Source organism: Biomphalaria glabrata, chromosome 7 (assembly GCF_947242115.1).
Source record: "Biomphalaria glabrata chromosome 7, xgBioGlab47.1, whole genome shotgun sequence".
Classification (NCBI taxonomy): domain Eukaryota; kingdom Metazoa; phylum Mollusca; class Gastropoda; family Planorbidae; genus Biomphalaria; species Biomphalaria glabrata.
This window is the reverse complement of record NC_074717.1, coordinates 16,506,454-16,578,542: the sequence shown is the minus strand read 5'-3', so window position 1 is coordinate 16,578,542 and position 72,089 is coordinate 16,506,454. Positions and strand designations below refer to the sequence as shown.

At 38.0% G+C, this 72,089-nt stretch overlaps 1 protein-coding gene across 8 annotated transcripts; it reads left to right on the top strand.

The window, feature by feature from the left end:
• Positions 1–15,180: 15,180 nt before the first annotated feature.
• On the top strand, positions 15,181–66,725 carry LOC106078736 (neuralized-like protein 2). 8 transcript variants are annotated; one of them, XM_013239734.2, is made up of 4 exons: positions 15,181–15,214; positions 50,158–50,375; positions 58,351–58,885; positions 66,518–66,680. In XM_013239734.2, the coding sequence occupies exons 1-4, from the start codon at positions 15,196–15,198 to the stop codon at positions 66,637–66,639; spliced, it is 894 nt and encodes a 297-aa protein (XP_013095188.2). In that variant the 5' UTR covers positions 15,181–15,195; the 3' UTR covers positions 66,640–66,680. The 8 variants fall into 8 exon arrangements, with proteins under 8 accessions (XP_013095188.2, XP_055892714.1, XP_013095190.1 ...); XM_056036739.1 differs by lacking the exon at positions 15,181–15,214 and adding an exon at positions 26,672–26,702; XM_013239736.2 differs by lacking the exon at positions 15,181–15,214 and adding an exon at positions 29,193–29,431 and having other exon boundaries at positions 66,518–66,725.
• The last annotated feature ends 5,364 nt before the right edge of the window (positions 66,726–72,089 follow it).

Here is a 72,089-nt window from a genome sequence, read left to right as displayed (position 1 = left end):
ACCTGTTGATGGTTTTTCTGGCATTTGCATTGTTCATTTGAGGTGCCGCACATACAGTTCTTATTAATTTTCTGTCTGCAGTTAGTACTGGTAGATAAACAGAATTATTGGACACAGACCCAACGTTGGTCATGCCCATTGAAGCACTTATATCAAGGACATCGAAAGCAATAGTTTCAATAAGATTATAGGTCACTCCCCTAGTTTCTTCATCTAGCGTTTTCTTTTCAGGTCTGCGCTTATCGTTGAAAAGGTTGCCACTTTCTTTGTCTTGAAAGCTATACTCATATGACTTGTCATTATAATCATCGACGGAGCTGCCACCACCAACACTTGCGTTGTAACTACCCGTACAGCCACAACAATGATTGGTTGATGTTTCATTCTCCGCTCTTCTAGGATGTAGCAGGCCTTCCAGTTTGTCCGGTAATTGTCCCACTTCAGTTTGTCCCTTTTATGATACCTGTTTACTGACAGATTATACCATTTTGGTATGGTCATATGTTCGATTCGTTTCACCTGAACGCCTTCCACACCATCATCAAGCAATGGGAACTCTATGTGTCCATAGTGTTCCACTTCCAATGTTTAGAGATAAACCGAATTCCTGCATAAAATCCAGACAAAGGATGCTATCGTCGACAACATTGGCGATCAGAAAATCATGACTAAATGGTTGACTTCCCATTTCAAAGTTAAGCCGTATCTGTCCTAATATAGGTAACAGTTCGCCACCTGCCGTTTTAAGAGTGTAGCCATTCACTCGCAATGTTTCCTGATCACCAATCAGACTGGGTCCAATTATCGACCGCGTAGCTCCTGTGTCCAAGAGGAACCTATAAGAACCAACGCCAATCTTTCGCTGCACTCTCTGCTTTGTTCTAACACTCTGAAAGGAGTCTTTATTCTTGGAGTTTCGATTTTCTGGGTTGCCAGTTCTTGCTCCCTATACCCGTAGAATCGTAGCGGTTGACGTTCTGATGCACAGCCTTGGCCTTGGAACAACATGTTACAATTCCTCCGTAAATGATCTGGAGTGTTACAATTCCAGCAACAAAAAGTCTTTCTACTACACCTGATAATGTTCCCCTTCATTTAAAGCCATCTCAGCCATTTGTTGGATCAGCCTCGGCAGATCCTCCTCTTCCGACACATTTAACGTCCGACAATAGTGTATGTTCCTCGCTGAAACTTCGGCCGCCTCGTTGGACATGGCATAGATGAGGGCTTTGTTGATTTTCCGTTTTCGGCTTATTCGGATGGCCTTCTTAAATTCAGAATGTCGCACTCCATCTATAAAGGCATCTGTGACCAGAACATCAAAAAATTCCTGTGTTGTCGATGGATAAGCAAGACGGGCGAGACGTTCTATGTCTGCTGCTAATTCCTGTAATGTCTCTCCGCTCTTCTGTTGTCGATTCTTGAATTGCATCCTGAAAACTTCCTGCAGGCGTTCATTGCCGTATCGTAGTTCCATTGTTTTGACCATGGCATCGTAGTCCGTCCGATCCGTCAGTCTGTAACAATTCAGTTGCCTTGCCTCTAAGTGCCAACATAAGACCAGTTACTTTCTCTGCCTTAGTTTCCCATCTGTTGATTTGCGCCGCCGCCTCGAATTGTAATCGATACACCGACCAAGACACAGAGCCGTCAAACACCGGTAGTTTAATCTTCCCCGTCATTTCAGTCACAGTGGCACCCGCATCTTGTTTCTTTTGCAGCTCCGCTTTCATTTCATTTCGTAATTGTTGAATTTTAGAATCGATATCCCCAACCATTTGAGACCTTAATTCAGCTACCTCATTTCTTAATTGTTGTTTGAAACTGTCTATGTCCTTTTTCAATTCAGACACCAAGGGGTTTTGAGTTTAACTCCCTCCCCTTCAGTGGGGTTTGATGATTAAAAATACCTCTTCAAAATAAAAAAAAAGCAAATTACTCACTAAAAATTCTATGAACGTAGCCAAGCCAAAGAGGGATTTTGAGTTTAAAATCCCCCAAAGGACTTTTTTTCATTTAAAAACCCCTCCAGATAGTTTTGATTTTAAAATCCCCCTACAGAGAGTTTTGAGGTTAAAAAAACTCTTTATTATTCTAAAGCAAAATACAGTCACTAAATCCTATATGCGTAGCTGGGTAGCTGGTTGTTTGTTTCCCCCTTGTAAGGGTACGGTGTTAGGCTTTGGGCTATGGGAAAGGGTGTCGTCTTTCCGCCATTGGAGTTGTGTAGTAACAGTCGTTGTTGAGGTGTATGGAGTTGAGGTTTTGTTGGGCGCCGAGATGGAGTGTGAGCGTGGAGGTGTGTTACGGAAACTTGTTGGTGTGATACTAGACTAATTATTAATCAAATGCTAACTTCAATGATATTGATGTATATGTAAATATGTTTGAAACTTACAATTAAGTATAATTAAATATTGTTCCTGTTGACAACTGTTGTTATTCACTAAATGTTCAGTTGAATAACTGTTCTTCAATGCTCGTATTTTACATGCCATTACCTTTAGTTTCTTGTGTTACTCTGTTCAGGCTGGGGATACGGGACCATAATATCATACCCTACCTAAGCGACTAAACCCACCTTACTCACAATCTTACACCTTGCTGCCACGGCCTCAAAGTGCGTCAGGTATGCTAGAAGGTCATCATTTTCCTTCATGCATTGGAAGTTCTTGTCTAGCCTGTCCAAGACACTCTTTTGTCGCACCTCAACTGCCTGACCTACCACTGCACCTGCCTCTGGCGCCGACTTCTCTTTAAGCCTTGCCAACTCTAGTTGATCTTTTCTCTTGAGCTACTCTCTAGCATCTCTCTCCTTCCACCTCTCGTGTTAACAAATAAAAAAAAAACAGACAAAATTAGATAAAAATTAGATCTAGGAGCGCCAGCTCACGTATGTATGTATGTATGTATGTATGTATGTATGTATGTATGTATGTATGTATGTATGTATGTATGTATGTATGTATGTATGTATGTATGTATGTATGTATGTATGTATGTATGTATGTATGTTTTTGACCTAATTTACCTTTATTTTAATTTGTAATTTATATAGGCCAGGGCTATGATGTTTGTAATTTAGTGTCTTTTTAGTTTATATAGTTCAGTGCTGAGTATTTTGTAATATCCGCTATTTATAACATTCTGCTAGTTTTAATCTTTTTCTGTTATTTGTGTTTTAACTCGTAGAGGAAAAGTAGTTTTTAGAATAGTTAACTAGTCTTAGAGCTGGTTAGTTCTGCTTATTTTTGTCTTTGGCATTAGTGTTGGATTGGTTGTTATTTTTTAATTTCAGTTTATGTGCAGGTCTGTAAACCCCCATGAGTTTAGAATACAAATAACTTTTTATCTTCCTTTTTGTATTTTTGTAGGATTTAATTATTTAAGATTCTCCTTTTAATGCTGCTTAATTTGGTTTATAATGTTGTGTAGTCCGTGTCTTTAGTAATTTGCTAGATTTTTATTGTTGTGTACGGCTAGGTACAAATTAGGGAAATCGGTAGTCCAGTTTAGTTTTAGATAATTAGCGTGACGTCATGCTCTCCGATATGTTCGCGCTGACCAGTTATAGCTAGCTCCGGAACCACGTTAAGCTCTCTTTTGTCTTGACCAGTGGTCAGTGCTAACAGTGGTGCCTGTATTAAGTTATTTTTGTGTGGTGTAATTTCAGCTGGGACCGCCTGTAAGTTGGAAAATGTTTTTATTTTTACTTTCTTTAGTTTGTATTTGTATTCATTGTTCCTACATCTACTGTTATAGTCTAGATGTAGACTGATTAGTGGAGTGACATCACTGGCTAAGTAATTAGCCATTGTGGTCTATGGTGGAACCGGAAGCTCCATTAATCTGGATAGTGTCCGTCCCCCCCCCCCCCGAGCCATCCCTAATGATCCCCTTATTGTTTTTCTATACTATGTCTATTTGTAAATATTTTATTATCTTATGTTTCTTATGTATTTTTATTAATATTTTATTGTTAGAATAACCGCTCTATTAAGTTGGCAATTTGTCCTACTTTTTAATGTAAAAGATGGCTGCGCCCTAAGCATCGCTGTATTTGGCGGCTTTGTAGAGCCAAATCTAGCTTACATTTATGGTAGTCTAGCCTGACCTGTATTGGTTGTGGCTTATGCGCTAGGCTAGCTCTAGACCAGTCTAATTCAAGTAGTTCATTATTATTTTATTTTTTCTTATGTGAATATTGTCTTATGTTTGTTTATTTTGTATGATTGCAGGCTATAATTCCTGCTGTAGTGCTGCCGTTATTGCTGCTGCTAGTAGCTTACTGCCTTTATTGCAGCTGCTGTAGTTCTGCCAAATAGCTGTCTTTACTGCTGCTAGTAGCTTACATTACTGCCTTTATTGCTGCCGCAAATAGCTGCTAGTTACAGTAGTTTATTTTTATTTTAGTCAATTTTAGTGGTTTATTGTTTTGTAGGGTATTTTGGTGGATTATTGTGAATCGGAGTAACTAGTGGTTTTATTTGGGTTTGGTTTGTTGGATAGTGATTGTAGTCGCAATTGTATAGATTAAGTATGGTTGATTAGTTGTCTAGTTTTTGTTTATCTAGTTGTTTTGGTCTAGTTGTTTCCGTATATTTTCGTTTGTACATATATTTTTATTGATTTGTTTTTTTTTCTTGTATAAATAAAGTGTATATAAGTTTGTTTATAAATTTAATTTAGTTGGTTGTTTTACTTTTAGTTTGTTCTTTTAGTTAGCTAGATTAGTTTAGTTTAGTTTAATTGTGCTGTCTGGTTGCTTAGGCGACTCTAGCCCCTTGGTCGCAGACCGAGGTGCACAGATTGGGCCCACCCAGTAGAGCTACCACCTGTCTACTGTTAAATGAATAAATGTTGAGCAGATAACAAAAGGTCTCACTCAGTAGCGCCTCCTGACCTGCTCACATATGTATGCAGTGGCGTAGCTAGCAATGTGCGGGTGGTGCGGGCTGCACGGGGCATCAAGCGGTGAGGGGTATCAAACTAAGGATAAATTTTTTTAGTAAAAACAACACATTGTAGATATATGAAAAACAAAAACTGCTGTATTTGAAATGTTAACTACAAATTATTAATTTAAATGTAAGCTGTAGACCAGTTTGAATCAAATTTACTAGATTTGTTTAAATCTCTTAACGCGGCGCAATTTTGAATGCCCATTTTCTTCTAGGCACATGTTGCATGTTGTTACTTCATTGCTCGATACGCTGCTTTCATTTAGATCTAGGGCTTAAACTTCTAGACTAATCTAGACTCTAGATCTAGAATAATTGCCGTTGTTTATTTTCATTTCACTTAGATTCGTGTTAGTTTATTGTAAATTTTAATCACCATTGAGCAATGACAGTGATATCAATATTTTGGATGTCCACGACTGAAAAGTCCTGTTGGCCCGCATAGTGCTAGCTCAGACGGAGATATTGTCATCTCTGGTTGAAATGGTTGACGGTAGGGATATCAAACGATCCAAAGGGTAAAATCCTGATAGTGATATCATTTTTTTTTTCTCAAACATAATCTGACACTCAATGGGCATCGCAAACAAGTTCAAGAAGAATTGCAAAGATAAACTCTAGGTAATTTTTTGGAGTTTGTGAAATTACTATACAGGTAAGATCCACTCCTAAGAGAACATGTAATCCGAATCAAGCTGGTTCCAGATCGAATATGTAAATGTCCCAAGAAATTGGGGGCTTACGAGCCAGATATTTGTAGATAATTTCCCAACTTACTTTGTCTAGGATATTGAGTCCGGTGTACTAATTCTTTCATTGACATCATCTTAATTCCTAGTCTGCTTGAACCTTTCTCCAAGTTTGGCAGGAATTCGTGTTGCTGGATATGAAATCAATTTTTACGTACACTGGATTGTTTACACACCTTTTTAGCGGCCCCCGAAAGGGGAAAAGACGCTATTAGTTTTGTGCGAAATGTCTGTCCATCTGTCCGTCCGTCCCGTTTAGATCTCGTAAACTAGAAAAGATATTGAAAATCCGACATCACAATATTTTAGACCATTCAAAGTTCTGATGCAACGGCTACTTTTTTTTTTTCTGAAAGCGAAAAATCTAATTTTTAAAATCAGTTATGCAAGCAGTTTTTTTTAAAGAGAAAAAGCTAATTAGTATGCATTATAAGTTAGACCTAATTTAAAATGAATAGTAATCTTATAAACTTCATTTTTATGAACATTTTTTTCATTGTGGAATTTTTTTTTTTTTTGAGGATTCGAATAAGAGATTGTGCCTTTTCAAAACAATTGGATCAATTATAAGACATCAGTTAGGCCAAGGGAGGCGCGGTGGCTGATCGGTAAAGCGCTTGGCTTCCGAACTGGGGGTCCGGGTTCAAATCCTGGTGAAGACTGGGATTTTCAACTTTGGAATCTTTGGCGCCTCTGAGTCCACTCAGCTCTAATGGGTACCTGAAATTAGTTGGGGAAAAGTATAGGCGGTTGGTCGTTGTGCTGGCTACATGACACCCTCGCTAATCGTAGGCCACAAAAACAGATGAACTTTACATCCTCTGACCTATAGACCACAAGGTCTAAAAGGGGAACTAGTTAGGCCAGGTTCACATCTAATTTACATTCACTTTCACCTATCCTTTGATCTGCGGGACCGTTGGGGCACTACACAAGATCTGTTAACCTTCTTTCTCCATTCTTATCTCTCATTTATCTTTGATATAATTTCATTTGCATGTTCTTTCTGAAAATATTGAAGCCTGCCTGGATGGACCTTTTCGGGGGCCGATTTTGAGTTTGTGTTTCCACACAAACTGTCTTTTGTAACCTTGTTTTAAAATCAATTTCAGTAGAACTGTAAGACGTCTTCACAAAAATATCCGGAACTAACCTTAAAGGGAAACTCCGATGGTTTTGACAATTTTTGATATAATATGTGTTTTAATTTACAGATAATATATATATGATTCTTTTTTTCTTCTTTGCAATAATAACTTAGTATTTGATGTTTTTCCGGCGTAATTTTCCTGCGCATCCAAAACAGTCAGACTTTCACCGGGTTTCTATGTGACGTCACAAATGTGTTTTAATCTATTGACTTATTGTATAACAGGAGACCATACAGCAAAGTTTACATTCTCGTAAAAGAAATATATCTTGGTCTATGCAGTTAGATATAGGATCTTGTAAGCAAAGAAAAAATGCGTATTAAAAGTAGATTTACATGCTTGACTAACCACAGCAGTCTGTATTTTCTCGCCAGACCACTCAACACACAACAAACACTATCGCTTGGTTGTCTTGTCATGACCGACTACACGTAGTCTCGACTAGCCTTACACTGACCAGTTTGTTCGAATCAGTCAGACACACGATTTATTTACTTCTCGGGACAGAGAGAGGTTTAAATGAAAATTTTACTTTTTCTCGAGTTGATTATCCTAATGCTTTTAGATCTATCTATACATGTATATATATATATATATATATATATATATATATATATATATATATATATATATATATATATATATATATATATATATATATATATATATATATATATATAACTGTATCATAGCTCTGGACTAGGCCGTCACTAAGCCTAACAGCCTAACAGCTACTGTAAGAATGAAGCGATACGATTGGTCAAATCTAGTTTCTCTTTCAGTATTGTTGAGGGAAGTGACGTATGAACTAGCTTAAAACAAAACCTCATAGAACCCCGTTTTTTTTTTGTTTTGTTTTTTTTTTGAGATGTCAAGAATTTACTGACTAATTATTAAATATAAATGTTTCTAAGCATTTAAATAAAAAATGGTAAAATGTTTACTACTACAACTTTTTACGCAGAATTTAAATATGTCAATAACTCAAATTTGAAAAACCATCGGAGTTTCCCTTTAAGCGCTTGGTTAAAACCCACTGGAGCGCCACAGGAGAAACGGTCAAAATGGTTATGGTTTAATTTTCTAAAATTATAGACAATAAATGGTACAGATGAAAAATATTATTCTAGATCTGAAGCAGACGGTTTGTTAGTCACTAAGCAGCTTACATTTATTGTCTCACCTTAGGGTTTTGGCCGCTGTATGAACTAAAATAATGGACACGTAAGTCTACCTTACAAGACACGTATACTCAATTCGATACTGAGCACTTAAACATTAAAAATATTTTTAACTAATAGTTGGGACGAAATCGCTGAGGCCAGTCTACGTTTGCCAAAAGCATGTGCACAGATCTGGAGACTATGAGACCTCAAAGACGTATTGGCCACAAGAAAAAGGATGACAGGCGAAAAAGGTGAAGATTCTGTAGTAACACACAACTAAAAGCTACGGATGGTAATGTTTTTTCCTTGGAAGGCATAATTTAAGAAATCACCCAATAGGGGCAATATCACGATGTGGTAAGTAAGCATGAATTTTTGTCGCCATCCCAAGTATTGAATCCTCAGATCGAATTAATAGCGATCAACGATAAAAATTTGTGACTCAGTAATTTGGCAATTGATGTAAAAATGATAAAATGATTGATAGTTTTGCCAGCAAGAAAGCACGTAAGATTTATTTGTAGTATCTTTTTTTGTGAAATTGTTTTGGTTTTTTTTTGGCGAAGTAGCAACACCTTAACAATAAATACACATTCGTTCGGGGGAAAAAAACACGACTTTTCTCTGCTGGGGGGAGGGGAGGAGAGGGGCATCATCACGAGCTGCCGCACTGGGCATCATATACCCTAGCTACGCTACTGTATTTATATATGTATGTATGTGTGTGTGTGTGTATATATATATATATATATATATATATATATATATATATATATATATATATATATATATATATATATATATATATATATATATATATATATATATGTTACGAATAGAAATCAAATCCGTTTGACCAATCTTGATAAAACATGGCATGGCACCTTGGGTGCAAACTTAGACCGAAGTGTATGTATTGTAGCCCTTAAACAAACTTAAGACCCTCAAAAAAAAAGTTTTCCAACTTAATGAAAGCATTATAACTTTATCGATCAATGTTTACCATTTTTACATAAAAAGATCGAAAGGATCTAGATCTAATTTTAGAAACTACACTTTGCGCAGATAGTTCTTTACTTTGACACATGAAAATACAAAATATAGTCTATTTATGAGCAGGTCAGGAGGCGCTGGAGACCTTTTCTCTGCTCAGCATAGATTTTTTAACAGTAGACAGATGTTAGCGCTACTGGGTGGGTTTCATCTGTGACACCTCAGTCTACGACCAAGGGGCTAGCAACCAGATTTGGAGTCGGAGCAGATTATAAATTTCCTCCTTTCTGATGCTTTAACGGCCATAAGTGCAAGCGATATTGCACGCAATTCGGCCGTAAAGATGGAGCAGCCATCGGGGAGTCTACGGGAGATTGTTTTGTTCCAAAAGGAGCAGGCACACACGACCTTTCTATCCATTTTGGATCCGTCTGTGTAGATGGTGCCACCATCTCCGTAGCTCTCCTGCAGTTTCCTAAAGTGGACTTGTAGTATGCTTGGGTCCGTATTTTCTTTTTTGAACTTAAGGAGGGATAAATTTAATTTGGGTTTATTCATTAGCCAAGGAGGATTTTGAGGGGTTTCTATTTTAGAGATTTGGTCAATGGGTGGGGTTAAATTTTGGATGGGTTCTCTCATTCGAAGGCCCAACGGCTGTATGACGTTAGGCCTTCGATTGTATAGTTCTACCTCTGTGGGGTTAAATATGGAGTCGAAAGCAGGGTTTGTGGGGTTGGATTTTAGCTTGACTATATACTGCATTGCAAGCTTTTTCATTCTTATATCCATGGGGAGTTCTCCAGCCTCCACATGGAGACTTGGAATAGGTGATGTACGAAACGCGCCGAGACAGAGACGCAGGGCAGCATTTTGTATTGGTTCCAGTATTTTTAGATAACACTTCCTTGCTGCTCCATATATTATGGATCCGTAGTCTAACTTGGATCGAATTAGACTCCGATATAGCAGCAGCAAGGTATCTCTGTCAGCTCCACAGTCCGTATGGCTGAGTACTCTAAGTATGTTTAATGACTTTTGGCATTTCTTCTTAAGTTCCTTAATGTGGGGGAGAAAATTAAATTTGGAATCTAGGGTGAGGCCTAAAAATTTTGTAGTTTTCCCGACAGGGATCTTCTTTTTGTGTATAAATAGTTCAGGGTCTGGGTGGAGTCCCCTTAAATTACAAAAATGCCTACTAACTGTTTTGGAGTCCGAAATTTAAAACCATTATCGTTTGCCCAATTTTGAATTTTGTTTAAACATAACTGTAATTTTCTTTCTAAGGTGTTCTTGTTTTTCCCATAAGTAAAAATGACAAAGTCATCAATATACAAAGAGCACTCTATGCCAGGATACAGAGTATTTATGATGTTGTTTATTTTAATGTTGTTCCCAATCGGCCTTATTCAGTTTCCACCGCTGAGGTCGTCCCAATGAGGGGAGATTGTTAGTAATGATGATTGGGAAGTGATCACTTCCCCGTAGATCATTGCTAACTGACCATTTAAAGTCGTCCAGCAGTTCGGGAACGCATACGGTGAGGTCAATGCATGTGAGAGATCCAGTTCCTGGGTTCAAGTAGGTCGGTGATGCATCATTAAGTATGCATAAATCATGTTGGAGGGAGATATCCTCCAGCATACGACCTCTTGTGTCAGTATTGTTGGATCCCCACATGGTGTCATGGGCATTGAAATCCCCAAGGATTATATAAGGCCGGGGGAGTTGTTTCTATAGGTCCTCCATGTCTGTTGGGTTTAATGCAGCGCCTGGTGGTAGATACAGGCTGCAGCAAGTGATAACCTTGTGTAGGGTTGTCCTAGCTACTACGGGCTGTAGTGTGGTCTGTAGTTCTTCCCTCTCATGGGGGGCGCTGTCCTTCACAAGGATACAGACTCCACCTGATGCTCTCTCTGCATCCTCAACATTCTTGCTGTAAGAACTGTAGCTTCGGAAACTGATGCTATCTTTTAGAAATGTTTCCTGTAAGCAGCCAGCTACAGGAGTCTCAGAGTCCATCAGTAGCTGCATTTCCTCATAATTGGCCTTGAGGCCTCTACAGTTCCACTGTACAATTCTGGAATCCATGGCTTATTCTAAATGACCTACTTGGAGCTATTAGGCTTTGGGAGGCCCCCGGAGGGGTTTCCCTTTTTATTTCAGTGACCTTGGTATTTTTATTCTTGGGTTTGAATGGAGAGGAGGACAACCCCCTTTTGGGGAAAGTCTTTCTCTCTGGAGAGGGGAGATTCTTCTGGTTAGAGCGGAGGTTATTTCCTCCTCCCTCACCTCGGGCATCCTCTCCGCTTTGATTTCTCCCCTTAGTGAGTGTGTCAACCTCTAATTTAGTAGAGGTTGGGGTGTCTGGCTGGGTTCTCTGAGGATAACCTGTGTCAGACATGATGTCTCCGGGTTCTCCCGGAGTGTTGGTTTTGACAGCTGCTCAGTCTCCATGCTCTCATCAGCGAGCACAGAGAACCTGTTCTTTAGCATGACAACTGGGCTTTCTTGTCTCTTCGGAGGTTTGTTCTTTGGCGGTGTTTTCTTCTGAGTTGGAGGAGGAGGAGGGGGTGGTGGGGTCAATGTGTCCGTATGTGTGGCTATGAATCTTCCTATCTTAGCCGCAGCCTGGGCGTAGGTCTTTGTCAAGCCGAATTGGCCCTTGGGTAGGGCCAATACAGCCGATTTCGCCTGGCTGAAGGTACATCCATTTCTTGCCTTGTACTCCTGCACGGCAACCTCCTGTTTCTACACAGGACAGTCCTTGGAGTAGGCTGAGTGGCCAGCGTGAGAGTTTGGGCATTGGAACTGGGCTGTGCAGCCCTTGTCCTCATGACCCTCTCCAGCACATCTGGCACACACAGTGTTCGTCTTGCAGACTGCCGCGCCGTGTCCATAATTCTGGCACTTAAAGCACCTCATGGGGTTAGGTATGTAGGGCCTCATTGGAACTCGTAGGTATCCTGCCTTCACATACTCTGGCGGTGTCCAAGTTCCGAATGTGAGGATAATAGTGGCGGTTTCGACCTCCTCACCATCTCTGCACCTGGTAATGCGCCGGGCATGGGTGACTCCTTCAATACCCTCCACTATTTCTTTCTCGGAACATTCCAGTAGGTCCCTAGAGCTGATTACACCTCTGCTGGTGTTCAGACTCTTGTGTGGCATGACTTCCATTTGGAGATCAGAGTGTCTTCTGTATCTTAAAAGCCCATCAGAGTGTATCTTGCTATCTACTTCTATAAGAAGTTCCATTGACTTATGTAGCTTAGACACACTCTTGGGCTCTCCCAATACTTGTTAATAAGCTCATAGATACAAGTAGAAATAGATAAACAAGGCCGATAAACAAAATACAACACAGGCTTTATCCCACCATATTAGATAACGAACAGCAACAAACACTTCTTAATTCGCTAAGGGAACTAACTCTCACGCAACAATACATCATATATCAACATCCTTCTTTCTGTACAAAAAATAACATAATACACCCGATAACATATTCTATAATAATACAACATATCTTCCCTTTTTTCAAACAATAATATTACACATATAAGTTATCATTCAATGAAGAAAACAAAATGCAACTAGGAAAATAAATCAAAATAAATGTCATAAAATGTCATAGTATCTGTGTCAATATCCTCAGCAGAGCCATCGATCTGAATGGTTATATAACAGTTCACAATGTTTCAGCAATTCTCCTTCATCATCAAAGACTCCTGGGTTTCTGTAATGTCTCCTTTCCATTCAGTGTCATGTTGAGGCGGTACTGTCCTGAGATATGTTTCTGAAACATCTTCATCTCTACCAGAGATCTGTCGGAATCTTTTCAAATTCTTCACAGCAACATGTTCACTTTGTTTATGGTACGGTCTAGTAGACTAAACTGGGACGAAAAATTATTCAGTCTATGACACGTATAGCATTCTTTACCCCGGGCTGGACAAACAGTGTTTCTATGGGCGTTATACTTGCCACAGTATCTACATTCTGGAAGTTTACTGTCCTTAGATTGTTCTCTGAAACGATTGAACTACTATCTACAACTACTTGTAATAGAGTTGATACCGCCTTAGACGTAGACGACTTCTTCTGTGACTTGCATTTCACTGCAAAGTGGTTGATCATTTGACAGTTGAAACAAGTTTTGCCGCAAGCCGGGCAAGACTGTCTGTTATATTCATGTCTGCCACCACAAAATCTGCAGTCCTTGATACATTTTCTTTGTGGAGCTTTGAGGCTATCTGCTTTCTAGTCAGTTTGCCTAGACTCTTTATTCATTTCCTTGAGACTATTGGAAGTTTGTTCATAGACTTGGCATATTTCTATAGCCTTTTCTAGTGTCAAATCTGAACACATTAGTAGCTTCTGTTGTAGACGTTGATTAGCAGAAAAGACTAGTTTATCTCTTATCATTCGGTCTTTGTCTTTAAAATTACACTTCTCAGCCTGTGTCCTCAAACTAGTAATAAACAAGTCATATGAAGAGATAAGAGTCATATTCCAGAACCTATAAGCTTCAAGTACTTCGTTCTTCCTTGGATGATAGTATTCTTGCAGCTTTTGTAACAATATGTCTGGATCATTGCTATCTTCATGGTCTTCATAAATAAAATGTTCACATACTTCCTGAACTTGTGCTCCTGCACAATGAAGGATTATGGCCTTTCTTTGACATTTCCTTTTCTTGTCGGCGCCTGACGCTAGGAGGTAAATCTGCATCTGTCTTCGCCATTGCCGAAAATTTTCACTAACATTTCCTTCTAATATGTTTAATTCTGTTGGTGGTTTAAGTTGAACTTCTGTCATTTTCAATGCAAATTTTACAATAGTATATTTACTATCTAGACTAGACTTAACTAGATCTAGAAAATCGTTACTTAATAAACCCGAGCCTCTTTAGACGCTAGATCTACAATTTGTTTTTAACTTAATTTAACTAGACTTATATCACTGATATAAACCTAACTATAACTCTTGTTACCGCTGCCACCATGTTAATAAGCTCATAGATACAAGTAGAAATAGATAAACGACAAGGCCGAGAAACAAAATACAACACAGGCTTTATCCCAGCATATTAGATAACGAACAGCAACAAACACTTCCTAATCCGCTAAGGAAACTAACTCTCACACAACAATACATCATATATCAACACTACTGACCCTTATAGATAAGAAAAGGGCTCAGCTTTGTCAGGCTTTTCCCCTCCTCTGTGCACCTGACCACCAAAAATGATGTCCAGGTACAGCTTTTTGTGGCCTCCTCCTTTTTTGCCTCAATACGGCGTCTCTTGCCCAGACATAAATCTGGGGCAAGTAGTTTATTTATATTCTTGTTAGTTCGGCACCTGTGCTCCCCACCCGCCATCGAGTCCAACAAGGGGACGAGCCATTCGGATGTCCAGAATGAGCTCGCCAGGGCTACACAGGTGCTATACTCAGTCAGCTGCTTCATCGGACATGTGTCCGATACAGCAGCTCCCTGATTGACCCTCCAGCCACCGCCCTCCAGCATAGGAAGACCTATGCTGGTAGCTCGGCATGACCAGCCGGTTGCCGCAGAGCGGGCCATCTGGGCCTCAAGTCTAGGGGAACTTGGAGCCAAAGTATTGTGTTGTTGTTAATCCTCAGATAGCCACCACTCAAACATCAGGATCTCTTTATCCCCCCTTACCCGTCGCAGTCCACGGCAAACGGACTGGTCTAGGACGTTGTGAGATTTTAAAGATAAGGAGACAGATTGATGATCAGTGAAGGCAGACTTGGGAAAAGAGGAGGCAGACACAATGATAGAAAAGAAGTAGGGCACTTTTGAGCTCCAAAAGTGCTAAGGAAAGAGGAGCGCAGTTTAACATCATGTCTCGGGACGGACAACTACCGGATATGTACAATATGTCAGAAGAGCGATTTTAGATAATCTTTTGGTATTGAGCATTTTCATTTAAATGAAATGTGACATAATGGGGAAATAACTATTTTTGATTACTTGTATAGTTAGGAGTGATTCCCCTTATGTAGTTTATAAAAGGCCTTGCAAACTGTGCTTAGTTGCCACTTGCTCCGGAGTTACCAGCTTGACCACTTGACCTGTTTGTGAATAGTTTTTTTTTTGTCTGTTAATGGTTGTGTGTCATGTGGTACTCGGAGAAGTGTGCCCTGCTATGGAGATCTTTGGGCTAAGTATATCTTTAGTATTATTGTATTTTATATAATGTATTTATTAATAGACATAGCCTCAAATGATTTCCAGGCAGTATATTTTTTTACCCTGGTGTTCTGCATCCTGGGGTACTCCCAAACGTGACATATTTTTGTAACCTTTCTCTGAGGGATTCAAACTGTATTGAATCATCAGATGGACTTTACATATTTTTATAGCCTTGTCTCTGAGTGATTCAACCTTTATTGAATCATCAGATGGGCTTTACCAAACGGATGTCAATAGGTGGGATTCTATGAAGCTTGTAGGCTCATAGGTTTCCCTGAAGCCTATAGTTCATGACCCTTTTTTTTTTTTTTTTGGCTAAAAGTGGCTAGTGTCAGCCTGAAGCTTGTAACCTCAGAATGGTCAAAAGTGGTCATGTGTTGACCTGAGGCCTGTGACCTTTATTTTACTCATGTAAATGTGTATTCTCCAGAATGTGACGATAATGTAACATATGACTAGGGCTGTGTGCCATATTATTTTTGAGTATCTTTTGTTTACTTTTTGTTGTGTCGGCCTGTGAGTTGGTGGCCATGTATTTACACATTTATTTTACTCATGTAAATAAAATTTGTATATATGTTTACCTGCGACTTTGTAAAGTCTTTTGTTGCGTACATTAGTTGAATTGTATACCTGGAGATTATACCTAATAACCTAGGCAGTACAAGAAGGGACCAGTACACCTCTGGACGAACGTGTCAGCACACTTTTAACACTGACCTTTTGATCTAAATATCTAAATCTAACTATAATTCTAATTGAATATTTTTAGCTATACCCGCTAATAGGTAAATTAATTGATCAAAATTTTGTTATATTGAGTGGGGTGCTCTTTAGAATCAATCCCCAGTACTATGTAACATGAGGTACTCTTACAAGCAACCTCATTTCATTTGTAACATGGAACTAGAATGAGGATAAAGATCTACCTAAATTAAACTACTTATTTAGCACTCTCAATATCTATATCTACTAGATCTAGGTCTAAAATATATATTTGAGATAGTGTAGATGTAATTTAGATAAGATTTATATAAAAAAAAAACACTAGATAATCAATTAATAGACTAATTGCAATATGAAATATTAAAATAGTAGATTAGTTTGAGTATTTTATAACATTGTAATATTGACATATTGACAATCTAGACTTTAGAAATAAAAATCTACACTTTAAGCGTAGAAATTAAAATTATAGATCTTGATCTAGTCTAAATCATGGCTGTCTGGTAGTGCGGTTTGCGCGCTGGACTGTCGTTTGGATTCATCGATGGTCCCAGATTCAAACCCTGCCGGCTCCCATCCTCCGTCGCCCTACTGGAGGTTTGGACTACAACTATGAAGGAACATCAGAAACATGTAAAACATCAACATTCTAAACTAGACCAAGAAATTCTAGATCTAGATTCTATAATGATTTTAATTAGATCTTAAATCTAAATCTAGTTTTAAAAATCTAGCTCTAGTGTAAGAAAAACAATCTAGATCTAGTTTTAAAAATCTAGCTCTAGTGTAAAAAAAAATCTGGATCTAGTGTAAAAAATCTAGATTAGATCTAAATCTAGCTATTATGTCTTTTTAAAATGCGAGTCATATTACGAGGTTTAAAATAAATATTACTATACCGAGTTGTTTTAGCATTTAAAGAATTTATTCCATATGACGTCAAAGGAAAAAAATCCACTACGTCACACGACCTAGTTAGAAAAAAAAATCATCTATACGAGCAGCTTGTTGAGGGTTCATAGACATTGGTGCACCGAGTGATTTCTTTTAGCATTTCATTTAAAAAATTAACTCCATATGACGTCAAAGGAAAAAAAATTCCATTACGTCACACGTAGGCCTACTAGTTAGACTAAAAAATTTCTTCTATACGAGCAGCCTCTCGAGGGATCATAGACATTGGTGCGCCGAGTTTGTTCTTATAGCATTTCATTTGATGGGCTAGTTAGACTTTGGGGTTGGGGTTCAACCCCCCCCCCGAAATGTAATCCCCACACAGGGGGGGGGGGGGAAACAGAATTTAGTGACTGATTTTTAGCTATCATTTTGTTTATTTTAGGTGAGATTTTAATACTAAATCATCACTTACCACAGCACAGCCGAAGGGGTTTTGAGTTTAAAACCCCCTACCAGAGGGTTTTGAGTCAAACAAAAAACCTATCAGGGGGATTTGAGATAAAAATCCCCCTACCAGGGTGTTTTGAGTTTAAAACGCCCTACCAGGGGTTTTGAGTTTAAAACCCCCTACATGTGTTTTGAGTTTAAAACCCCCTACCAGGGGTTTTGAGTTTAAAACCCCCTACATGGGTTTTAAGTTTAAACCCCCCTACCATGGGCTTTGCAGTTAAATCCCCATCTTCTATCAACAAACCAAAAAAAAAATGCAAACGACAATCCCCAAATTCCAAGAAAACAGCTAAGGAAGATTTTGATTTTAAAACCGCCTCCAAAAATTACGATAAACCCCCTCTCAATATAAAAAAAAGCAAATTACGCACTCAAAATTCTATGAGCGTAGCCAAAGGGGTTTTGAGTTTAACCCCCACCCCTCCAGTTAGGGTTTGTAGCTAAAAATTACCTCTTCAATATAAAAAAAAGCAAATTACACACTATAAAATCTATGAGCGTAGCCAAAGGGGTTTTGAGTTTAAAACCCCCTGCCAGCGGGGTTTGAAGCTGAAAAATACCTCTTCAATATTAAAAAAAAAAAAAAAAAAAAGCAAATTACGCACTCAAAATGCTATGAACGTAGCCAAAGGGGGGGGGGTTGAGTTTAAATCCCCATTCAGAGGGTTTTGATGCTAGAAAATACCTCATCAGTATAAAAGAAGCAAATTACACACTATAATTCTTCGAGCGTAGCTAAGCTAATGAGGGGTTTTGAGTTTAAATCCCCCTCCTCCAGATGGCTTTTTTTAAAATTTAAAACCCTTTCAGTTGGTTTTGAGTTTAAAATTCCCCTACAGAGCGTTTTGAGTTGAAAACCTCTCTCTTCAATATTATTTTAAAGCAAACTACAGTCACCAAATTCTATGACCGTAGCTAAATTGGGTTTTGAATTAAAAAAAAAATCCAGAGATTTTTTATTTTAAAACCCCTCAACAGATGATTTTGACGATAAAACTTTCCTTTTCAATATAAAATCTAAAACGAAATACAGGCATGTAATTCCAAGAGCGTAGTCAAGAGAGGTTACAAATTTCTACCAGTGGCTGGGCTCCATTAATAAAGTGTGAATAGTCATCTGCCGAAATTGAAAAACACTAAATGTGGCTCAACAAAGATGGCTAAGACAGATTTTAGGAGTCAGTTATAGAGATCGGGTCTAAATCAAAGAAATCCTATGCCGAACTGGGAGTCGAACCCTTAGTAAGGTTGTGACAGAGCGTCGCATGAGGTTTTGCGGGACATGTTCTCCGACAAAATGAATTACGCATTATAAGAGTTGCGGAAACAGCTTGCCGGAAAATGCGCCGAACGGCGAGGGAGGGTCTAAGTCAGTAAGAATAGCACATTAGGTTTTTGAAAAAAAAACTTTTTAATAGGAAGATAATGCACTGTAGATACCTCAGAATATGCATTTTGTTGGCTTTCAATACCAGAAATAGTGCTCGGCGGCGGGGCTTCGCCCCGCGGTGAGGGAGCACTACGAGCTTTCCCAGACCCCTTTGCTAGCAAGGGCGGGGAGTCTACAAGATTTCCACTAATTCCAGGAAGAACCTATTCTAGGGCACAATAAACGTCTTCCGAAAGGGTCAGAATAAAGATTAATTATGTACACACACACATATATATTTTTTTCCGCGGGAAGGGGGGAGGGAATCCCCCCCAAACCCCCCCCCGAAAAAAAATCCTGGCTACGCCCATATATATATATATATAAAAGGATTAAAGACGCTTTTTTGTGTTTTGTCTGTCAATCTGTCTGTCCGTTATGTTAATAGAAAAAAAAAGACTAAAAGCTATTAAAAATCTGATTTAAAATTTAATTTCCATTCCGAAACATCGCATTAGTTTTAAGCTTCTATAATAGATTGTTCCGGATGTTTATATATTTATAGTGAGAGAAAATAAGAATTCCAGATTAATCAAATGCCGTTAGTTAAATTTGTAGGATGGTCAGTTATGAAAATTAGATGTACCATAACCTTATGGAGATTTTTTCAAACCATACTTTGGTGTTAGGAAGTTGTTTTCCTTAAAAATCGGAGCATAATATTAACGATAATTAGATTTTCTAACGTTTTAGCTAGAAAGTTAAATGTAGTGTACGAGAGAAGTGCGATTTTACTTAAATACAGTTAAACTATTTTTCACGAAAAATCCGCAATAACAAAAATTCGTAAATGAGAAAATTATGTGTTTTATTTATTAGAAGAGGGATTTTAAACATTTATTAGCGACGATTTGTAAAAAAAAATAAGGTAATGTAGGTCGATTTCTTTTTCGAAACAAAATCCGTAACATTCTTTACCGTTAAACAACTTTTATTATGTTTCGGCAAGAAAATTTACTGTAAAATAAGTCTAGAAATTGATTTTCAATCATCGTTTCTATTAAATTACTTTCTTATTTTAAAATCCTGAATAACCTGTTGTCGATATTTTTGAAAAAAATAAAATTATTTGACATAAATTTTTTTTAAAGTTAAAAATTCGGAACAATTGATATTGATAAATAAACTATAGTGACGTAGTGTCAAAGAATATAAGTGTAATATTAGTCAATTTTGCGATTTCAAACAATCATTTGACATAATTTATTTTGTATAAAACAATATCCGGAACAACATTATAGTTAATGAAATATAAATCAGTATAGATATTTTTATTTAGCATTTATATGTTATTTACATTTAAAAACTGGAACAATATATTAAAGATCATGTGTTTCTTGCAACGTTTAAGCATGGAAATAAAATCTAATATAAGTAAGAAGAGCAAACGAATATTCGTTGGCATTGATTTGTTTTTCACAAAACATCCGGAACAATCTATTATAGATACTTAAATCTATTGCTATATTTCTGAATTAAAAAGTAAAGGTTAAATCAGATTTACAATAGCCTTTAGTTTTATTTGTTAATCTGATCGTGACGGACAGACCGACTAACAGACAAAACGCACAAAAATAAACTTTTATTCGGATGGGGGCGCTAAACAAAAAATAAATAAAATCTGATTTTTTTAAAAAGTTTAAGGAATTGGTTTAGCACCCGATCATGTTGCGACGTTACGCTACTGCACGAAAATCGCTGCATAAAAAGTCCATTTAAAAAAATGTGCGTGATATTTACATACAAAGTGCATTATTAGCCTTTATAAACAAACAGAAATGTTTTCTTTTAATTTTAGCAGCTAGTTGACCAGAAAAAAAAACATCTTTAACTATTATTTATATTTGTTGTAAACATTTCCTGTACATTTTATAAATATATCTTACTTAGTGATACACAAGAATTGTCCATCTCTGTTAGCATATTGTAACATTGCCTCCCTTACATTTACGTAATTGTTTTAGAATTGGTGTATTTTTATGAACAAATCGCTTGCATAATTAATTTTATAAATTAAACGGTTTGCTTTTAGAAAATCAAAAGTAGCCGTTGCACCTAAACTTTTCAAGCCGCATTTAATGATGAAATAATATTTTTCATATCTCTTCTAGTTTTCGAGATCTGAGTGTGACAGACGGACATTTTGCACAAACCTAATAGCGGCTTTTTCCCCTTATGGGGGCAGCTAAAAATCAAACAAAGCATTAGGGTTTATTAAAAGAAATTTCTATAAATCAAATAAGAACATAAAACTAAAATGTTATTTAACCTTGGTTAGGCCAATAATAGAATATGTATCCTTTGTTTGGAACCCTTCAACTCAAGAAAACATAAAGAAACTGGAACAGATACAAAATAGAGCAGTGAGATTCATAAAAAAACGAATATTTACATTTGGCTAGAGTAAGACCTTTAGTAAAATCACTAAATTTAGAAAGCCTTCAGGACAGAAGACTGAAATGTAAAGTAGCAGTTATACATAAAACACTGAACCATAATCTTCAAATACGAAAACAAAATTTAATAAAATAATCCGAAAGACACAGATAAATGCACATTCCTCATCCCATAAGCTATGACAGATTTGTACCAATACTCCTTCTTTTTAAGTCATTGGTTAATATGCATGACTGAATGCATGACGCGTAGGACGTAATCATCTTCTTTTTTGACGTAACGTCTGTAGGTATTATTTAAGATAAGATAAGTCAAAGCTAAGTCAAAAAAATATTTAATTATTTTATCTTCTATATATATAATTCTCTTCTTCCCTCAACAGTTTAAACAAGAAGTAAAGGAAAGATCACTCTCTTATTTCTGCGGATAGTCTGTCGTTTAAATGTATCAAACCCTGCCCGATCCCATCCCACTTTGTCCAGCGGGAGGTTTGGACTAGGAATTTAACTAATCTAAGTAATCTACTAAACCATTGTGGGGCCCTATGCGAAACGGATTTCGCGGGGCCTAGTTTGGGTAAGGAAGAGTATAATAAGTGAAATTTAAGAGTTTGTATTAGAAAATAAATTCGTCTATGCATTTTATTCATTCTTATCTTATCTTTACTATGTACAGAATTACTTTACGAGCCTTGCGTGTAGTCATACAGTATATCATAATAATTCAGCTTCCTACATAGATCACGCTCAATAGCAAGAATTACCATATGTTTCAATCTATCTTTGAGAATTGTTGACCTCAAATAATTCTTCATTAGTTGAGGCGAGAGAAGCTTCTTTCACCAGATTACACAATTACGGCTAATGTATAATGCCGTTTTTATTTATCGCGCGTAGGATTGGCGTTTTCCATATTGAATGATACCCCAAAATGACAATTTTTGTCTGTATATTTCCGTATATTTCCGTATATTTTAAGTACTATTTCGTATATTTTGCATTTTCGGGAGAATTACAGGAGATCCTGGTAAGTCGATGGAGTGCGCGAGAAATCTGTTTTAAGTTATAAAATGGTTTAATTTAATAATGTATACACCTTGAATTAGCGCGGGACCTATGAAAGTGCGGGGCCCACTGCGGTCGCATAGGTTGCAGTGGGCTTAGGCCTGCCCTGGAAAATAGCGGCGTATGTATCGACTGTAACGGCTCAAGTCCACTGTAGTTCGCTGTATAGACTTTAACGACAGTAGTCCAGTCCAGTTAACTTTACCCTAGTTAACTTGCACACGTCTTACATCGTCTGTATTGACTGTAACGGCTCACTCACGGATGACTTTCACATTAACTCTCTGGCTTATATAGAGTCCCTAATCGCTCCTCCAAAGTTGCACAAACACTGCTAGTATCTCCTGGATCAACACGCGAGGAAACGTCACACCCTGTCTTTGTTTATACATGTAGATTCGAGAGAACACCCGCGGCAGTGTCATCTCGCTGGGGTCACACGTAGTGACCTTTATCTATCACTGATCATTCATAACACTGCCCCCTTCTTAGATCTGCTCGTCCTCTGGAATAACACGTGAGGACACGTCACATCCTGTCTTTGTTTATACGCGTAGATTCCAGAAAACACTGTCTGCTGTGTCATCTCGCTGGGGTCACACGTTGACCTCTACTTGTCACTGCTAATTTGTAACACTGCCCCCTTCTAAGATCTGTTCGTTTCGAACAGATTCCACTTCACCACGATACTGAAGAAACCGATCGACGATCAAGAAGGAAGCTTTGGTGGTTGCCCCCTTCTCAGAGATGTTCTTTCAATCTGGTCGTTGTTCATTTTCCTTCAAAGGAGAACGGAAGCCAAATCCTCATTTTTCAGCAGGTTCTCACAAATGTTTTCATCAGTCTTAGAATGGAAACATCGACCTCCAGATGACGACATTGGGCACTGTTGTCGAGAAAATTCATCAGCATTCTGACGAGTTCGTGCAGCACTGCGCTGAGTTTTACATTTTCAAGCATCTTTTTACGGAGCTTCTTCAGAGATAACCAGGTTCATCACAGTACAGCAATATTCACATGCTCTTCTTTTAAACAACAGCAACTGACTTTGGGTTTGTACGATGCCTGTTGGGTTGATCTTCTCGTACAGTTTTATTTGTACAGTTCTATCTCAGATGGTTACTCACTTCACAGTTCTGGCATCTTACACTAGTTCTGTCCTTCTTACTTCTGACTTGATTATCGTTCTTCTAAAACGTATATACTTCGTCAAACCTATTTTTATGAGGAATGTTCTTAGATTATTCTTTAGTGGCTTCACACTTTCAACTGATTCGTATGGCTTTCATCTTTGGTTTATGGTCCCGGACAGAATCTTTCTAACAACATGGGCTGTGGAGTTTCATCAGTGCAGGTGGGGGTCTATCAGTGGGAGAAGTGGTAGGTTTGTTTTCTAACAACATGGGCTGTGGAGTCTCATCAGTGCAGGTGGGGGTCTATCAGTGGGAGAAGGGGTGTTCTTGTATCTTGATCTTGTTGGAGTCATCCACGTTGCACTCTGCATGTGTCGCTTTCTCCGCCTCCTCCGTTTGATATTTCTTCGGTTGCGTTGATGTCGTTGTCGTTGTTTTACTTTTTTGTCGATCAATGCTGATGGCAGCCACTTAGCTCATAGGAAGGTATTGCATTTCATAGCTGTAGTCATCAAGACTGTTGATCTAACAAGTTGCTTCAGCATTATTCTTCGATTGGTGCAACCTGCAAGCCCACTTGAAGGCAAGTTGTCAAACACGTCATCACCTTCATCCGAGTCTGGCGGACTCGACTGTAGGGCAGGTTGATAACATTCAACGTGCAAAGGTCCATCAACTTCAGCATCAGATTCTATTGTGTTTCCTTGACTTTCACCAGAGCTTCTCACGCTGATCTTGACAGCTGGACAAGCTTCTGTCAAGTCCAGACCTTGCTGGTGTATTTCTTGGCATACACAGTCTTTTTGTAAAGCTACGTACGTACAGTTCTTGTCATGGGTGCAATAATCAAGCTTAGAGTTCCTCTCGTAGACACTGGCAGATAGACAGAAGTCTTTAAGGCCCACAGCAACGGTCTTGGACGCAGACCCAACGTTGTCTTGATCTGTTTGGTTGGTTGAGGTACTCATATCAGGTATATCTGTAGCTAAAGCTTCTGTCAAACTATAGGTCTCTTCTATTGTTTCTTCAGCGGTCTCATTCTGCTTTTCGTTGAAATAGTAACAGCTACCGTCTCTTTTCATTTCTTGTGGGCAACATTCGTTTGGTTTGCTATCACAGTCACAGACAGCACAACCATCCCCAGCATCTCTATCGTAATTGTCTGTATCGCCACATCCTTCGTTGGACAATTGTTCGCTGTTCATATATGGTGTAGCTCTTTCATCTGTAGACTCAATCTGATACTGCTGAGTGTTCAGTAGCTCGTTCATCATGATTCTCGTTTGATCTTTTATCGTACCTGTTTGTTCTTCTGTCTTGTTGGGCGTGGTAGCTATTTGTTCATTCTCATTCATGACTTTGATCAACTGGTTAAATAAAGAAAATCTGGTGTTGATTTCTGATTCTATCTTCTTAATGCTCTCTTTCACCGAGTTCATTTTGTATTGCAAAGTTCTCAGGAGCTCCGTCCTATTAGGTTTGATTTCAAACTGGCAAGTGTCCGGATTCTCATCTTCCTCCAACAGGGCTTGTCTGAGACGTGCTGTTAGTGTTTCCTTATTTCCGTTAAGATATAGACCTCTTTCTCGAAGCTCTTTTCTAAGTTCTTTCATGTCAAGTTCAATAAGAAGTTTGGTGGAATACATTCTAGCCAGAAAGATCCCACTACTGACACCAATTGTTACGTATTTCTGAATCATCTGGCTAAATGTATTAGTAGGCACACAAATAAAAACACTGCTAAGAACTTGACGACTCAACTTTCAGTTTCATATAACTTTAATGACTATTAACTCTAACAATTCTTCACTGTAACATGTAGCGTAGAAGACTGTAAAATATCTGTCAGTTTACAGTTAGCTATACTTCGTTGCAATTCATCTTTTCACTTTGTTGCAATTCATCTCTTCTCAACTTGCATCGAGCCGTATTCCACAGAACAGACCAACGACACACTGTCAATATCTGTTCATTCGTAACACTTCCCCCTTCTTAGATCTGCTCGTCCTCTGGTATAACACGTGAGGATACGTCACATCCTGTCTTTGTTTATACGCGTAGATTCCAGAAAACAGTCTGCTGTGTCATCTCGCTGGGATCACACGTTGACCTCTACTTGTCACTGCTCATTTGTAACACTATTATATTAACCAATGACTTAAATTCTGCCAAGTCACTGGTTTTCCTGGCTAGCTCAGGCAACCCATTCCATGCTCTAATAGCACTAGGGAAGAAGAAGTATTTGTACAAATTTTAGATGAAGTGACCAGGAATGATAAAGGACTTTGGTAACAGAGGAATACTATTAATTCATTAAAAAGACTATTTAAAAAACTAGAAACAATGGATTAATAGATTTTATAGCTATTACAAATATTCAGCCCAAAGATTTACAAAAATATTACTTTAAAATTCTGTAATAATCAATATAAAAAAGCCTACACCTACATAATTTTCCCTTTTATTAAATTAGGGAAAAAATCATAGCAGCATGGGCGTAGCCAGGATTTTTTCGGAAACCCTAACCCCCCCCCCCCCCCCGAAAAAAAATATGTTTGTATGGATGGGTGTGTGTGTGTGCATAATTAATCTCTATTATTATTCTGATCCTTCATTCATTTGGAAGACGTTTATTGTGCCCCAGAATAGGTTCTTCCTGAAGTTAATGAAAAAAATGTAGACTCCCCGCCCTTGCCAGCAAGGGGTCTGGGGGAGCGCTGATAGCTCCCCCAGCGCGGGGCGGAGCCGCCAAGCACTATTTCTCGTATTGAAAGCCAACTAAATGTATATTCTGAGGTACCTACAGTGCATTATTTTGCTATCAAAAGGTTTTAATTCAAAAACCTAATGTGCTATTCTTACTGACATAGTCCCTCCCGCGCCGTTCGGCGCATTTGCTGGCAAGCTGTTTCCACAAAATCTGTCACTTCCCACCTGCTCTGAGGACCTCCATGAAAATGTGGCGCCATGTTGTACTAGGATGTCATCGCAACTCTTATTATGCGTAATTCATTTTGTCGGAGAACATTTCCCGCAAACCTCATGCGACGCTCTGTCACAACCTTACTAAGGGGTCGACTCCTACTTCGGCATTGGATTTCCTTGGTTTAGACTCGATCTCTATAACTGACTCCTAAAATTCGTCTTAGTATGTCTTAGCCATCTTTGTAGAGCCACATTTAGTACTTTTCAATTTCATTGCAATTTATTAATGGAGCCCTGCCACTGGTAGACATGTTTAACTTCTCTTGACTACGATCTTGGAATTAGGTGACTATTTTGCTTTAGATGTTATATCGAAAAGGTAAGTTTTATCGTCAAAATCATCTGTTGGGGGGTATTAAACTAAAATATATCTGGAGTTGTTTTGTTTTTTTTTTAATTCAAAACCACATTTAGCTACTGTCATAGAATTTGGTGACTGTAGTTTGCTTTAGAAATAACATTGAAGAGACAGGCTTTCAACCTTAAAGCGCTCTGTAGGGGGATTTTAAAATTAAAACTATCTTGAGGGGTTTTAAACTTTAAAAAAAGCCATCTGGAGGAGAGGGGTTGAAACTCAAAACTAGAAACCCCTCAGAATCCTCCTTGGCTAATGAATAAACCCAAATTAAATTTATCCCTCCTTAATTTCAAAAAAAGAAAATACAGACCCAAGCATACTACAAGTCCACTTTAGGGAACTACAGGAGAGCTACGGAGATGGTGGCACCATCTACACAGACGGATCCAAAATGGATGGAAAAGTCGCGTGTGCCTGCTCCTTTCGGAACAAAACAATCTCCCGTAGACTCCCCGATGGCTGCTCCATCTTTACGGCCGAATTGCATGCAATATCGCTTGCACTTATGGCCGTTAAAGCATCAGAAAGGAGGAAATTTATAATCTGCTCCGACTCCAAATCTGCATTGCAAGCTTTGAAGCGAATGAAGACTGACATCCCATTGGTACATAAGAGCCTGAAGCTGTTGGACCAAATAACAGCCGACCGTAGGGATGTCACCTTCATCTGGGTCCCCTCCCATGTTGGCATTGAGGGAAACGAAGCCGCAGACAGAGAAGCAAAGAGATCCTTAATCATGCGGTGTCAGGAACCCAAATTCCCTACTCGGACCTGAGACAAAGTATTGCCTCTGCCACCTATCGAGAGTGGCAGAACCAATGGGAGGCTGAGACTCACAGTAAACTCAGGCAGATTGTGGCGGATGTCAGGTGGCGGCCCACATCTAAGGGTCTGACAAGGCGTGGTAGCACGACCATGTCCAGACTTAGGATTGGCCACACCTACATCACGCACTCTTTTGTACTGAAGAGAGAGGAGCCCCCACTTTGTGAGTACTGTGACTCTCGCCTCACCGTGGAACATATCTTCGTTGATTGCCCCAGATACCAGGATGTCAGGGCGAAATATTTTAGAGCCACTAATTTAAAAACACTATTTGATAATGTCGACCCTAGGAAGGTACTGGGCTTTATCCGGGAAGTGGGGCTATCTACGAAGATCTGATTTATGAATTTGTGAACATGCACTATTTACATTAGATTTTTACCAAATAATTAAATTTTTACTACCTTTACTATTTTAACTGTGAATAGACCTTGATTTTAATGATATGACTGTATAGAATCTGGCCCTTGTTGTTTAGAGAGAGAGAGTAGTCCTTAAGGGACTGCAGGCACGACATGGCCTAAATTGTGCCGATGTGCCTCAAATCAAAAAATCAAAGAAACTCAAAACCCCTCATTGGCTTGGCTCAAAAAATTTTAGTGTGTAATTTGCTTTTTTTTTTATATTGAAGAGGTATTTTTTAGCATCAAACCCCTCTGAAGGGAAATTTAAACTCAAAACACCCAACAGGTTAATTGGCTACGTTCAAAGCATTTTGATTGCGAAATTTATTTTTTTTATTTTGAAGATTTATTTTTTAGCTTCAAACCCCGCTGGCGGGAGTTGGGGGGGGGGGGGTAAACTAAAAATCCCTTTGGTTATGCTCATAGCATTTTGAGGGCGTAGTTTTTTTTTTTTTTTTTTTATACTGAAGAGGTATTTTATCTTCAAACCCAGCTTAAGAGGGGTTTAAACTCAAAACCCTTTGGCTACGCTCATACAATTTTGAGTGTATAATTTGCTTTTTTATATTGAAGAGGGGTTTATCATGTATTTTGGAGAGGGGTTTAAAATAAAAAATCTTCCTTAGATTTGCTCTTGGAATTTGGGGATTGTCGTTTGCATTTTTTGTTTTGTTTTATAGAAGAGGGTGATTTAAATGCAACCCCCCCCCCCCCCGTAGGGGTTTTCAAACTCAAAACCCCTGGTATGTGGTTTCAAACTCAAAATTCCTTGGTAGGGGGTTTCAAACTGCGATGGGGGATTTCATTTCGGGGGGAGGGGGGGGAGTGTTTGAACCTCAACCCCCCCCCCCCTGGCTACGCCCATGCATAGTAGGCTAATAAATTGTAAAGATCCCTCAAGATTATTTTGAAGCTGTTTTCTATTATCTTCCTTATTAAAACACATAATTCTGTAACACATTAATGACTTTACTATTCTTTACAATTATAACTGGGAATAGGGTTTTGAAATAATTTGACCTTAACACAGATGACTGGGAATAGGGCTACAGCACAAACACAGTTGACTGTGAATGTGGTTTTTCCCATAGACTAGTTTTTCCCTTTTACCAGATGGTTGGGAATAGGTGCGCCATTGAAAAAATAAAATCTGGGGTCTGGGTATTTTTTAAAAATATATTTTAACTCAGAAATTCTGAGTATTTTTTAGATCTAGATCTCTTAGACATCTAATTCTAGACTGGAGAGCTACAGTACTACTGGCCTGATCTAATCTATAGATTCTATTTCTAGATCTAGATTTACTATGATTTAGATGATCTAGATCATGATTGATACTAGTAGACTAAGACAGCATTTATAATAAACGAGTGGACTAGACCCTATTTATATTATATTTATAAATACTAGATCTAGTTCTAGTATAATGATTGATTCTACATAATAATACTAGAGACTAGAGTCTAATATCGGACTAATAGTAATAGTGAATAGTGAAGTCAAGTAAATACAAAATACTTAAATAGGCTACTTTTTTAAAAATTTTTTTAGCTTGTATCTAGTCTAGATCTATTATGATATTAATATTATTATTATTATTTATTATCTATACTAGATCTATATAGATTCTACTTATATATATATAGTACTTGTACTTACTTAGTACTAAACTACTAGACTATTAGATTAGACTGACTATTACTAGATCTAGTAGTAGTAGTATTACTACTTCAAGTTGAAGTAGTGAGTACTTCTGCTCTACTACATACACTACACTACATTTCGCTACAACTACTACGTACTAGTCACTACTACTAGTACTAGATCTACAATCTAGATTCTACTAGATCCTAGTCACTAGTCTAATCAAGATCTAGCTCTAGAATCTGGATTTAGACTCTAAGTCTAGTCTAAGTTCTGAGTTTAAAAAGTTACTTCAAATTTTATGTTTAACTTTTTTTTTTAGTTTACTTTACTAAAAACTAGATATATATACATATACAGTCATTACTGATTAATAGTATTATAGTTAATTAAGTTAATATACCAGCATCTCAATGGACCTCATTCACCAATCCTAAACAAACAACATTTAGTCATGTGATCTTATTGCTAAAATAATGAAAAAATATGTCACGTGACAACCATCATGAATTAAACATGAGATCGTAAATTATATAGAAGAGATAGAGCACCACGTGGCTAAATGTTGTTTGTTTACGATTGGTGAATGAGGTCCATTATAATGAATTATATAGTATTATAGATCTAGAGTAAAGAGAATAGTTCTAGATTCTAGTCTTTAATATAGAATATATTATTCTAGATCTAGTCAATCAGTCAATCTAGATAATAAGAATATATTTAGCAGCTTGTCCTTAGCTACAAAAGAGTTTTTAAAAGTTATATTACTAATAATATTATTAGTATTAGATCTATATATAGATTATAAAATATAAATTAGATCTATAATTAGAGTATTACATAATATATAATAATATATTATTATATACCCCTCTACTCACTCTAGGCATTAGATCTATTAAATCTATATCTTCTTTTATAATAAATATTATAATATTACCCTCAGGGTAGTCTGTATACTTAATATACTCTAAATATATACTCTATAATAATAATAATAATCTTTATGGTCCGTATGGAAATTTGTCTTACAATTTGTGCATTACACCAAACAAAAAACATATATATAATAATAATAATAAAAAGGCTTGTCATGACTTTAAGTCAGAAGATTAATGAGGAATGCAGTATTTCCCGTGGCATGCAGCCCCAGCTGTGACCTACATATTTTGCCACATTCAGAGCAAGCATAACCATTTTTTGTCTGCTGGTGGATTAAGATTTTATTTTCGCAGTCTGCGTCTGTCCTCGGCACCTGATTTTCTTTTGGTCTCAAATGTGTATGTCTATGTGTATGTAATGTCTTCCCTAACCCTAACCCATGGCCTTTGTGAGTGACCTCCAGCTGTCTCATTCTGAGGCCACATGCAACTAAGTGCTCTCTTCTATGTCAGCTTAGGCAATTTGGCGCCTAAGCTGGTCTTTAAAGCTTTTCCCTGGGGCACCTCTGTTATGTCAACAACCTTTCAGCTCACCAAAAAAGACTGCCTATACCTTTGGTATATGTTTGTCTCCCAGTGCCCTGCCCAGCGTAACTTTCGGACCATAAGAAGTCCCGCTATACTGTCCATACCGGCGTTCGCAAGGAGATATATATAATATAAATGTCATTTGGCTTTTTTCTTGCTAAAAATGGGGGGGGGGGGGGGGAAACAGCGTAACGAGGCATTCTGATCGCATGGCGTTACGGGCTGGCTGTGTTGTTTAATATGCTCTAAATATCTATAGATATAATTCTCTTCTTCCCTCAACTGTTGAAATGAGAAGAAGTTAAGGAAAGATCACTCTCCTATTTTTGCGAATAGTCCACGAGGGGGGGGGGGGAGAACACGTAGTCACAAAATAGCAGGGCCGGAACGTTGTAACCAAGAAATATCACTCTTTTTTTAAAATTTCTACCTCACATTAAAAAAAAGGGGGGCGGGGGAAATAATCTACTCTGTAGTAACTATCGAGGCGACAGAGCACGCTTAAGAGTTTGGACACCATGGAAAGATCACTCTTTTTTTTTTTGCAACTCGGGCGGAGGGAGTTATTCTAGGTAATTTTAGAAGCAAAAATAAAGAGGGAAGTAGTATTCATCCGTCACTAAATAGCAGAACCAGACCCATTGTAGAGCCCTATGCGAAACGGATTTCGCTGGGCCAAGTTTGGGTAAGGATACAGATAATAAGTGAAAATTAAGAGTTTGTATTAGAAAATAAATTCTTCTTTGCATTTTATTTATTCTTTACTACTTATAGAATTACTTTACGAGCCTTGCGTGTAGCGAAGTCATACAGTATATCATAAAAATTCTATTTCCTACATAGATCACGTTCAATAGCTAGAATTACCAAATGTTTCAATCTATCTACAAGAATGGTTGATCTTTAGTAATTCTTCATTAGTTTGAGGCGCGAGAAGCTTCTTTCACTAGATTCCATAATTGCGGGCATTGCATAATGCCATTTTTTTTTATCTAGCGTAGGATTGGCGTTTTCCATTCGTTTATATATTTCAGGAGATTTGTATGAGTTTTCAAAAGATTTTAATAATTTTCGGATATTTCCAGGTCATTTTCGGATATTTTGCAATTTCAGGAGATTTTCAGGACCTCCTGTTAAATTGACAGGAGGTCGCGTTAAATCTGTTAATGTTATAAAATGGTTTAATTTAATAATTTATACACCTAAAATTAGCGTGGGTCCTATAAAAGTGTGGGGCCCACTGCTGTCACATAGGTTGCAGTGGCCTAAGGTTGGCCCTGCAAAATAGTGGCGTATGCTACGCCCGTCGACTAGTTATCTATAATAGATTTAGACTTGCATGATCTAGATTCTTGAATTTTTCTATATATTTTTATTTTTTTATTTGCTGAAGGGGAAGGATCTAGTGGATCTAGATTTAGAATCTACATTGATCTAAATAGATAACATTTCTGTCAATCATAGATCTATATATCTTAGTTAGATAATCTAGATCTATAACTATAATATTATATATATATATATATATATATATATATATATATATATATATATCTATAACTATAATATTATATATATATATATATATATATATATATATATATATATATATATATATATATATATATATATATATGTATATATATACATACATATATTTGTTATTTGTTATAATCGCAGTCAACTAATTTGCATATGCTGCCATCTCTTTCGGTTTATCTATAAACCTCTGGAAAAAAGAAGTCGCCAATAAAACCTAGTCAGTCCCAAAGATCACTGTAAATGGACAGCCCCTTAACCCGGTAGACCACTTCGCATATCTAGGAAGCATAGTATGAAATGATGCATCACTTTAAAGGGCAGTTGATAACCGTCTGGCCAGGGCCAATAGTGCTTTAGGACATCTCCAGGCAAGAGGCTGCCTACAAAAGTCAATATCTACCAAGCAATGGTTCTCTCAACCCTTCTGTATGGATCTAAGACATGGTAAAAGACAGAAAGCAACCAAGACTACTTGAACGTTTTCACCAAAGATGCGCTCTATCATGGACATAAGGTGGTAAGACCACGCTATAAACAGCGATGTCCTTGCAAAGGCTGGTGTGGATGGGCAGTATATAGGGACTTCTTATGGTCTGACAGTTATGCTGGGCAGGGCATGTTTCCCGTATGGGGACGAACGTATGCCAAAAGCAGTCTTTTTTGGTGAGCTAAAAGGTGGTCGATGTAACAGAGGTGCCCTACGGAAACGCTTTAAAGACCAGCTTAGGCTCAACTTGCCTTAGCTGACATAGAAGAGAGCACCTGGTTGCATGGGGCTTCAGAACTAGACAGCTAGAGGTCACTTACGAAGGCCGCTGGATGCACATTTGAGACCAAACAAAAATCTGCTGCCAAGGACAGACGCAGACATCTAAAAGAAAGTCTTAATCAACCAGAGGAATAAGGAAAAAGGAATTTGTTAATATTTTTTTTTCCGGAAATGTTTTTTTTTTTTCTTGAGGTTTTGAATAAGAGATTGACCCTTTATAAAACAATTAGATGATTTAGATAATCATCATATGACATCAGTTAGGCCAGGTTCACATAGAATCGAACTTCACATCCACTTTCACCTATCCCTTTGTCTGCTGAACCGTTGGGGCACCACAAAGATCTGTCAACCTTCTTTCTCCATTCTTCTCTGTATTTGCCTTTGATAGAATTTCATTCTGATATTTTTTCTGAAAATATTGAAACCTGCCTTTTTACCTGCCCGGGTGGACCACCTCGGGGGCTGGATTTGAGTTTGTGTTTCCACACATACTGTCTTTATTACCTTGTTTAAAAGTCATTTTGCTTTTTTCTTGCTAAAAATGTGGGGGAAAAAAAAAAGCGTAACTAGGCATTCTGATTGCATAATGTTATGGGCTAGCTGTGTTAATCTGTAATGAGCTGACCAGTGACGCGTCTACATTGCCTTTCACCCACTTGTGAAATGCGACCTCGTGAATGAAGATGGCTTTGGCACAAGCAAGCATTTCACTTGGCATTATTTTTCTGAAGGCAGCGTAGAAATGTTTTTTTCTTTTCATTGTTACGACTGAAGACACACTAGATCTAGTCTGTAGTGACTATTATCTATAATTAGAGCCTACCCCCCCCCCCCCCCTCCCCCGGGGCCCTCCCTCACCTAAAATTTTCTTGTTGAAACAGTAAGAGTGACTTCGCTTGGAAAGTCCATAAATCATCTAGCTAGAAATAGTATCTAGATTTAGATCTAAATAAGATCTAGTGAAGATAATTCACACCTACCCTGAAAATTCAGTGAATTTCAGTCAATTTAATGATCGATACATCTAATCATAATTTAATGTCTAGATTACTCTAGAAATACGCTAGATTCTAGATTTGTGCCAAATCACTAGAATCTAGTGAAGATTATTCGCTTACAGCTGTGAAAAGCCCCCAAATTTTAGTCTAGATTTACGCTAAATCACTAGAATCTAGCAAAGATAATTCTGTCACAGCTGTGAAAAGTCCACGAATTTTAGTGACTTAGATCAAGAGTCTAGATCTACTGTAGATTTAACAAAAATATTTCGCACACAACTGTGAAAAGTTCGTAAAAGTTATTTGGGTCGTAAAAGCCAGGGAAACTATAAAGAGTAGTTTATGCTATATTCAAACATCTATAGGTCAAAAAATCAAAGTTTGACTTTGACTGCGCATTATTTGATAATGGTTTGACATAGAAAAGAAAATGAAGTATCAAATCTTTTTTAGTTTAAGGAGAATAAGGATGACTACTTAAATTTTTACCCCTAACCTATATTTGTTATTATATTTAAGGTCAAAGAGGCCATGTGTCTTCATTTAATTCAAACAAATTTTTGTCACACTTTATTTGATTCCAAACACCAAAATTTATTCCAAATAGGTACTTCGATAAACTGACCTAGATCCATTTTTTTCTCTCCCAAAAAATGGCTGAAAAGTGTGTCAGCACATTTTACTTTTTTTTTAGGGGTGGTCATTTCCATCAAAGTTTTAGCATATTGTATTTGATTTGAGGACTAATTATGATTACTTTTTGTAAACATAAGATATCAGAGATCATTTTTATTTGCTTTTGAAGCCAATCTGTTAAATTTTTCTTAACAAAAGTTTATGTGAAAGTTGACATTTTTACAACTTTTTTCCTATAAAAGTTACAACAATGCTGTTTGCTACAAAAATTTATCATATTATGAAATGTGTATATTTCAAATTTCATTAAATTCTCTTGGCGCACTTTAAAGATATTTGATATTAAAATTAACAAAGACAAAGAAGGGTAAAATTTAAATAAAAAAAAAAAAAAAATAAAAGTGTTTATGGTTACAACAATCTCACTAATTCTATTGAATTTAGCATGTTAATATATATGTGTGTGCTAAGTTTGAACTTTGTAGCTTGGCGCACTCTTTAGATATTAATTTTCAAAGTTGATGGTTAAAATCTATTTTTAGTAACAACCAACACTGTGATTTACTGGAAATGGTCAATTTCTGTCTATCACGGGCTATTTTTAGAAGCACACATAGGAATTTTTCATTTAGATTAACTTTTATAGTGTTTGAATGCTAGATTATGGAGAGGGAATGTGTCTTTATTATAATGACTTTGTAATCTGCAAATTTTAAAGTAAAAGTTTAATTACTTTAAAAAATAATATTAAATATAAAAAATTTTTTTTTCATATTTTTAGCTCAGCGAACTAATAATTTTTTTTTCTGTGTGTTGTTTTTTCTATTAATATACATGTAAATTAATAGTTAATAAATGAGTACATTATATTTTTAAAATGATGAGCTATTATTGCACAAAAATTCAAGTAAAAAATCTTTTAATAAAAAAATCGCAAGGTTTCTTTTTTATTTTATTGTCCGAAGCAAGAAATTTTTCCTTTACAATCTAATTTTTAAAGCATTTAAATTAAGGCATTTTAAAATGATTAATTGCCAGTGCTCTACAAAAAGGTTAAAACTTTTTTTTATGAAGTTTATGAAACTTAATAGTCATTAAATTTTAGGAAATATTTTTCTGCGCAGTGCTATTTTCATTTATAATTTATAAGAATTATCTATCTGATGCATATAAATAGCTTTTTAAATACAGTAGAATTTTAATTAAACAAAATAAAACACAAAACAGATCTCTGATTTGTTTTATTTGTGATTTTTGGGCTCATATGATGACAAAATCACATATATTTTTATTTTTTGTTGAAGGCTTTTTTATATATTAATTAACTTTTTTTCAAAGATTTTATTGCTTGGTCTTATTTTTTAAATTTATTTAACAGAATGCTGGTTAATGTAAAAGAGTGTGAAGTTTCAACCCCATATCTTTAAGACTTTTTATAATACAGTTAATTTAAGTTCAACTGTCAGTTGTTTCGGTCACAGATTTTTTTTTTTTATTTACAAAGGCTAAAGAAGGCTCATTTTTGGCCACTAAAAATTTAATAACTTCCCTCACAATTAACTCAGCAATATAAAATTGGTATCATTGGAAAGCATTTCTCAAGCTCTATCTAACTAAATAGGTTCCATTGCATTGTGATCATTTTGAAATTTTTATCGAAGTACCTATCCAAAGAATCTCTATATTTTGACATCAAAATTTTAATTCTATTTTAATATTAACTAAATTTTAAGATCCCCAGACATAGCCCCTCACATGAAATAATAATAATAATAATAATAATAATCTTTATTATCCGTAAGGAAATTTGTCTTACAATTTGTGCATTACATCAAACAAAAAACATTATAACTATAAGAAACCAAAGTGTACATTCACACCAGACTCACTCATAATTTACATGTGACAAAGTTTATACCAGATTGTTCTTATTTAATGATTTGATTGCCAGGGGAACAAAAGAGTGCTTGTGATGGTAAAATCCTGACACAAAGGGTGATTCTTTATTTCGAGGATCTTGTTAGCTTTTTTATAGATGTTTGTCTCAAACAACTGCCCAAATGGGGTTTGTTTTTTGCCAATGATTTTGCCAGCAGCATTTAGGATTCTATTAAGCTTATTTTTAATGCTCAGATTGCCATACCAGGCAAAGATGTTTTCAAATTTTGCATAAAAACGAACACAAAAAAATAAAAATTTGAACACACTTATTCTACCAAAATTAGGTCACTGGGATAGTGACTTCTACACAGACTTTTAGACTTATTTTATGTTTGCATGATTAGATTGTGTTAAATGTTTGTGTTTTTTTTTTTTTGGTTTATTCATTTAATAAATTTCTAATACAGGTGATTTCTTGTAGTATAGTACAGGCTAGGATGGCCATTTTTGCCTAAATAGCTGAATCCTCTATATTCTCTCTATACAAATCTAGATCTATGTAGTAGGTTTAGATCTAGGCATTTAACTTCATTCAATGTATCAAGCTCACTCCAAACATTTGCCCATTTATTCTCTATTTAAAAAAAATCAACAAACAAACAAATATAATATTAGATCATTAACATTGATGTCTAAAACTTGTTGTTTGAAATAAATTTTGGTAAGAAAATCATAATTTAATACAAACACCCTATAAAAAATTGTTTTATGGAATCAAACAACTTGGCTTATGAATCAAATAAATCATCTCCAAAACCAGAATAAATATTGCTGGGCTCATTAGCAAAGATTTAGCCAGCAAAAAAATATTGTCTTAACCCTATAGGAAGAGGTAAAGTCATCCTGGTTACATAGGAAAAAAAAAACAACCTCTGACTTACAAATTTGAATTTCTTTTTTCTTACATAAAAAGACAGCTAAATGGAAGGATATTGGGTCAAGATCATTGGAAAATGGACATGCACATTATACAGCACGCTAGTTTCATAGTAAATATCAAAATAAAGATGTAATGACCAAAAAAACAGTGAGTTGAACGGATTCATGTAATGTCCAGAATAAATAAACTACTCTAGCTGAAAAAGAAATTGTACTTGAAATATAATATATATATATATATATATATATATATATATATATATATATATATTGTTACGAATCTCATTATCCAGGCTCTCTGCAAACTGCACCATACGCCACCAACTTAAAGAACTTGACAAGTCAGGGCTCCAAAATAACGTAAAGGTTTAGTGTCCATAAATAACAGCCAATACTGTACAATTGGCAGCACGTAGAACAGTACAAATAGCTCTGCGATAACAAATATCTCTCCGATAACACCGTTCCGCCGTATCAAGTCTTGCACTGGCCTCTCCGTCTGGTTCCGGGCTTGCACTGGGTTCAACAGTTCGGGACTGACTTCACACACTTGGGCTCGTTGTGTCGGACTCGATCACAGACCAAGATCAAGACGCCGTTCGTCTCAACTGTACTTGACAGTACTTCGCACTGAACCGTCGTAATGCTCCGTACAGGACCACACCGTTGAACTGTGCTGTAGTCGACCGTGTTCTGAACTCCTGTCGTGAACCCGCCTTCTGAACCCTTGCCGTGAACCGTCTTGACTGCGACACCTCCGCTCTTATATAGGGTCCCTACTGGCCTTCTCGAACCGGACAGAACGCCGCTCGACGTTTCTAGGTGGACAGATGACTACAACTCTTGTGACACTCCTGAGTTCTGTTCACGACGTCGATCCTTCCCGGACCGCCGTCGATCCTTCCCGAACCGCCGTGTTGGAACTCGTCTCGGCTGACAGTCGTAACTCGTCATGGTTGACCGCTCGTCTAGCGCTGGCCTGGGGCGATTAGCGTCGGCTGACTACACACACCACTACCCCCATTTGTGCCACCACCAGGTTTATAACACTGCCCCCTCCTTAGATCTGTCCGTCCCGGACAGAATCAACATCATGACATTGGCTGTAAAGTTTCATCGCTGCAGGCGGGGGTCGATCAGTGGCAGTTGGCCTGCCTCTTGAGCTTGATGGAGCCATCCATGTTGCAGTCAGCAATGGTCGCTTCCTTCTTCTCCTCCAATTGGGCTTCACCTGGTTGCATGGACGTCTTGCGTGCATCGCCATCCACGTTGAATTCAGAAAACGTTTTCTTCTTCTCCTCCAGTTAGCCTTCATCTGGTTGCATCGATGTCGTTGTCGCATCGTCATCCATGTTGCACTCAACAAAAGTAGCCTTCTTCTTCTCCGCCAGTTGGTCTTCATGTGGCTGCAGTTATTTCTTGGTAGAATCACCATGCACGTTGGACTACGCTAATGCCGCCTTCTTCTTTTCCTCCAGTTGATCGTCCTCTTGTTGCAGTGACGTTGTGGTTGCATCGCTCTCTTGTCGGTCGGTACTGAGGACAGCCACTTGACACATGGAGAGGTATAAGATGTAAGGGCTGGGGATACCAAGATCGTTGGCAAAAGAGGTGGCTTCATAGGGCTTTGCGAAGAAGAACTGGGATGGGCTTCAAATCCACAGGACAGGGAATTGTGGGACAGGTCATCATCTTCAGCCTTGTCTGGAGGGCATGCTCGTGGGGCAGATTGGTAACACTTCTCGTGCAAAGGTCCCTCGTTTTCGGCCTCAGGCTTCGTTCGGCTTTCTTTACCACCACCAGGACCTCTCTCTCTCGTCTCAGTATCGGGCCAATCACTTGTTGGTTTCGGACCTTGTAGATGACTTTCGTCTTTCAAATGTCCCTCAATGTCAACGTCAGACTGCCTTGGATTCTCTTTACCACCATCAGGACTTTCCTCTCCAGTCTTGGCAGCTGGACCAACGTCTGTTAGGTTCGGACCTGGCTGATATCTCTCGACTTGCATGTGTCTCTCAACGGCTTCGTCAGGTTTCAATGGGTCCTCATGATCACCACCAAGGCTCCTTTCTCTGGCTTTAGCATCTGAACGAACGTCTGAGTTGTTGATTCTCTCCTCCACAGCAGGTATGCGTTGGTTCATGGCGGCTATCTTGGTGTTCATGGCATCTATCTTGGAATTGGTGTTTTCTAGCCCCGAGTTCATAGCTGCCATCTGCTCCTGTTTGCTACTGGCGATTTGTCCCTGCATAGCTGCCATCTGTCCCTGCATAGCTGCCATCTGTTCCTGTTTGCTACTGGCGATTTGTCCCTGCATATCTGCCATCTGTTCCTGTATGGTACTGGTGATCTGTTGCTGCATTCTACTGGTGAGCTGTTCCAGCAAATCCGGTTCGACTTCAAAAAGGTATATGTCCGGATCTTCTTCTTCTTCCAACATGTCTTCTCGGAGGCGTGCTTGTATAGTTTCCTTGTTTCCATATGTCTTCAGCCTTCGTCCACGGAGTTCTTGCCTCAGTTCTCTAAATTCAAGTTCGTACAGCAGTTTCAGACGAGCCATAGTAGATCCGATCCAATCCGATTCCGATCCGATCCCACTTCTGACACCAGTGTTACGAATCTCACTATCCAGGCTCTCTGCAAACTGCACCATACGCCACCAACTTAAAGAACTTGACAAGTCAGGGCTCCAAAATAACGTAAAGGTTTAATTTCCATAAATAACAGCCAATACTGTACAATTGGCAGCACGTAGAACAGTACAAATAGCTCTGCGATAACAAATATCTCTCCGATAACACCGTTCCGCCGTATCAAGTCTTGCACTGGCCTCTCCGTCTGGTTCTGGGCTTGCACTGGGTTCAACAGTTCGGGACTGACTTCACACACTTGGGCTCGTTGTGTCGGACTCGATCACTGACCCAGATCAAGATGCCGTTCGTCTCAACTGTACTTGACAGTACTCCGCACTGAACCGTCGTAATGCTCCGTACAGGACCACACCGTTGAACTGTGCTGTAGTCGACCATGTTCTGAACTCCTGTCGTGAACCCGCTTTCTGAACCCTTGCCGTGAACCGTCTTGACTGCGACACCTCCGCTCTTATATAGGGTCCCTACTGGCCTTCTCGAACCGGACAGAACGCCGCTCGACGTTTCTAGGTGGTCAGATGACTACAACTCTCGTGACACTCCTGAGTTCTGTTCACGACGTCGATCCTTCCCGAACCGCCGTGTTGGCACCTGTCTCGGCTGACGGTCGTAACTCGTCACGGTTGACCGCTCGTCTAGCGCTGGCCTGGGGCCATTTGCGTCGGCTGACTACACACACACCACTACCCCCATTTGTGCCACCACCAGGTTTATAACAATATATATATATATATATATATATATATATATATATATATATATATATATATATATATATATATATATAATACATATAATACCCCCCCATTCCCATTTAAAAGCCATTATTTGGTAAGCAAATGTCAACTAAACATACAAATAGGCCTGTATATTACAGGCTCTGTTTATGATGAGGATTTAAGCACAGTTAATAAAAGAATAAAACATTACCTCAAATGCACACCATGACTCTAGAATCTATATGTACATTTCCACCACAGAGAATACATATTATGAAGGCATCTCTAAGAATGTTCCTTATTTTGAAAAAAAAATGGAATAGCAACCATTTGTAATATTCTCTAATAAATTTTTGAAAAATAAAATGGTTGTTTAAGGTTTTGGGATGACAGTCAAGTTTTTACTTGATTAAAAGATAACATTCATTACATTTTCTTTGGGCATACCACAGCTGATGACATTGTTTCTGTTCTGGGTGGGATGTTGGCAAGATATTTATTATTTCCAAAATCAAGTAACAATTGATTTGATAAAAGCATAGTTTTGTGTAGGTATGTATCACACAAATGGTCACACACATACACACAGATATATATACATTCATTGTTAATAAACCTCCTAAAATTTTGTTACGGAAAGGTGCTACTAACCCTGGACCACTGGTGGATCCAGGGGGGGGGGGGGTTGGTAGGGGGTTGATTTCCCCCACTCGGCCGACCCCCCCCCCCCCCCAACCATGGAGGGGAAGGGGCGGATGAATTTTAGTCAAGAAAACACACAATTTGTATACAAATTTATTAGTTATATGGTTTCCGGTCACTTCATCCCCTGTCATTTCATCCCCGGTCACTTCATCCCCTGGTCACTTCATCCCCTGGTCACTTCATCCCCTGGTCACTTCATCCCCGGTCATTTCATCCCCTGGTCACTTCATCCCTGGTCATTTCATCCCCTGATATAAGAAAACACACAATTTGTATACAAATTTATTAGTTATGTGGCTCCCGGTCATTTCATCCCCTGTCACTTCATCCCCCGGTCACTTCATCCCCGGTCACTTCATCCCCCCGGTCATTTCATCCCCTGATATTTTCATCATCTGATCATTTTTATCTAACAAATTTTAATTTTAAAAATTATGAAATGAGCAATATTTAATGTATTCATTTTTTATTTAAATGACAAAATTGTAACACGTTAATGTTTAAAAAGAATTAAAGCAAAATTATACAGGCGACATTATATCACGAGGATGGTTGAAATCTGCCTTTATTAGAAAAAAATAAAACCTTATTTCAAGGCTAAAAATGACGCGCACATTTTCAAGAAAGAGCGATTGAAAAATAAAATAAAGATTTCCACTACTTGCACCACACCTTGGCCTTTGATGATAAGTTATCAGCGGCATGATCATAATTATTCTAATCGCACTTCTATCTCTCAAATGATTTTTTTCTGCTTCCACCAAACCTTGGCCTTCGATCCGGATAATATTATGATATTACAACCCCCACATCCAATAGAAGCGCTATAGCTAAGTACACATCCATATTTACAATATAATATAAGATTTCTCATTAAGAAAACAAAGTGGAAGATGAAACACTATAAACACATTAGTAACAAGTCATAAAATGTCAAAAAGCATTCTACATAATCATATTTATATATAAAATATTGAATAGGGGATGAAATGAGCGGGGTGAAGTGACCAGGGGATGAAGTGACCGGGGATGAAATTACCGGTCACCTAGTTATGTGAATATATACTAATTATTTATATTTCAACCTATTTTTAGATTATTTCGCCCCCCCCCCCCCCCCAAAAAAAAAAAAAGTATGTTGGCTGATATGGGGAGGTGGTGATGGCATCAATAACCACTATAAACTTTCGAAAGGGGGGGGGAGCCAATTTATTTGTAGAAATCACATCTTGTTAACAGAATCAATTAAATATCTATAGAATTAAAACTTGTTATTGATATTTTAACATATCTTTATATTATGTTGTTCCCCTGTTGGCTGATAGGGTGGGGGGAGGGGGGTGAATACCTCTACTGCCCTCCCCACTATAGCCCTCTGAGTGGGAGGTGCGGTCCTATTTTTATGGAGAAATCATAATTTGTGAACAAAATTATTTGAATATCTATATAATATAAGGTACATATTGAAATGTGAACCAATTTGTATATTATGTTGCTCCACACTCTAATCGCAAATTTTATCACTAGTAAATATAAAATGAAAACGGGTTGTACCAGGTGGGAGGGGCGATACATGCAATCGCATTCTGCCCATCGGACAAACCAATACTTTTTCTTTTTGTATTATAGTTTAGAAATTAACAAATTTTTTTTAAAAGTCACTAACATAATTTATATATGCTATAAATTAAATTCTTATATCGAGTCGCCCCACCCCTATTCTTTAATGCCAAATGCAATCATTAGCAGAAATTATAAAAAAGAGGCGAGGATTAATCGTTTTCACTCTACCGCCCCCTCCCCTTTCCAGACAAAAACATGACGTTTTAAAACAGAATAGTCAAATATGGCGACAGAGTTTATGTAATTTCACACGAATTTATCATAATTATTTTAAGAAAGACTTTGCTTTGAAAAATTTAGAATTCATATGAAATTTTTAAACATAAGAGTAACGAATGAGATGAGTTCTAAACCCAAATATTCTTTTCCTAGTTGCCTTTTTCCAACCTTAAGTCAATCTGATATTTTTCAAGTTAAATAAATTTGGGACTATAACTCACAATTTATGCTTGATTTCTAAGAATGCAAACAAATAAGAGGTAGAATCTAATTGGTCCACTTAATTTCTCTTCCCGCTTCCAAATTTTTTGTTTCGAGCTTTGAATTATAGTTATGTAACAAAACCAAGTTACAAACATGCCTATTGAACAAAATGTATCACAGGTCAGATAAATGCGTTTCTGTAGTGAAGAATGCAAGAAAACGCTATTGCCCCGAACCTCACTGATGAATAGTGAACTGTAGATGTCAGGAGAATGCGTTTCTGCAGTGAAGAATGCAAGAAAATGTTTTTGGCGTCGGACCCCACTGGGCGAACTTATAGCGCTCCCCAAGATCTCCTAGATGTCTAGAGAAAGACCTCAACATGTTTTCATGTTTTTTAAAATTATTTTTCAAATATAATTTGTTTTTTCGGCGGCGATCCTCAAAGCCTTAATCTTTAATTATACTTATATATATATTTATATATATATTTAAATATATGCTGTATGCGCGTTTATGCTTAGGGTTAGGGTTTACTGCGCGTTAGGGTTAGGGTTTGGATTAAAAAAATCCCCCCCCCTCCGCTAGTGCCCTGGACCCAAGTTCTTCTATATTCTATAACTAAATTATCATTTTAAAAAATGCTAGAGTATTTTGTTAGGTCTATAAATAATAATAATCTAGGCTCAAGGCAAAGACTATCTAGAACTAATAAATAAGCTAATTAACTATATCTAAAACTAAGCAAACACATAACATATTGACTAGATCTAGTAAACAAGTCTAAGTAAGCTACTGGTAGTTAGAATTTAGAAGTTCCAGTTAAGTAAGGTCTGATAGGATCTATTGACTACTTTGTTAGCCAATAAATATTTATAGATCTATTAGCTTAATCTTTTATTTGAAAAAGAACTAACTTTGAACATAGGTGCAACAAAGTTTAATTTATACCAGTATAGTATCAGAGTGCATATTATATAAAAAAAATGAAAGTTTAAAACAAACATTTATTTAAATTATAGTAATTTAAATAAAAGCATAGTGTTGAAAGATCTATATTTATATATATATTGCAAAAATGGTAGATTTTTATTAATGTCTTGAAGCTATAAGAAGCATCATGCTTGCAGGCTTTTTGGGGTTGCCTACCCACCCTTTCTGGCAAAATGGGGATCCATGCAATCTATAGTCTACATAATTTATAATCAAGAACTAGTAGATCTAGAGTCCTAATTCACATTATTTATTGTGACAATTAAGTGTGATTATGCTATCTGAATTAGTGAATGTGATGGAGGATTTGGTAGATGATACTAATTTAGTATTTAGATCTAGACTTTTTAGTCCCTAGACCAGTGATCTTCAATTGGGCGAAAATGTCCCCAGGGGAATGATTTTATGATAACGTGTGGCACTTGGAGCCAAAGGGCAGTGGGGATTGCTTATGCACAAAAGGGCTTCTAGGGAGCGCTTGGCTCAAAAGGGGAACACAGAAATGAAAGAGAAGAAATTGCAGGTACTCTGAAACAAATTAATTTTGTTCAAAATAAACTCTGCCAAAGATATTTTAATTAGCTTGCTTCTAATTTAAGAACAGAAACAATGTTAGAGATTACTTCCAATTAGGTTCAAGAATTCCCTTTTTCTATGAAATATAAATATTTTTTATATTTAAGTGTAGTATTTCTGTTTTTGTTTTTAATTCTTTCCCACATAAAAGTATATATTATTTCATACAAAGACAAGGTAATAAGCTTGTTCTAAGTTCTACAGTAAATAAATAAGTGTGAACAAACACATACCAGCCTTCTACATTCAAAGAGTCTTGTTTCTAATTCTACCAGTCCTTTCCCCAGCAAACCTGAATACTGACAGACAACTGCCTTCCCCGCTTCGCTCCAGGTCCCTACTACAGTTTTCAGACAGCACAAAAGATGGCTCCTTAGTTCCTAAAACTTCAGAATCTTCCTAATCTCTTGATACACTGTTCTTTCCTCTATCCCAGTGTCTTCCTGTTCTTGTTCAATAGTGCGCTCGTACGGACCATAAGCACTGGTGCAAGGCAGGGTTACAGCAATATATTGTAATAACTGAAGGGAGGCAACTCAACAAAATATAGGTGTTTATTTACATGGAGACATGACAAACATATAGGACATCTGCATCGAGCACAGCATCTTCACATCAGTTTTAGACTTGGGCGGAAATTGTCCTCTTCTCCCTAATGTCAACATCCTTCCTAGTCTAGTCACTAATAGTGTGCACCTTCTGCACTATCTTGTATGGCGGGTTTTCGTCCAGAAAAGAAACAGTGCAGTAGAGGTTTGACAGTTCAGGTGGAGGTCGATCGGTGGGAGCCACAGACGGCAGTGAGCGTGTTTCCCACGAAGTCATCCGCACTGTCTTCCTCCGATGCCGTTTTCTCTTTCTCCAATTGATCATGCTGTTCTTGAGACAATGGCGTGGCCGTTTGACACACAAATAGATAGTGTCAAGCACTGTTTTCTTCAACACAGCTGTTGATCAGACACACTGTTTCAGCAGACCCTCCCGACAGACGTCTATCAATGGAGCTTCAGCTTCACATACAGCCACGCTGCAAACGAAGTCCACTGCGCTGCAGTCATCTTCAGCTAACAGTCACACGTCCAGGAGATAGATCTCTTTCAAGTTCAAGTTGAAGATGTCTTCCTCTTGACAGCTCAGATTTAGCCTGGATTGACTGACACCGTCTATGCCAATTCGATGATGATGGCAGAAGTACAAATGCCTTGTTGGTTGTTTTCTTGGCATCCACATTCTCTGTGTGAAGTGTCACAATTACAGTTCATGCTTAACTTCTGGATGCAGTTATTGACCTTTAAATTTCTCTCATGAGCAAAGGCAGATAGACAGAGGTCTTTAAGATCCTTAGCAACAGGCTTGGACGCAGAGCCAATGTTTTCTTGATCTGACCAGCTCATTAAGGTATTCGTAATAGGTACAACAGGAAAAAAGCTTCAGGCACATAACAGACTTTAGTTTCTTCATTTGTCTCTTTTCTTTCGATTCAGTACATCCCGTTGAAATCGTCGCAGCAATCATTGTCACGTTTCTCATCTTGAAATTCACACCCAAGAGACTTGCCTACAACACAATTACAGACGGCGCTCCAATCCCCAGCATCTCCATCACCACTGTTTGTGCAGCCACAGTCCTGACCATGCAACTTCTTCACCAAGTCTACAGGCAACTGCTCCTTCATCAACGAGTCTATTCCTTCTTTCGCTTGTGACACCATGTTATCTACCTTGTTCCACATCCTGTTTATTTGTTCACACATTGCATCAATACCTTCCAGTATCTTGCCAATAAGCTCAACGATCTCCGGCTCAATTTCAAATAGGTAGGTCTCCGGATTTTCTTCTTCATCGATCAGGGCTTGCCGGAGATGAGCTGTTAGCACCTCCTTGCTACCACCAAGCTTAAGACGTCTGTAACGAAGTTCCTGCTTAAGCTCTTTAACTAAGAGTTGGTCTAGTTGTTACAAAGATGCCATTGTGATGGAATCCTACCTCCTCTTTTTGAGTTGCCTAAAATCTCACTTCCACTCAGGTATTACAATATTCAGAATCTCCCCCAACCTTTGGCTGCAAATCGGAATGGAGGGAATTTAAACATAAGTCAAAACTTCATCTTCCTGATTTTATCAAATTTAGTTTATCACTTTGTAGCTGCAAGTTAATCTAATCAAATTTATGAAACAAGTCTGTTCAATACACTATGTCTGATTTGTACTTAATTACTATTTTATTTCAAAATTGGATGTTAACCATTCAAGAACTCCAAAACAGCATTAGAAGGAGAAAAAATATTTCCTTTTGTCCACTGTCGTTCTTCAGTGTGAAAGAGCAATTAATAAAAGCTATCAGCAAAGAACAGTTCTTCGTGGATTTCTTGATTCATAAGATTTAACATTTACAATTTAAAAAAAAAATTAATTCAAAACTGTTAAAATTTAAAGGATTAACTAAGCAAATATAAGTGTGTATGGGTTCCTCGACAAAATAGCTCCGATAAAAAAGCATGCAAAAAAAATTCTGTCATTTTGCAAAAATACTTTATATATAATAAAATTTGAATAGAGCCAAATTTTGTTTTATTTTAATGTTATCATTATTTTTCAATCATTTTGCAGAAAGCACTGCAGATATCTTAAAATATGATCATGAAAACATTATGCAAGATTTATAATAATCTTATATGAATAATTTCAAAATGTAGCATTTATTTATATTCCAAAAGTGCACTTCAAAAACACACAAAGATACTTCTATACTTGTCATATTTACACACAAACACACACACACACAACTTTCACAAAGTTAAATTGTATACAATGTCATGTAGAAACTTCATCAGTGGCTTGTTTACATACATTGACAATATAACTGCAAAATGTCTGTTAATTTGGAGCTATTTTGTCTTGCTTGCAGCTTTATTTCGTTCCCCAGCATTGTACCTTAGAATCTGTTGTCAATTTTCTCCTGTTCTCTGGGGAAGTGAGAGATTAACTTGTAGACATTGGAGGGGGTGGCCCTCAATAGACAGCTGAAATGCATGGTGTCATCCCTTCACTGAATTGTTTGTTCGTGGTAGATTGTCCTGTTCTCAATCTCTAACATTCCATTAAGCTATCAGAAATCTTGGAGTCACTCTTCGAGTTCATCTCTGGCGACCATTATAGTTGTCCCCACAATAGTCATATGAATTCCCTACTGGCAGAATTTACAGATAAGAATATGATAGTCAGTTTAACTAATCCTGACACACATAAGTTTGCCAATGTTGCAAAAAGAGACGCTCTTATCAAAGAGAGATGGACAAAATAATCAAGATTTCTGGTTAAACTGTAATACACATCAGCATCAACATATACCTAGTCCTTGAACATATTTTAAGCAAGTTATGCATTTTAAACATTGATGAAAAAGGAGAATGAGATGAAATTTTAAAGTACACTCTTTCTCTGCAAATATGGCATACTTTTAGATCTAATATTATAATATTGAAGAAGATAGAGACCTCAACAAACAAGGCTTACCAGAACCTTCACTTACTAAAATCTGTTATGTTTATGCACACATATATTACACCATGCTAATTTGTTTGGAAATTTTGCGTTTTTGTTGGGTCACTGTGTGTATGTGTTAACTTCATTTATGGAAAATAAAATTTTAAGTTTCAACCTGCTTAAATGATATCCGCTATTTTTTCACTTTCGTAGACCCCTTGAAAGTCACCTTAGACCCCTGGGTGTCTGTCTATATAGACCACTTTGGGAATTACTGTTTAAGATTTTTTAACATCATTCAAACTATTGTAAATTATAGTCCAATACAGTCAAAGCAATATTTTTCGATAACCTATATAGCAAGGTACTAAGGAGTGATTGTTTTCTGTTAACTTAAATTTTTAAAAATCTGTTTTAAAAGAATATGAGTTTTGACATACCTTGCTTACATGTTTGCTAAAAAAGTTTTGTCTTATTATATTTGATAAAATATTTAATACAGTGAGTCCCAGCTTAATTACAGGGTTAGGGACCAGAAAGTCTGTTGTTAAGCATGTTTTGTCTTTAAGTGTGACCCTCTTCTCCCCTTTGCAGTCTCTTTCAGTTTCTCTTTATCTTCAAGTATGGTGGAATGAGAAAACCCCATGCTACTAGCAATTACTAAGACTTTTATTCCACCTTCCTACTTCTGTATGATCTTAATCTACATGTCTAGGTAGATGTTTTTTCTGGGCTTTTTAGCAAAAGATCCTGTAGAAATCATACACTTCCTTTTGTCAGCCATGATGATCATAACATTGTTAAAAAACAAGTTGTTGTGCAATTGTATGGTGTGAGAAAGAGCAATCACTTTGTCAAGATGAGCTGTCTGTGTCAAGCTTATTATACACAGCACACCACTGTGTTGCCATCACTCCGCACACCACGCCAAAAAAAACAAGAATGTCGCTCTGCCATCAGTCCTAAATCGGATTAAAAGGAATAAATGTTTATTCATGAAAATCCATTGTAACAGATTTTTCAGATTATTAAAATCTAAGCCTAATGTTTTAGAATTAATTATCACCTTTTTATTACCAGTATCTTTTTGTTTTAAAAGTTTAAATATTTAAACATGTTCATTTTTTTAAAGGGTTGAAATTCAAGGAGATGCCTGTTCGAAGGTTCCACAAATCTCATGGTCAAAATATTAGACTTCTTCAGAATAACACTGTTGCATTAAGAGAAGTTAGTTTTGCACACGCCTTGGTATTTAGTGAAAAACCTTTACAACCAGGAGAGATATTTCTTGTCGAAATAGAAAAAACAGAACGTGGTTGGAGTGGCCACATGAGGATAGGCCTCACAGAGGTATAATTTAAAATATCATTTAAAAAATAAATAATGAAATATTTTTAATATTGCTTTTTTATACTTAATAATTGTTTATATTATAATTAGGTGACCGGTCATTTCATCCCCAATTAAATATTTTTCTTTTTCATTGTTTAATTGTGCTGTTAAGGCTTTGACTTGAAGCCCTCCTTTCATCTAATATATATGCGTTGATAGTGTTTCCTCTTCCAATTTGCATTCTTGATGAGAAATGTTATATTGTAAATCTGGATGTGTACTTGGCTATAGCGCTTCTATTGGATGTGGGGGATGTAATATTATAATATTATCCTGCGCATGACATAATGATTAAAGGCCAAGGTGTGGTGGAAGTAGTGAAAATGTTTTGAGAGATAGAAGTGAGATTAGAATAATTATGACCGTGCCACTATCATCAAGGCCAAGGTGTGGTAGAAGTACCACCATGTTTCGCTTTATTTTATTTTTCAATCGCTCTTTCTTGAAAATGGGTGCATCATTTTTAGCCTTGAAATAAGTTTTTTTTTTTTTTCTAATAAAGGCTGACTTCACCCATCCTCGGGATATCATGTTGCCTATATAAGTTTTGCTTTAATTCCTTTTAAGGAATAACAAATATTGTTCAGCAATATGAATCGATTGATCGTCTTCTGTACTTACAATCGATAGCCTATCTATCTTATTGATATAGATGAACACAAAAACACTTTTTTACATTACCTCTTTATTTATACATGTTAAATTTTTATGGCTTTTAATGTGCGTTACACTTTTGTCATTTAAAAAAAAATGAATTAATTAAATATTGCTCATTTCATAATTTTTACAATTACTATTTGTTAGATAAAATGATCAGATGATGAAAATAACGGGATGAAATGACTGGGAACCTATAATTAACTCATTCTGACTGTTCATTAGTTTGTTAAACTTTGTTGATTAATTTATTTCACAACAAATTTCCACCACTCTTCTTTCTCCTTCCTGCACTTTTTAAAAATAAAATCCCATTTTATGATTTATCTTTAGTCAAAAAAGAAAAGAAGAAGAAAAAAAGTAGAAACTAACTGCCAATACATTTTCTTAGGAAATTCTTAAATAAAATTTACAATTAGAATGTGAAATTGAATTTTAAACCATCAGTTTGACATCAAAGAGCTTTATAAATTATTGTTACTCATGTCATTTTCTGTTATGCCGTCCTCTTTTAAGCCAAAATATTTACAGTACTTCAGTGCCTCACTGATGTCAACATACCGAGTATTTAACTTTCCGTGCCTACTCTCCAATAGTAATATTAAAGAGATGATTTTTACAAAGCTTCTCTATACAGATGATTGCGCCCCTTTTTGCACAGACCAATCATGAGCTTACAATTGCTGTCAATGTATTTACTGAGGCAGCTGCTTTGTTTTGGTTTGACTATCTACTTTTTCTAATTAACATGAAAATTAGCTATATAGTACTGTACAATATAACATGTGTGGAACCGGTCAGCATTAACAGACATCACTCAAATTAATGCTGCATTCACTGCTGACTCTGCACATATGACTAGGGAGCAAACCGTCCCGAGACATGACGTTTAACTGCGCTCCTCTTTCCTTAGCACTTTTGGAGCTTAAAAGTGCCCTACTTCTTTTCTATCATTGTGTCTGCCTCCTCTTTTACTCAGTCTGCCTTCATTGATCATCACTCTGTCTCCTTATCTTTAAAACCTCCCTATGTCATTGTCCATTTGCCCTGGACTGCGACGGGTAAGGTAGGATAAAGAGATCCTGGGGATAAACCACCACAACACAATACTTTGGCTCCAAGTTCCCCTAGACCTGAGGCCCAGGTGGCCCGCTCTAGGTCAACCGGCTGGTCATGCCGAGCTACCAGCATAGGTGAAGGGCGGTGGCTGGAGGGTCAATCAGGGAGCTGCTGTATCGGACACATGCTCGATGCAGCAGCTGACTGAGTATAGCACCTGTGTAGCCCTGGTAGGCTCATTCTGGACATCCAAATAGCCCGTCCCCTTGTTGGACTCGATGGGGGGTGAGTAGCACAGGTGCCGAACTAATAAGTACACCTATGGATAAACAACTTGCCCCAGACCTATTTATGAATTTGTGAACATGTACTATTTACATTAGATTTTTACCAAATAATTAAATTTTTACTACTTTACTATTTTAACTTTGAATAGACCTTGATTTTAATGATATGACTGTATAGAATTTGGCCCTTGTTGTTTAGAGAGAGAGTAGTCCTTACGGCACGACATGGCCTAAATTGTGCCGATGTGCCTAAAAACAAAATCAAAATCAAATCAAATGCACAGTTGAGGGAAAAAGCCTTACAAAGATGAGCCATTTTCTCATCTATAAGTCAGTAGTGGGAGAGCCCAAGAGTTTATCTAAGCTACACAAATCATTGGAACTTCTCGTAGAAGTTGATAGTAAGATACACTCTGATGGGCTTTTATGATGCAGAAAAATCTCTGATCTCCAAGTGGAAGTCAAGAGTTTGAACACCAGCAGAGGTGTAATCAACTCTAGAGACCTGCTGAAATGTTCCGAGAAGGAAATAGTGGAGGGTTTTGAAGGAGTCACCCATGCCCGACGCATTACCAGGCGCAGGGATGGTGAGCAGGTCAAAACCGCCACTATTATCCTCACATTCGGAACTAGAACACCGCCAGAGTATGTGAAGGCAGGATACCTAGGAGTTCCAGTGAGGCCCTGCATACCTAACCCTATGAGATGCTTCAAGTGCCAGGGTTATGGACACAGCGCGGCAGTCTGCAAGACGAACACTCCTGTGTGCTAGATGTGCTGGAGAGGGTCATGAAGACAAGGGCTGCACAGCCCAGTTTAAATGCCCAAACTGTCACGCTGGACACTCAACCTACTCTAAGGACTGCCCTTTGTGGAAACAGGAGGTTGCCGTGCAGGAGAACAAGGCAAGAAATGGATATACCTTCAGGCAGGCGAAATCGGCTGTATTGGCCCTACCCAAGGGCCAATTCGGCTTGACAAAGACCTACGCCCAGTCTGTTGCTAAGATAGGAAGATCCATAGACAACAGATGGACACATTGACCCCACCACCCCCTCCTCCTCCAACTCAGAAGAAAACACCGCCAAAGAACACACACCCTGTTGTCATGCTAAAGAACAGGTTCTCTGTGCTCGCTGATGAGAGCAAGGAGACTGAGCAGCATGTCAAAACCAACACTCCGGGAGAACCCGGAGACATCATGTCTTACACAGGTTCTCCTCAGAGAACCCAGCCAGACATCCCAACCTCTACCAAATTAGAGGTTGACCAACTTCCTAAGGGGAGAAATCAAAGCGGAGAGGATGCCCGAGGTGAGAGAGGAGGAAATAACCTCCGCTCTAACCAGAGGGATCTCCCCTCTCCAGAGAGAAAGACTTCCCCCAAAGGGGGTTGTCCTCCTCTCCATCCAAACCCAAGAATAAAAATACCAAGGTCACTGGAATAAAGGGAAACCCCTCCGGGGGCCTCCCAAGGCCTAATAGCTCCAAGTAGGTCATTTAGAATAAGCCATGGATTCCAGAATTGTACAGTGGAATTGTAGAGGCCTCAAGGCCAATTATGAGGAAATGCAGCTACTGATGGACTCTGAGACTCCTGTAGCTATCTGCTTACAGGAAACATTTCTAAAAGATAGCATCAGTTTCCGAAGCTACAGTTCTTACAGCAAGAATGTTGAAGATGCAGAGAGAGCATCAGGTGGAGTCTGTATCCTTGTGAAGGACAGCATTCCCCATGAGAAGGTAGAACTACAGACCACACTACAGGCCATAGCAGCTAGGATAACCCTTCACAAGGTTATCACTTGCTGCAGCCTGTATCTACCACCAGGCGCTCCATTAAACCGAACAAACATGGAGGACCTATTGAAACAACTCCCCCGGCCTTATTTAATCCTTGAGGATTTCAATGCCCATAACACCATGTGGGGATCCAACAATACCGACTCAAGAGGTCGTATGCTGGAGGATATCTTCCTCCAACATGATTTATGCATACTTAATGATGCATCACCGACCTACTTGCACCCAGGAACTGGATCACTCACATGCATCGACCTCACCGTATGCGTCCCGGACTTCTGGACGATTTTAAATGGTCAGTTAGCAATGATCTACGGGGAAGTGATCACTTCCCAATCATCATTACTAACAATCTCCCTTCATTGGGACGACCTCAGCGGTGGAAACTGAATAAGGCCGATTGGGAACAATTCCAAAAAAGATGCTCCGAGGATATCACAGAAAATATCCTCCATGAACAGAACCCAGCTGATACCTTTGCTAGCAAGCTACTAAGTATAGCCAGGAAAGTTGTACCCCTAACCTCTGCAAATCCAAAACGGCCTAGCAAACCATGGTTTAATACAGCTTGCAAAAGTTCTATTGGTGATAGGAAAAAACGACTGGCTGCATTTATAAAGAATCCTTCCCAGGAAAACCTAAAGCTATTCAGGATAGCTAGATCAAAGGCTAGACAAACCATACGGTCAGCCAAAAGGAATTCCTGGAGAAGTTTTGTCGGCAGTCTGGATGCCAAAACTTCTGCTAGAGCGGTTTGGAAGGCAGTAAGGCGAATCAAAGGGAAAGAATCAAATGCAATAGGGCATTTGAAAAACCAAGGACGAACTGTCACGTCCCCCAGAGAAATAGCTGACTGCCTTGCATCCTCAATAGCAGAAAAATCATCCACTGCACACTACACGCCAGAGTTCCAAAAAGTCAAAACCAGGGAGGAAAGACACCCCATAGATTTCAGGTCAGAGAACAATGAAGACTACAACAAACCGTTCTCGCTTGAGGAACTGAGGGAATCGCTGGACAAGTCACATGACACAGCACCTGGAGAAGACGAAATCCATTACCAGTTCCTCAAGCACCTTCCCAAACCCTCATTGGCAGTCCTGCTAGGGGTCTATAACTGTGTGTGGCAAACAGGCGCTTTCCCAAACAGCTGGAGGAAAGCCACAGTTATACCGATACCTAAACCGGGAAGAGACGGCTCTGACCCAGCTAACTATCGACCAATAGCACTAACAAGCTGCATCTGCAAAACCATGGAAAGAATGATTAACAGTAGGCTGGTCTGGTACCTGGAAAGGAATAAAGTGATCTCAAACTACCAGTGCAGATTCCGGCAGGGGCGGACAACAACTGACCACCTGGTATGGCTGGAAGCTTATATTAGAAATGCATTACTCAGAAGAGAACATCTAGTAGCTGTATTTTTCGATATAGAAAAGGCCTATGACACAACCTGGAAACATGGCATTCTACGTCACCTGGCGCTTATGGGGCTTAAGGGACACCTCCCCTGTTTTGTGGAGGAATTCCTGAAAGAGTGAAAATTTCAGGTTCGAGTGGGCAACTCCGCTTCTGACACTCATGACCAGGAAATGGGTGTACCCCAGGGCAGCATTCTGTCAGTCACCTTGTTCAACATTAAAATAAATAGCATCATAAATGCGCTGTCCCCTGGCATAGAGTGCTCTTTGTATGTTGATGACTTTGTCATTCTTACTTATGGGAAAAACATGAACACCTTAGAAAGAAAATTACAGTTATGTTTAAACAAAATTCAGGGTTGGGCAAACTATAATGGTTTCAAATTCTCAGACTCCAAAACAGTTAGTATGCATTTTTGTAATCTAAGGGGACTCCACCCAGACCCTGAACTATTTATACACAAAAAGAAGATCCCTGTCGTGAAAACTACAAAATTTTTAGGCCTCACCTTAGATTCCAAATTTAATTTTCTCCCCCACATTAAGGAACTTAAGAAGAAATGCTAAAAGTCATTAAATATACTAAGAGTACTCAGCCAAACGGACTGGGGAGCTGACAGAGATACCTTGCTGCTGCTCTATCGGAGTCTAATTCGATCCAAGCTAGACTACGGATCCATAATGAGAGAACCCATCCAAAATTTAACCCCACCCATTGACCAAATCTCTAAAATAGAAACCCCTCAGAATCCTCCTTGGCTAATTTAATTAAATTAAATTTATCCCTTCTTAATTTCAAAAAAGAAAATACAGACCCAAGCATACTACAAGTCCACTTTAGGGAACTGCAGGAGAGCTATGGAGATTGTGGCACCATCTACACAGACGGATCCAAAATGGATGGAAAGTTCGCGTGTGCCTGCTCCTTTCAGAACAAAACAATCTCCCGTAGACTCCCTGATGGCTGCTCCATCTTTACAGCCGAATTGCATGCAATATCGCTTGCACTTATGGCCGTTAAAGCATCAGAAAGGAGGAAATTTATAATCTGCTCCGACTCCAAATCTGCATTGCAAGCTTTGAAGCGGATGAAGACTGACATCCCATTGGTACATAAGAGCCTGAAGCTGTTGGACCAAATAACAGCCGACCGTAGAGATGTCACCTTCATCTGGGTCCCCTCCCATGTTGGCATTGAGGGAAACGAAGCCGCAGACAGAGAAGCAAAGAGAGCCCTAAATCATGCTGTGTCAGGAACCCAGGTTCCCTGCTCTGACCTGAGACAAAGTATTGCCTCTGCCACCTATCGAGAGTGGCAGAACCGATGGGAGGCTGAGACTCACAGTAAACTCAGGCAGATTGTGGCGGATGTCAGGTGGCGGCCCACATCTAAGGGTCTGACAAGGCGTGATAGCACGACCATGTCCAGACTTAAGATTGGCCACACCTACATCACGCACTCTTTTGTGCTGAAGAGAGAGGAGCCCCCACTTTGTGAGTACTGTGACTCTCGCCTCACCGTGGAACATATCCTCGTTGATTGCCCCAGATACAGGATGTCAGGGCGAAATATTTTAGAGCCACTAATTTAAAAGCACTATTTGATAATGTCAACCCTGGGAAGGTACTGAGCTTTATCCGGGAAGTGGGGCTATCTACGAAGATCTGATTTATGAGTTTGTGGACATGTACTATTTACATTAGATTTTTACCAAATAATTAAATTCTTACTACCTTTACTATTTTAACTGTGAATAGACCTTGATTTTAATGATATGACTGTATAGAATCTGGCCCTTGTTGTTTAGAGAGAGAGTGGTCCTAAAGGGACTGCAGGCACGACATGGCCTAAATTGTGCCGATGTGCCTCAAATCAAAAATCAAATCAAACCAGGATGTCAGGGAGAAATATTTTAGAGCCACTAACTTAAAAACACTATTTGCCAATGTCGACCCTTGGAAGGTACTGGGCTTTGTCTGGGAGGTGGGGTAGTCTACGAAGATCTGATTTTTGAATTGTGAACATATAATATTTACATAAGATTTTTACCAGATTATTAAATTTTTACTACCTTTACTATTTTAACTATGAACAGACCTTGTTTTTAATGATTTGACTGTATTTAGCCCTCGTTATGTAAAGGGAGAGTGATCCTTAAAGGATTACTGGCACGACATGGCCTAAATTGTACCAATGTGCCTAAACTCAAAAACTCAAACTCTCGCCTCACGGTGGATCATATCCTCATTGATTGCCCCAGGATGTTAGGAAAAAAAGTTTTAAAACGCACAACTTAAAAACACTATTCGACAATGTCGACCAGGGAAGATACTGGGCTTTGCCGGGAGTTGGGGTTGACTATGAAGATCTGATTTGTGAAATTGTGACCCTTTAATATTTACATAAGATTTTTACTAATTATTAAATTTTTACTACCTTTACTATTTTAACTGTGAATAGACCTTGTTTTTAATGATTTAACTGTATGGAATCTAGCTTTTGTAAAGGAGAGTGATCCTTGAGGGATCACTGGCACGACATGGCCTTAATTGTGCCGATGTGCCCAAAACTCAAACAATTGTCTCCATGAAAACATACAGATATATAATTTTATTTCTAATTAGCTTTGATGTATATATATATATATACATATATATAGTGAGCATACCTAAATATAAATCATCATACACATTATTTTGTTACTAGGTAGACCCAGGTAAACAAGAAAATGGTCTGCCTCAATATGCCTTACCTGATTTGGCACAGCTAGGAAGATGTTGGGTCTCAGCAGTTACAAAATCAAGAAATAGGTTACAATATCAAAGTCCTGAAAGAGCTGCAGCTACTAGACAGGCTTCATATACATCTGTGTTAGGCAACAGTGAAGTTATAAGCACATCTTGTGGGCGTGTAAGACGTTCTATGCTTCAGCCGTCTCACGAATTTCTTGGGACTGCATTTGTGAATAATCTGAATGGACATCACTCAGCTGAAAGAGATGAACCTTCTCTTAAAACTGCAAAAAAACTGATCCTTGCAACAGATGTCGGTTCGCGTATAGGTGTTATGTATTGCCCCGATGAAACTGGTATTTTTGCTAGAATGCACTTTATAATTAATGGTGAAGATCAAGGCCCAAGTGATGAGCTTATTCCTCTTAATGAAGATTCTGCACCTCTATATGCTGTTGTTGATGTTTATGGAACTACAAAGCAAATACGACTCATTGAACTGTACAAAGGTGAGAATTTATTTTTAGCTTAAATATTAGCATTTCTAAATTACTTTTAACATCATTATTGTTATAATCTACCCGTTGCTAAGTATAAGGTACCAGTAACATTATTTTGGAACCATTCATATTATCACTATTGAAATGTCATTATATTGAATTAGGTGTAAATCTCTTTAAGTTTTAAAGCAATTTCGCCTATTTATCCAATGTTTGGTAGCAACGTTGTGCAAATGACAGGGTTTTAATGTATTTAGCTGCAATAAGTGATTTAAATAAAAAATACAGGAAATGGTGACTTAGAAGTTTTAAAAGACCTCTAATGATTAGTTGAGTACGTTGGTGTGACAAGGGGGTTTAAAAGGTGGCTGTTTTGGTGTGTCTAGGGGATATTAGAGTTTGAGAACCCTCACTTGCACAAATTTACATACAGACACATCGTTTTAAATGCAGGCAACAAATACTGTATATAATATTGTTTATTGTACAATGATGGTGGTATTAGACACCTCATCTGCTGATACCTCAGCCCTACCCTTACATCACCAGTGTCCAAACAACAACGCTCGCCAAAGACCCATCACTGGCTCCGCTGACAGTAGCCGCAGCTGATCCCTGCCTTTACAAACAGTTGGACTGCACACGGCCTGGACGCACTCCGCCAGCTTACCAGCAGACAGTGACAGTACCAGCCACACCAGTCTCCTTAAGGCAGCACCGGACACAGATAAGCTAAAGAAGAAAGCCTAAGTTAGGAAAATTGATTATTAAAATGTGAAAATAAAATAATTAAATTTTTGGACCTGAGTGATACCTTGAGTGAGCTAAAATGTGTCATCACAGTTGATTAAACAAATAATGCAATGGCTTCTTATCTCATTCCATCCAGGCTGAGACTCGGTCACTGAGTCTGGTTGTGATAGCCATTTAACTAAGCTGGGGGGGGGGGGTATTGTACAAGGAAAAGATAAGGTGTAATGCTTTACAGTGAGCTGGGATGAGATCTAGTATGTACATATTATCATTAGATTTGAGAGCCAGGTGGTCTGAGTGTCATTAGGCTTTCTTCTTTAGCTTATCTGTGTCCGGTGCTGCCTTAAGGAGACTGGTGTGGCTGGTACTGTCACTGTCTGCTGGTGGGCTGGCGGAGTGCGTCCAGGCCGTGTGCAGTCCAACTGTTTGTAAAGGCAGGGATCAGCTGCGGCTACTGTCAGCGGAGCCAGTGATGGGTCTTTGGCGAGCGTTGTTGTTTGGACACTGGTGATGTAAGGGTAGGGCTGAGGTATCAGCAGATGAGGTGTCAACAAATCTGGTATCAGCAATGATTTGATGGGTTACCAAGTGCAGATTGCCTATAGATAAAAGCTGCAACAACATGATGTATAAGTCGGTTAGCCATAATGACACTATTGGGAAGTAGATGCCTTTCTGAGAAGGACATCTTCAGAATGATGTAAAGAAACTACAAGCTAAGGCTCATAAATTAAGGGAGCTAACAAATAAATATTGTATCTCATAACAATAATAATAGGAAATCCTATAAAGGGGAAATAACAGGTAGTAATAAGTGATAAGGTAATACAAGTCATGTTCACCAGTCACGGTGAATAGCAATTACATATATTGCTTAGATAAATGCGATGAAAGGGAAGGGGAGATCAATGCCTGATACTCGCCCATGCTTTCACATAAGTAAACATAGAGTATAAGTAAATAAATATGATTTCACTAAAGTAGTGTATCCCGGCCAACATGGTCGATAAAATAGAATAATATAATATAAAATAAAATATAAATAATTAGGGGATTCCTTACAAAGGAATGAGAGTACATACATACTTGGTAATACAACTACAACATGCTACAGAAATGTCATGAAAATTCCCTGCTAAGGAATTAATCAATAGTAATATGCTAAGGGCTCGTAGTGAGCGATAATTTATCAGCGATAAATTAATAATAGCTAAACAGCTAAATACATGAGGTAAGAATTATAAAAATATTCTAGTCTAGCTAAGGGGGGATGACTTTGAATGATACGCTCCAAACAAGTTTCAGTGAAGAATGATCTCGGACCGAAAAGTTTATTCCAGATAAAGATTGAAGAGGGGATGGGCAAGGGTGGTGTGCGATAAGCTGCAAATGTGATGTAGACAATCTGGCGTCATCGAGAAAAAGTCCCCGTCTGATCAAGAAGAAAGTTTCCTGGAGATAGACATTTGAGACGCGAATTGGGAAACCAGGAAACTGGTCCACTAGTGTCCCTTCGTCTTCCTGCACAGGTGGTCAGAGAAGGTGAAGGGGAGATGATCAGGGCTTGGCATGGAGGGGGGAGGTCCAGTCCACCATTCGTCCACATTGGTCCAGTGAATAGGAGGAGGGGCAACAGGTGTTCACCCAGATAGGTCAAAGGGAGTATACTCTTGTCAAGAGTCTAGTGTGGCACATGTCATGATAGGTAAGGTAAAATGTGACATCGGTGCAAGGGGGATGTTGGATTGGAGGGGTGGTGGTGGTATTTTAGCGCTTGATGGGCTAAGTTAGGAAAATTGATTATTAAAATGTGAAAATAAAATAATTAAATTCTTGGACCTGAGTGATACCTAGAGTGAGCTAAAATGTGTCATCACAGTTGATTAAACAAATAATGCAATGGCTTCTTATCTCATTCCATCCAGGCTGAGACTTGGTCACTGAGTCTGGTTGTGGTAGCCATTTAACTAAGCTGGTTAGATGAAAGAATATGTGATATTTATTATCAATCATAGTTAAGATGGGGTGTGTTCATGTGGTGAACAGTAGAAGTTGTTAGGATAAAAGGGAAACTTTTAGATGCAAAATTAAATCTGCTGGAAACATTTTTAGAAATCGTAAAAGTTTGTGACATGATACTCAAACATACTAAACTAACAAGAAAAACATGAAGTAGAGCTTATACGAAGTGTAATTGTATCAATTATTTTGGATCAGTCATGTAAATAAATTAATTAAATAGATTTAGACCAGTGGTCTTTTGTGAAAGGGGGGGGGGCAGAGAAACAAAACAAAGTTTTTACAAATTTAGAAAATTTACTCTGTCAAACTAAATACAAATTAGAGTTAGCTTGCTTTTAATTTAAGAACAGAACAGAAACATCGTTAGAAATTGAGTTAAGGAATCCCCTTTTTCAATGTTTAAATTCTTGCTCTGTTGCTGTTATCGTAGGGTATCTATTGTCTTTAGTCTTTGCACACGTAAACATTTATGAGTTGATAAATAAACTAGGTAATACGCCTTTTAGATTATAGATTGTTGTTTTTTTTTACCTACATATGTTAAAATATTAATATGGAAATGTTAATTTTTAAAAAAACAACGCAAAAGCTAGCATTCAAATAGAATAATTTTACCTTTTTTTTTCTAAAATGAAAACATTGACAAAATCACCCCAATAGAAAGAAAACTATATGGAGAGCTCCCTGATTTGGAAACCACTGCGCAGTTCATCTCATGTATTGGTCTAGTTATATGAACACTCCAACATAACAATGAGAACGATGAAGAAGAAGAAAAAAGAAGTCATTAGGAAAGCTCTTTAATTTGGGAAAGAAAATTTCTCCAAAAGTTTATTGAATTACCACCAGATAAAAAGTATTCCAATGTTCTACTTTTAATGGCAACATTTTCAAATAACAATTTTTTTACTGTTCAAACATTATTTTAAAAAAGGTAAAGCAGAATATGCTTAAGTGGCCTCTTAGAAAATTGCACATTTTTTTTTGCCCCAAAAAGTCTTATGATGTTGTTTGAAAATTGATTAAAACTGAAATTAAATTGTGAATAACGTATCTGAGAAAATACATTTTTTTGGTTAGTGATATAATTATATTATTTCAAAATTGTATAGTTATGTAGTTTATTGCGACATATGGGGTACCATCATTGGTCGGTACCATAGCTACAAAGGCTTTATAAGTAATATAGAATAAAGAAAATCCAGATCTATCCACTATTTACCTTGTGAGTTGTGATACACTGGCAACATCTTGTTAAAATTTTAGCCCACAATTTCATTTCGATTTGAATCTATTTATAAAAATTGTATATACAAATCCTTGCCGAAAGTGAACTAATCTTTCTACAATATTCTACATTTGTGTGAAACGCATGATGAGCAACATGTTAAACTCTTATTGTAAACTGAGGTTCGCTGGATTTTGAAAGGAAGTTGTACTGCGCGTTTTGTCTTTAATACAATTTTGGAATTTGTTTTGAGAAACATGAAGATTCATAGGTTGGCCATGACTTCAAGTAGGCTAAAAAAAAAATATTTGTTTTACATTGTAGGCATCTAATGCGAATGAATGAAACCAACCTCTGACTGCAAGGAAAGAAATTGACTTTCATTGATTAAATAATTTTCTCTTTTATTGAGATATTAAATCTATTTTATAGGGTTTTACAATCTCACATAACTTGTTTGTTGACAAACGAATCATTGACTAAGGACATCCATGTCTAATTAATTCACTTAACAATGCTCTATGAAGAGAAAACTACTTGCTTTATTCAAATTTGCCTTCTCTGACTTCTTTTTAATATTTTTTCTTAGAGGGGGGCACTGGCAGATTTTTTTAAGAAAACAAATATGAAAAGGGGGCGGTAGGCAAAAACGATTGAAGACCAACAACAATCTGTGCGATTAATAAAATTTTGACCAATTGTTTTGTTTAGCGCTATTTCCTGCTTTTAGCTTTCTAATTACGCTATGATCCTATCACCTATCTGGACCAGTTGGGAAAATGGGGGGGGGGATGAAAATGAAAGGGATATCTGGGTGGATTTTACCATACTTGGTCTTTAAAAGCATTTACCAAAAAAAGGGTGGGGTAATGACCTGAATCTGAACTCATGGTGCACGCCTCCTCAGGCCAAAGTGCTAAACACTCTGCTAGTGAGGTACTTACGACTAAAGAAGATTGTATAGTTATATACTGTTTGTTTCAATTTAGAACTGCGACCTACAAAGGGGACTAATTCAGCTTATACCACCACTTCGTTCAAGTAAAATTTCTTTCCTTTGTTTGGATTAAAGAAAATAACAGGCTGCGCCTCAAAACGAAAACAAATTTTAGTGGCTGATGATGAGAAATTCACCAACGAACTAAATTATTTTTATTCTGGTTTTGACAAAGAAGATTTTGTTGATCTACACAAAGAACTTTTCAACACTCTGTCCAAAGGAAAACAAGAGCCCTACGTCAATTTTGTAACGGAGGATGAAGTGACATTGTTATTTAAGAGAGTAGACGTAACAAAAGCTTGTGGACCGGACAAAATTAGTGGCAAGCTGATCAAGCTATGTGCGGAGCAAATTTCTTCTATCTTCTGTCATATCTTTAACAAGTCATTGCAAACGTGCGTAATTCCAAACATCTGGAAAACTTCAGAAATCATACCAGTGCCTAAGAAACCAAAAATAGATTGCTTAAATGATTTCCGCCCAGTAGCACTAACACCTATTGTTATGAAATGTTTTGAAAAATATATTCTTAAACAACTTGTAGCAAAAGTCAATAACAGCCTAGACCCTCACCAATTTGCATACAAAGCAGCTAGAGGAACTGAGGATGCCATTCTATTGCTTTTGGACCAGCTTTATAAGCATCTCGATATACCCAAAACATATGCACGAGTCCTCTTCGTAGATTTCTCCTCGGCTTTCAATACCATACAGCCACATCTAATGATAAACAAACTGAGTAACTTAAATGTAAGCCCTTACTTGCAAGTATGGGTTCTAAACTTTTTAACCCAACGGCCCCAGTATGTTAAAGTCAACAACACCAAATCGTCATCTCGAGTACTATGTACGGGTGCTCCACAAGGTTGTGTACTTTCTCCTGTGCTATACACTCTTTACACTAATGACATAAGAAGCATCTATGACTCAGTTAAACTCATTAAATTCGCTGATGATACTGCCATAGTCGGTCTTATTTCAGGAGACGAAACTCAGTATCGAAGCTCGATAGAAGAGTTTACAAACTGGTGCACCGACAACTTTCTAGAACTGAATGTAACAAAAACTAAAGAACTTATAATAGATTTTAGAAAGAAAAAACAAACTATACGTGAACTGCAAATAAACACTACATCTATAGAACAAGTAAAGGCATATAAATATCTAGGCATTATCATCAACAATAAGCTTTCATGGGAAGACCACCTTGGAACTCTGACAAAGAAAACAGCCCAGCGACTCTTTTTTCTATACAAACTCAACAGTTTTAAATTAAATAAGAAGATCCTTGAGACATTTTACGACGCGACTGTACAAAATCTGCTAACATACGGAATAAGTTGTTGGCAAGGCAACGCCTCATCTAAACTGTTGCAACGTCTAGAAAATATCATTAAAAAAGCATCAAAAATTACACTCACAACATTACCACATTTAAAGGAACTTTTTGAACAAACGTGCCTAAGAAAAATCGAAAAAATCTTGGAAGACAACGGCCACCCGCTCCATCAGAACTACCCCAGGTCGTCGCGAAGTGGGCGACTGCTGTCAATCAAAACAAGAACGGAGCGGTACAAAAACTCGTTCGTACCTCACTCGGTCAGACTCTATCACCGCCACTCATTGATCAGGGAACATGAAATGCACCAAGATACCTGTGTGTAGTCGCTGAATGAACTCTTTATGTTGTCTGTTGTATTTATGTGTATTTTTCTGTTGTGTTGTCTTTATATGAGAAACGAGTCCTTGTAATCACAACAAATTTCCGTAAGGATCAATAAAGCAGTCTTAGTCTTAGTCTTAGTCTTAGTCTTAGATACCAAACAAAATAATTAATTACCAATAGTTAATTATTTGATTGGTTTTAAAAATTTTATTGATTCTTGTGTTGTGAGTTTAAAGAAATAATTGTACAAAAAATCAGCTTGATCCGAGATTGGGTGTCGGAGAAATATTTATTTATTACTTTTTAACAAACAAAGCTAAGAAATGCTAATTACTGCCATTTATCTGAAAATGGCAGGGTTTAGCTCCCTTTATGCTAAAAAAAACAACATATTTATTAATTAGCTCTAATTGATTGATGGGATTGATTTTTGTATTATCATCGACTATGAATATTTATGCAAAATTTTAACTTGATCCAAGAATGGGAATTAGGAGGACAAAAAAGTGTTGAAATGTAATAAGGGCAATAAATCCATATATATTTCTCATTAAGTACCATTTATTCCCCTTATTTCTGTATCAAAGAAAATAATTAATCACCAATAATTAATTAACTTCATGTCTTGTCAGCTTCAATAAATAATTTTGCAAAGTTTCAACTTGATCCAAGAATAGGAATTGGGAGAAATATATTTCAAACTTTTTTACCAAGACAGTGAATTGATATAAGCTTTGTAAATATGTTCCCTTCTTTAATTATGAACAAAAGGTATTGTGTGTATGTGTGTAATGAGCACTTTATTGTTGTAATGACTTAATATTCTCACGCTATATTTTAAAACCACTTTATTGAAATAAAATAAATATTTAAATCCCTAGCTATGCTTAGAATATCTTTTATAAGTAAGAATTAGGCCTAATTAATGTGTCCTATGTTACAAATGTTTTTTTTTATTTTTTTTATTTACAGTGAGTTCATTACAAAATGTTTGTCGGGACCTCATTTTACAGACGACACCAAGAAGCCAACTTTCAGTCCTTCCATTACCACAAAAAGTGATCCATTTTTTATGTGATGGTGATAACTCCTAGCATTTTGTTTTATTTATTAGATATATCTTGTTCAAAATCTATCTATTGTGTGTTCTAGTTTTAAAATATTTCGTTATTCTTGTTCATGACAACAAGTGTTGGTTGTTATTCTGGTAGTAATTGGATTATTATTATGGAATTTTTTAAACATAAATTGATATTTAATATTTTTGTAACATATGAAATCTGTGGAGTGTATAATGATGGACAGCCATAATACGAAATACTGTCGAATATTTAAATTTTTTTTACCCCGACTCAATTACCCTAACCCACCCAAAAAAAAATCCTGGTTACACGAATGTACTAGAGTACGGTATATAAAATTCTAGTTTGGTGATACAGACAAGGCAACATTAAAAGACAATAGCCTAGTCGTATGCATGTTTTAGATATAGATTGGTTAGACCTCAAGACCACATTTGATTCTAAGAACACTGTATTATTTAAATTAGAACAGTCAAAGAAGTTTTCCATGTGTTGCCAATTAGATAATAATTTTTTTCCCTAAAAAAAAAATATACATAAACTTTCACATTTCCAGGAAAATCGTTAGTGGCATTTTCAACATCTGTGTCCACGTTCCAGGTTTTTTGGGGTTGTTTTTACTATGTGAAGAATTTGCAAGCTGATAAGAAGAAATTGTCTAGACACTCTTTATGGAGCAATGCTAGTTACGCCAAACCGTGACTGCTTGTCGTATGTAATGCACCTTAGTCCACTAGCGAATCCAGAGCTTTTGAAAGGGGGGATTTTATCCCCAAACCCTTACCCATGTTAACTAGAGTATATGATAAATGGAAAATGTTCTAAATTGGCGGCAGTCATCCCATTTCAATTATCATGCACAGACACACCCTTTTAAAGAAGCTATAAATTTAAAAATCTTATACTATAAAGTAGAAAGTAAGGCATATATATGTATGTATGTGCAGAATAGAAATCAAAACCGTTTGACCAATCTTGATAAATCTTTGCATAAATGTTCCTTGGGTACTAACTGGGACCATAGTGTATGTATTGTAGCCCTAAAACAAACTTAAGACCCTCAAAAAAAAAGGTGACCAACTCTATGGAAGTATTATAATTTCATCGATTTAGGCCATGTTTACCATGCATAAATCGAAAGGATCTAGATCTAATTTTTAAAACTGCACTTTGCTCAGATAGTTGTTTACTTTGACACATGAAAATACAAAATATAGTCTATTTATTTCATATTTAATAAAATTAACATACTAATTATAGTCCATTCATTTCATATTTTAATCAAATTGACATTCAAATTTGTTTTTCTAAAGCATTTTTCATACATTCGTTCGCTAAAGCTGCGAAGCCGTGTTGAGTTATAGATCTATTTTAATAGTTCCATTCATGAATCGCATACATGTAATAAAAAAAAAGGTTACGCATGCGCAGAGCGAAGTCTTCACGCACGCGCAGAATGAACTCTTTCCAAGCCAAAATTAACTCTAGATTAGTCTACAACTCTAGATCTATCTCTAACTCAGGATCTACTTTATACTTTAACACATGAACATACAAAATTAAGTCTATTCATTTCAAATTTTAATCAAGTATATGTAGGCCTACAAGCAAATGTTTTTATTTGAAAAAAATGGATTTAAGTCGATTAGCTATTTTGATAGCTTCATTCATACTATTTTTACATTCACACATTCGCTTTATTTATAACATTATTATTTCGTTTAATTGTTTACAAAACACTCTCAGTGACTAAATCGACAGTGATACGCAAATTAAGACCCGCGGGTAATATATGTCTAGTCTATAGGTTACTATAAAGCAGAAAGGCATATGTATGTCCGGAATAAAAATCAAAACCGTTTAACCAATCTTGATAAAACTTGGCGTAAATGTTCCTTGGATACTAACTGGAAAAGTAACATATGTAAAGTAGCCCTAAAACAAACTTAAGACCTTCACAAAAAAAGTTGACCAACTCTATGAAAGTATTACTATTTCATTGATCGACAAGACTGAAAGGTCAACATGCGCAAAGAGGAAAATCTCGCAAAGGCTAAATATACTCTTCGCAAAGATAGTTTTTTATTTTAACACGTGAACATACAAAATATGGTCCATTCATTTCATTACTAAAATTAACCATTAAATTTGTGTTTCAAAAGCATTTTTACACAAATTCGTTCCCTTATGCTGCAACTTATTGTCTTGACCTAAATTTTATAGCCATTCATGACATTAGACACTACCGAAACGTCACACATGCGCAGGACATAACATTATTACATTCACGCATTCGCTTCATTTATAACATTATTTTGTTTAATTCTTTCTAATACACTATATCAAATTAAGACCTGCCTGTAATATATGACTGATAAAACCTTCTATTTTTTTTTATAAGTACCGGTATTTAGTGTAGGCTGGGTGTTTTCTCAGGCTTTTTTTTTTTTTATATATACCGGTATATAGGCCTATAGGTCATAATCCCCTCATTTTAAGGAAGTTTTCGGTACCGGTATTGGCAATTTGCTCTAATACTGACGTAAAAGAACATCTGGGTCTAAATACTGTAACTGGAGTACGGTATCCACGGGACAAGGTGGGGTAAGCCAATGGTCCATTCACAGAGCTCTCCAAATGTGGTGGCACAAATGGGGGTAGTGGTGTGAGTGTAGTCAGCCGACGCAATTCGCCCCAGGCCAGCGCTAGACGAGCGGTCAACCGTGACGAGCTACGATGGTCAACCGAGTCGAGTATCAACAGGACGGTTCGGGAAGGATCGCCGTCGTGAACAGAGCTCATGAGCGTCACGAGAGTTGTAGTCATCTGACCACCTAGAAACGTCGAGCAGCGTTCTGTCCGGTTCGAGAAGGCCAGTAGGGACCCTATATAAAGAGCGGAGGTGTCGCAGTCAAGACAGTCGAGAAAAGGGGCTCAATACAGCAAGGTTCAGAAAGGAGGTTCACGACAAGAGTTCAGAACACGGTCGACTACAGCACAGATCAGCGGTGTGGTTCTGTACGGAGCATTACGACGGTTCAGTGCGGAGTACTATCAAGTACAGTTGAGACGAACGGCGTCTTGATCTTGGTCTGTGATCGAGTCCGACACAACGAGCCTAGTGTGTGAAGTCAGTCCTGAACTGTTGAACCCAGTGCAAGCCCGGAACGAGACAGAGAGAGACCAGTGCAAGAGTTGATACGGCGGAACGGTGTTATCGGAGAGATATTTGTACAGTGTACGTGTTGCCAATTGTACAGTATTGGCTGTTATTTATTCAACTATTAAAGTGTTACGTTACTTTGGAGCCCTGAGTTGTCAAGTTCTTTAAGTTGGTGGTGTAAGGTGCAGTTTGCAGAGAGCCTGGATAGTGAGATTCGTAACAACTGGTGTCAGAAGTGGGATCGGATTGGATCGGATCTACTATGGCTCGTCTGAAACTGCTGTACGAACTTGAATTTAGAGAACTGAAAGAAGAACTCCATGGACGAAGGCTGAAGACATATGGAAACAAGGAAACTTTACAAGCACGCCTCCGAGAAGACATGTTGGAAGAAAAAGAAGATCCGGACACATATCTTTTTGAAGTCGAACCTAACTTGCTGGAACAGCTCACCTGTAGTATGCAGCAACTGATCACCAGTATCATGCAGGAACAGATGGCAGCTATGCAAGAAGAGATCACCCGTAGCAAGCAAGAGCAGATGAGCGCCGTAAGAGAAGAGGTTCTTGCCACGAGTACAATGCGGAACATGTTGAATGAACAGACCTGTTCCGGGCTCGAACAGATGTATACTTCGATGAAGGAAGTGACGAGACCCATGCTGAGGAATTCGGAAGACGTGGTAGAAACCCCATGCTGCCAGAGTGATTTGAAAGATGGAGGAGCCGCACCATCATTCAACGTCGAACTACTACCCATCCAAAGTTTTGAAGAAACAGGCAGAAACTAGTGTAGTGCTGATGAAGATTGTGCTCTCAACGAGAAGCAGAAAGAGACTGATGAAGAAACGAGAAAAGAGACCAATAGTTTTATCAAAGGTCGTGATGCAGCTGTACCTGATATGAGCACCTTAAACAGCAAGACAGATCAAGAGAACGCTGAGTTTGCCTACAAGCCTTTTGCTGAGGGACGTTTACATGATGAAAGCTACCGGCGAGGCTTGGACCCTACAGACGTTCGTCCAGATGCGAAGATTAGCGAGAGAAGCCCTGATGGTGGTCAAGAGAATCCAAGGAAGCCTGACGTTGAAGATGATGGACATTTGCACGATGAAAGTCATCGACAAGGTCTGAAACCAACAGGCTATTGGCCCAATACTGAGACGAGAGAGAGAGGTCCTGATGGTGGTGAAGAAAGCCAAATGGAGCCTGAAGCCGAAGATGAGGGACCTTTGCACGAGGAGTGTTACCAACCTGCCCCACAAGCATGCCCCCCAGACAAGGCTGAAGATGATGACCTGTCCCACAATTCCCTGTCCTGTGGATTTGAAGCCCATCCCAGTCCTTCTTCGCAAAGCCCTATGAAGCCACCTCTTTGGTCAACCATCTTTGTAATCCCTGCCCTTACATCCTATACCTCTCCATGTGTCAAGTGGCTGTCCTCAGTACCGACCGACAAGAGAGCAATGCAACCACAACGTCACTGCAACAAGAGGACGATCAACTGGTGGAAAAGAAGGCGGCGGCGTTTGCGTAGTCCAACGTGCATGGTGATTCTACCAAGAAATAACTGCAGCCACATGAAGACCAACTGGCGGAGAAGAAGAAGAAGGCGACTCTTCCTGAGTGCAACATGGATGACGATGCGCTCACGACATCAATGCAACCAGATGAAGGCTAACTGGAGGAAAAGAAGAAAACGTTTACTAAATTTAACGTGGGTGGCGATGAAAGCACGACGTCGAGGCAAACAGGTGAAGGCCAACTGGAGAAGAAGAAGGAAGCTGACTGCAACATGGATGGCTCCATCAAGCTCAAGAGGCAAGCCAACTGCCACTGATCGACCCCCGCCTGCAGCGATGAAACTTTACAGCCAATGTCATGATGTTGATTCTGTCCGGGACGGACAGATCTAAGGAGGGGGCAGTGTTATAAACCTGGTGGTGGCACAAATGGGGGTAGTGGTGTGAGTGTAGTCAGCCGACGCAATTCGCCCCAGGCCAGCGCTAGACGAGCGGTCAACCGTGACGAGCTACGATGGTCAACCGAGTCGAGTATCAACAGGACGGTTCGGGAAGGATCGCAGTCGTGAACAGAGCTCATGAGCGTCACGAGAGTTGTAGTCATCTGACCACCTAGAAACGTCAAGCAGCGTTCTGTCCGGTTCGAGAAGGCCAGTAGGGACCCTATATAAAGAGCGGAGGTGTCGCAGTCAAGACAGTCGAGAAAAGGGGCTCAATACAGCAAGGTTCAGAAAGGAGGTTCACGACAAGAGTTCAGAACACGGTCGACTACAGCAC

What these genes read in the sequence shown, in the direction of transcription:
- LOC106078736 (XM_013239734.2), top strand. An exon ending in TGAGGATAGGCCTCACAGAG is followed by an intron (nt 50,376 to 58,350) that starts GTATAATTTAAA and finishes TTTTGTTACTAG; the next exon opens with GTAGACCCAGGTAAACAAGA. An exon ending in ACTCATTGAACTGTACAAAG is followed by an intron (nt 58,886 to 66,517) that starts GTGAGAATTTAT and finishes TTTTATTTACAG; the next exon opens with TGAGTTCATTACAAAATGTT.